This window comes from Coffea eugenioides, chromosome 5, assembly GCF_003713205.1.
Source record: "Coffea eugenioides isolate CCC68of chromosome 5, Ceug_1.0, whole genome shotgun sequence".
In the NCBI taxonomy this organism is placed as follows: Eukaryota; Viridiplantae; Streptophyta; class Magnoliopsida; order Gentianales; family Rubiaceae; genus Coffea; species Coffea eugenioides.
This window is the reverse complement of record NC_040039.1, coordinates 4,309,212-4,370,949: the sequence shown is the minus strand read 5'-3', so window position 1 is coordinate 4,370,949 and position 61,738 is coordinate 4,309,212. Positions and strand designations below refer to the sequence as shown.

The 61,738-nt window shown below is 38.3% G+C and overlaps 5 protein-coding genes, 3 non-coding genes and 1 pseudogene across 10 annotated transcripts; 4 read left to right on the top strand and 5 right to left on the bottom strand.

Annotated features, from left to right (window-relative positions):
• Positions 1–5,740: 5,740 nt before the first annotated feature.
• Positions 5,741–7,350, bottom strand: LOC113771026 (annotated as a pseudogene).
• Positions 7,351–10,074: 2,724 nt separating this feature from the next.
• Positions 10,075–12,034, bottom strand: LOC113771025 (UDP-glycosyltransferase 82A1). Its single transcript, XM_027315656.1, has 2 exons — positions 11,536–12,034; positions 10,075–10,951 (listed from the first exon to the last, which is right to left on the bottom strand). The coding sequence occupies exons 1-2, from the start codon at positions 12,032–12,034 to the stop codon at positions 10,077–10,079; spliced, it is 1,374 nt and encodes a 457-aa protein (XP_027171457.1). The 3' UTR covers positions 10,075–10,076.
• A 9,041-nt stretch (positions 12,035–21,075) lies between these two features.
• Positions 21,076–31,340, top strand: LOC113772602 (OTU domain-containing protein DDB_G0284757). Of its 3 annotated transcripts, none has more exons than XM_027317237.1 (10): positions 21,076–21,338; positions 21,770–22,022; positions 24,889–24,962; positions 25,707–25,761; positions 25,899–25,973; positions 27,712–27,785; positions 27,869–27,917; positions 29,798–29,882; positions 30,711–30,767; positions 30,873–31,340. In XM_027317237.1, the coding sequence occupies exons 2-10, from the start codon at positions 21,798–21,800 to the stop codon at positions 30,914–30,916; spliced, it is 738 nt and encodes a 245-aa protein (XP_027173038.1). In that variant the 5' UTR covers positions 21,076–21,338; positions 21,770–21,797; the 3' UTR covers positions 30,917–31,340. The 3 variants fall into 3 exon arrangements, with proteins under 3 accessions (XP_027173038.1, XP_027173037.1, XP_027173039.1); XM_027317236.1 differs by having other exon boundaries at positions 21,765–22,022; XM_027317238.1 differs by lacking the exon at positions 21,076–21,338 and adding an exon at positions 21,613–21,633 and having other exon boundaries at positions 21,765–22,022.
• A 1,303-nt stretch (positions 31,341–32,643) lies between these two features.
• Positions 32,644–34,530, top strand: LOC113772587 (transcription termination factor MTERF4, chloroplastic-like). Its single transcript, XM_027317218.1, has one exon. It carries the CDS (start codon positions 32,915–32,917, stop codon positions 34,472–34,474), a length of 1,560 nt encoding a protein of 519 aa, XP_027173019.1. The 5' UTR covers positions 32,644–32,914; the 3' UTR covers positions 34,475–34,530.
• Positions 34,531–39,552: 5,022 nt separating this feature from the next.
• LOC113772704 lies at positions 39,553–39,681 on the bottom strand. Its single transcript, XR_003468663.1, has one exon. It is a non-coding gene; the product is annotated as a U6atac minor spliceosomal RNA (small nuclear RNA).
• Positions 39,682–39,764: 83 nt separating this feature from the next.
• Positions 39,765–40,640, top strand: LOC113771024 (transcription termination factor MTERF4, chloroplastic-like). The gene has a single exon (XM_027315655.1). It carries the CDS (start codon positions 39,765–39,767, stop codon positions 40,638–40,640), a length of 876 nt encoding a protein of 291 aa, XP_027171456.1.
• A 5,082-nt stretch (positions 40,641–45,722) lies between these two features.
• LOC113772703 lies at positions 45,723–45,851 on the bottom strand. Its single transcript, XR_003468662.1, has one exon. It is a non-coding gene; the product is annotated as a U6atac minor spliceosomal RNA (small nuclear RNA).
• LOC113772204 (transcription termination factor MTERF4, chloroplastic-like) lies at positions 45,732–46,866 on the top strand. Its single transcript, XM_027316791.1, has one exon. The coding sequence runs from the start codon at positions 45,935–45,937 to the stop codon at positions 46,808–46,810; it is 876 nt and encodes a 291-aa protein (XP_027172592.1). The 5' UTR covers positions 45,732–45,934; the 3' UTR covers positions 46,811–46,866.
• A 5,028-nt stretch (positions 46,867–51,894) lies between these two features.
• LOC113772705 lies at positions 51,895–52,001 on the bottom strand. Its single transcript, XR_003468664.1, has one exon. It is a non-coding gene; the product is annotated as a U6atac minor spliceosomal RNA (small nuclear RNA).
• Between the last annotated feature and the right edge of the window lie 9,737 nt (positions 52,002–61,738).

Sequence of the window (61,738 nt, the reverse complement as noted above, 5' to 3'; positions counted from 1 at the left end):
AGAACAGGAAAAGGTATCATTTCTAGGAACTGGAAAGGGGAGATTCTGAAAGTCTGGGCAATAATAGAGGAAAAGATAGGAGAACAAGACTAGAAGAGGCCCGGACAATCAGAATAGCTCTGCAACTAGGCAAAGAAATAGGCTGGAGGAAGTTTGAGGTACAATCAGACTGCAAAAGTGTGATAGATTGTATCACAGCAAACAACTGCAATGACTACAACATTGCTGTGGTACTGGAGGATATTCAAGGGCTGAGGGAGTTTTTTGATCGATGCACTTTCTCCTTTGTCTATAGAATAGGCAATGAGTTGTGTCATAGGCTAGCGAAATTTGCTTTGAAACTAGTTAATGATGTAAAATGGGAAACAAACTTCCCAGGTTGGATAAAAGATCTAGCGCAAAAGGATAGTGAGGGCAGCATGCCCCTTTTGTAAGTATATACTTGTAATATCAAGTTTAAATCAATATGAAATGTTATCGTTTTGACAAAAAAAAGAATGGAATAGCATTGCCAGTTGGAACACGTCCATTGTTTGACTTCTTAAGGGTATGACTTAGTAAAGTATGCTTCTAACCAATCCTAATTATGTATTTCTTAGATTTTACATTTTCAGGGAATCCTATGTGGTGTGTTACATTTAAATTTTCACTTATAATTACTTTCTGACTACAAACTTCTTTTTTAACTTTGGCCAGAAGTTTCACAGATCAGTTCTTACTATAATTGTCAATGGTAATTGTACCATATAGCATAGACAATAGCACAAGATATTAGAAGAATAAATGTAGACATTCACACAATAATATATAAAAACACAACAAATTTTTGAACACAAATTTCAATGAGAGTAAAAGTTTATTGTATTTTTATTACCATTGTATCAGTGTCTATATTTATTGTTTTAGTACTTATACAACATCATATAGTTGTAATTAAGTCCTTGATTCAAGTTGTACCGGTCAAAACAAGATTTTCTCTTTTTAGGTGGTAAAAGATTCAACACGGGATATACCATGAGCCTTTTCCCTTTATCGTATTAAAGGAAAAAAGAAGAGTAAATTTTATATGAACTGTCATTTTATACACTATCACGGTTGGATGGATGACGCATAAGCAAAGTTTGAATTTCAAATTCAAATTTTGCACATATGTCATATATCTAATGGTGATAGTGTATATACTGATAGTGTATATAAAATTAATCCAAAGAAGAATATGATATTTCAACGAGAATAATAAGAAATAACTTAGCTGTTCTGCTAGAAGAATTGTAGCTTCAACCTTTTTCTTTTACTTGGATTTGACCAATTGTTGGTACACTAGACAAGCTGATTGGCCATTTTTCTACTTCCTCAGCTAAGAAATAAACTACAACCATCTCATATTCTACTTTTTAAGAGGCAAAAAAACACTAAACCGCATTGAAAGAAAAAGAGTGATCTAGCTAAAGCTATTTTATATTAGCCGAAAGTTGAAAAAAATTAATTAAATAAAAGAGGGGATATCATATGTTTAATTGTAGACAAATGATTTGAAAGCTCAAAAATGGGTTCCAGTTTCCTGTTGTGAAACCGCGTGGTCAATTCTACATTAAAGAAATAGAAAAAAACATCTAAGAACAAAATAGACTCGAAAGTGGGATGAAGTTGAAGATTCTCCATGGACTTATGCCTAAAGGAAGACTTTATTCATGTGATAGTATCACAAGCCATGACCAGGAAAGCTCCGTCCAGGCAACTGGCTACCATGTGGCTTGACAGCTTAAATTGGTCCTTAATTTGTACAAATTGCACCAATTACTAAAATGGAAAGGATAGTATATGGGTTAATTAGAAAAATTATGTTCACCTTTTCTCCCCCAAATATGCTAGTTAAAAACTTTAAGGGTTAAATGCACCACACTCCCTGAACTTTACCCTTAGTTACACTTTGGCTCTCCGGGAACTCATTAAATAAGTATGTTGCCTTCCTATGATATTTTAAGACAAAAGTATCCATACAATTTTATTTTGTTTTTTTTTTGTTTATTCACTCCCTTATTTTTTTTCTTTTTCACGACCTTTTTTATTTTTCCTTTTTAAATATTTTTTCACTTCTCTCATATCACTATTTTGTTTACCAAGGAATCATCTGTGGGCCTGTGCCGTTCAAGAGAAATTCAACCGAATTGCATTGGAATCAGCCTTGCGCAATTTTTATATGTCTTTGATTCTATTTTCCTTGACATATTTTGATCCCCACTCCACTAGTCAGTGAGTTATCTCATTTGGAAGGAGAAAGAATTTCGAACCATACACAGAAAAGAGTAGAGTGATATGAAGGAACAGCCAAGATTGACTAGAGCGATTCAAATCCATAATGTAGTGCTTAATACCTAATCGAAATAGTCTAAACAAAATAAAGCTAGTGTAAGGGCTTCTTCTAAAAGTGCAAACTCCTTTTGAATCCAAACCCACTTATGAAACTTAACTCAATTAAAAGTCATAAATTTCAAAAATGGTAATTCGTTGTGAAATTTTTAAACATTTTTGTAGATCCTTTTCCAATTGATTTGAGAAAAGTATCCACATGATGAAAATATGCCACCAAATTTTGTGTCAACTTGGACATGTGAAACTCGATATTGGCCAACTGACCATTCATTTGGTGTTCTTAGATTTAGTGGGTGCCTTTGTCTTGACCAATTTTGATGTGGGCATACCAAGAGAAAAAGGATCTGTGGTAGCAGTTTAAGAGGACCAGACGGAGACGGCTTGAAACGGCCGGCCAATGGCCGCGGGCAGGTAGGAGAACGATGGCTATTGAATCGGCATTCGACAGAGACGGCAGATGGCGCGACAAGGGGAACGATGGCATGACATTTTGTCATTTTAATTGGGCAAGGGCGGTAAGTGTAATTTCTAAAATCTCAAGGGATCTCATTGAAATTGTTAGAAATTTCAAGGGAGGTTTTTGAAATTATTCCTTAAATTATACTATTTAAAAACTATTACTTGTTCATGTTTAGTTTTAATGTTGTAATCTTGTAAATGTTAAATTAGTTTTACAACTTAATAGTTATATTAATTATATTAAGAAAATTAAGGAGTTATAAGTGAATTTGGGCTAAACCCGAATAAGACTCACAACCTGAATATTATATGAGTTGAGTATGAGATTCATATTTATTAACTCGAAACCCATAATCCATAGCCCGAAGATATTACAAATTAAATGATGTGAACTCGAACTTATGAAAGCTTGACTCATTAGGTCCAATTGACAGGTTTAACTGCATAGGAGAAGGGGGGAGGGAGAGACTTAAGGGGAAGGAAGGAGAAGGAGAAGACAGGAAGAAGGAAGGTGGGTGGTGAAGTAGTCAAAATAAGACGTGTAAGATGGCAGACTTAACAAGTAAGCAAACAACACAACAAAAGGGTATGTGGAAACACCACGTATTATTATGATGAGAGAGAGAGAGCTGAGACCAATCTACCAAGTGGCAGACTTTCTTAAGGCGATGACCAAGACGAAGGTTCCAAGTTCCAACCATTCAAAAGAACGAAATTGCCATTGAATTTCCCCTGAGAGAGGGATGGGGATGACGGGGGTAATTTTTACCTTCCGTTAAAAAAATGGGGTAGGGGATCCCGTCATATCCCCTACCCCGTCCCCAGCCATAATATTTTTATTATAATTACATATATAACATATTTAATATTATTATTTATACTAATAATTATATATTTATATTAATGTAAATTATTGATTAGCTATATTAATATATTTATACTAAATTATTGATTATATTTTTATTAATTATATATTTCTTATTTATTATAAACTTTTTTTCTGCGAGCACCCATAGGAAAAATGGGGCAGGATGGAGGTGGGACAGGAGAAGGCGAGGCGAGAGGATGTTTAGGCAACGGGGCGGGACACCTAGTCGTTGCAATTCCTATTTGTAGATGCCAACTTGGTCTCGTCTATAAACAAGTTCAGTTTCAACAATTCAAGGATGGAGGAAATCAACGTTGTGAAAAAAGTTCAGCAAGAATGGTTGGAGTTTGAGGAAGCTGAGGAACAAGAAGGCAAAAGAAGCATTGCTGAAACAACTCCCAATCAGCAACATGGAAGCTGGATACCACCAATGGAGGGTGTGTATAAGATAAACACAGATCTTGCAATATCCCAGCAAATGATCAGAATAAGAAAAGTATCGTAGCTAGGAACTGGAAATGAGAGATTCTAAAAGTCTGGGCTATAATAGAGGAAAAGGTAGGAGAACCAAGACTAGAGGAGGCCCTGGCAATCAAAATAGCTCTGCAACTAGGCAAAGAAGCAGGTTGGAGAAAGATTGAGGTACAATCAGACTGCAAAATTGTGATAGATTGTATTATGGCAAACAACTGCAATGACTGCAACATTGCTGTGGTACTAGAGGATATTCAAGAGCTGAGAGAGTTTTTTGATCAATGCACTTTCTCCTTTGTCTATAGAACAGATAGTGAGTTGTGTCATAGGCTAGCGAAATTTGCTTTGAAACTAGTTAATGGTGTAAAATAGGAAACAAACTTCCCAGGCTGGATAAAAGATCTAGCGCAAAAGGATAGTGAGGGCAGCATGCCTATTTTGTAAGTATACACTTGTAATATCAAGTTTAAATCAATATGAAATGTTATGGTTTTGACAAAAAAAATAAGTGGAATAGCATTGCCAAGTGGAACACGTCTACTGTTTGACTTCTTAAGGATATGACTTGGTAAAGTATGCTTCTAACCAATCCTAATTATGTGTTTCTTGGATTTTACATTTTCGGGGAATTCTATGTGGTGCGTTACTTTTCGAATTTCACTGATAATTGCTTTCTGATTACAAACTTCTTTTTTAACTTTGGCCAGAAGTTTCATAGATCAGTTATCTCTTTAATTGTCAATGGTAATTGTACCATACAGCATTGAAAATGGCACAACAAATATAGGCTTATTTTTGAAAATATTTTTGAAATATTTTATTGTAACAATGTATGTGAAAAACTTTTACTGTAACTATTTTTAATGGTGTTTTGGTGTGTTACTGGGGTATTTTAAAATTGCATAAAACCTTACAACCACCCACCACCACTTTTCCCCTTCCTCCTCTTCCCTGCTCTCTCCTCTCTCCTCCCCTTGCCAGCACCGCCTCCCTCCTATTTCTTCTTCTCCTCCTTTCTCTCTCTCTTTCTTCTTTCTCCCCTCCCCTCTCCCTCTCTTTCTCTCTCTTTCTCCTTCCTCCCCTTTAGACCCACCCGGAGATTGCTGATGCAATCGGGATCTGGTTGCGACTGGAAGGTTGGTTGCTAGCCACACTCAGAAGGTCACAGTTGAAGCTGTTGCTGGGTCTTGAGGAAGGGGAGGAGAGGGGAGGGGAGGGAAGAGGAAGGAGAAGGAGAGGGAGAGGAGGGAGAAGGGGAGAAAGAAGGCCTTCCGGGAGTGGCACTGGAGGAGGTGACAGTGATGTTAAAGAAAGGAAGTGGGAGTGGTAGGTTGTGGTGATAGGTGGTAGTGATTGGAGGAAGAAGAAAAGATAATAGAATTTAGGGAAAATCACCATTTTCGTCCCTAAACTTTTACACTAAAACCAATTTCGTCCTTTATGATTTTTTTTAGCCAATTTAGTCTTTCGACTATTTTGAAGTCTCCAATGTAGGACTTTTACGGCGGCGACACTACATTTTACATATTCCGTACAACCGGTGATAGGTATATCTGTCCTTTTAAATTAGATGGACCTTTGACCATAGTTCTCGATGCTAAGCCCCAGTCTCAACATCCTATGGATTCTTGAACCAAACTGGTTTGGATCATCAAGGCTGAAACCAGAGGTCAACAAAGTAGTCTCATAAAGTAGCAGCACCAAGTCTCTAACTAATTTGTCATTCTTATCTTCTCGACTCTCTTCCTAAGCTCCTTAATGATTCCATTGTCTGGATTGATCTCCATTGTTTTCTTGCTTGACATGTAAGCGCTCATACTGGTGTCCCTTAATGCTTGAGCCTTCATAATCCTTTCCATGTTTGCTGTCTAGCCATATTCCCCAATGACCAAGCAGCAAGGAGAATCAACCACCCTGTCAGAAACCACCACTTTCTCAACTCTCTCTCCAAGAATATCCTTCATTACTTTACAAAGATTCTCAAATGACTTTTTCCTCTCCTTCCTTGTTGCTTTCTCGTCCTCAGACTCATCGAGCTTTAAACCTTCCTTTGTTGCAGAAATAAGTTTTTTACCATCATACTCTTTCAACTGTGCAACAGCATATTCATCAATGGCATCGACCATGAAAAACACCTTGTATCCTTTCCTTTTAAGCTTTTCCAAGAATGGAGAGTTCTCAACAGCTTTCTTGCTCTCGCCGGTTATATAATATATGTCCTTCTGCCCTTCCTTCATCCTTGTAACATAGTCCTTCAAGTTGACCAACTCATCCCCACTCTTTGTGGAGTAATACCTGAGAAGATCAGAAAGCTTTGCCCTGTTTTGGCTGTCTTCATGAACACCCAATTTGATATTTTTGGAGAAGGTGTCATAGAACTTAGCATAATCCTCTTTGTTCTCTGCAATTTCAAAGAACATCTCAATGCACTTCTTGACAATATTCTTCCGGATGACCTTCAAGATTTTGTTCTGTTGGAGTGTCTCACGAGATATATTTAGTGGGAGATCATCCGAATCCATCACGCCTTTAATGAATCTAAGGTATTCAGGAATGAGTTCCTCACAATTATCCATGATGAACACCCTCCTGACATAGAGCTTGATGTTGTTCAACTTCTTCCGTGTATCAAAGAGATCAAAGGGTGCCCTCCTTGGAACAAACAGAATAGCTTTGAACTCTAGCTGTCCTTCAACAGAAAAGTGTTTCACAGCAAGATGATCCTCCCAATCATTTGTCAGGCTCTTGTAAAAGGCAGCATACTCCTCCTTGGTAACCTCTTCAGACTTCCGAAGCCAAATAGGTTTCTGCTTGTTAATTTGCTGCCATTCATTTGTCACCTCCTTTATCTTCTTCTTCTTCTTTTTATCCTTGTCTTTCTCCTCATCTACTTCTTCAACTTCTCCTTCCTCATCCTTCTTGGTTTCCTCCTCTTCATCATCTTGCTCTTTTTCTCAGTTGTCTTCTCAACTTCATCCTAGTGGTTCTCCACTGACATCCCTCGTCACAGTAAAGGATCCACCTACTTGAGATTCCTAGACATATTGTTTATCATCATTGTGCTTGGTCGTCACAACAACCTTCTCAACAACGAGGTAGGCCGAGTAGAAACCCACACCAAACTGCCCAATCATACTAACATCAGCTCCAGCCTGCAATGCCTCCATAAACTCCATAAGCCCTAGCCCGTTTGGAGGAGGATTTTGTTTCTTGATTTAAGTGTGTGAGAGAGAGTTTGTGCAAGTTTCCAATAAATCCAGATGAAATTTTCAATGAAATTCATCGGAGAAGAAGAACTATGGTCAAAGTCCGTCTAAATTAAAGAATCTAATTTAAAATAACAGATATACCTATCACTGGTTGTATAGAATATGTAAAATATGGTGTCGCCGCCGCAAAAGTCCTACATTGGAGACTTCAAAATAGTCGAAGGACTAAATTGGTTTTAAAAAATCATAAAGGACGAAATTGGTTTTAGTGTAAAAGTTTAGGGACGAAAATGGCGATTTTTCCTAGAATTATTTTAATTTTTAATTTTTTGTAAGTTGTTTTTGAAATATAATAAGGAGTGTTTTTTGTAGTGTTTTTGGAGTGTGTTACTATAGATTTGTATATGAAAAATCAATATTTGAAAAACACTCAAATCCAAACAGAGCCATAGATATTAGAAGAATAAACGTAAACATTCACACAATAATATATAAAAACACCACAAATTTTTGTACACAAATTTCAATGAAAGTAAATGTTTATTGTATTTTTATTATCATTGTATCAGTGTCTATATTTATTGTTTTAGTATTTGTACTGCATCATATAGTTGTAACTAAGTCCTTGATTCAAGTTGTACCGGTCAAAACAAGGCTTTCTCTTTTTAGGTGGTAAAAGATTCAACACAGGATATACCATGAGCCTTTTTCCTTTATTGTATTAAGGGAAAGAAGAATAATAAATTTTATATACACTGTCAGTATATACACTATCACGGTTGATTGATGACACATGAGTAAATTTTGAATTTTAAATTCAAATTTTGCACGTGTCATATATCTAATAGTAATAGTGTATACATTGTCAGTGTATATAAAATTTATAGCAAAAGATGTTGAGGGTCTACAAACACCAAAAAATACGCTTCATAAAGGTGAAAACTATCTCTACACATTATATAGTTTTCGTTTGTACAGCAAAAGATGAGCCAGTGTTCAGCAAAACCAAAAGCACATTAAAGAAAAAATGAGCATTGAGTTAAATTTTGTGATACACAATGTAAACACTTCTTTTGTGCTTGTTAAAAGAACTGGAAGCCAAATTCAAAATCTTAACTTGCCGTACAAGTTCCTAACCCCATTGAAAATGGATCAATCCCTATCTTGCAGGCTTGCGACAGGTGCTTAAAATCATTCCGCATTAATACATTGAAAGCATACGGACAAATGCTACGATCAAACATGCATCTGCAGTGTGCAATGTCGAGAAAATAACCGTCCTTCAAATTCTAAAGAAGGTTCAAACTACAACGTAAAATTTTGGTACAGGACTAATTTACACCATAGATTACGGATATTTAAGATTTAAGCAAGTCCGAATGGCTAAAAATGACATTGCCTAACATGTCTGCTATGGATTACATGAAACAATACTTTTTTTGACAGCATGTTCTTCAAGTGTCCATCTGTATATTTCAAATGTGACTATCGAATATAAGCGGGAGGGGAGCTGGGCAGCTAGGCTCCCCCCACATTTATGGCTGGGAGATATTTTCCCTATTCAACATCAATGTAATGGTTAAAACAAAGATCGGATAATTATGTTAAATAACATGATTGTGTCCACATAAAATTATTCGGCCAATAGATCCAAATTCATCATATATTTAAGGGTTAATCACAATTAATCCCCTTAAGGTATACCCCATTTCTCACTTTATCCCCTAACTTTTAATTTTACTCACTTAACCCCCTATAGGACAAAATTACCCTTCCATTATTTTGACTTTTCATTTATCTTTTTTCCACTCTTTTATTTCTTTTTCTCTTTTGTCTTTCTTCTCTCTTTCATCCTTCCCAATAGAAAACTCCATCTCAACGGAAATTTTTATCTTGAATTTGTAATTGCATTTCTAGGTGAAAATTTAAAAGACATCAAAAACTAATTTTGATTTTTTTATGATGCCACATGTCACAATTTTCAATTGATGATTATTAATCAGGTCACAATTTCATCTTATGATATTTTCTTGAGAATAAAATGAGAAACTAGAAAGAAAAGAGGAAAAATCAAAATTAAAAGAATTGAAAGGCTAAAAAAATTGTATTTTAGGAAAGTGATTTGAATATTTTGTAATCATTTAAGGAGAAAATAGATCTCTGCAATTCCTCTTTTTTAATTTCAATCATTAAGATGAAGATTTTTTGTGGAAAAGAGGAAGAATTAAAGAAAGAAAAAAGAGGCAAAGAAAATAAAGGAGCACAACAGGGGAAAGGAAAAAATAAGAGAAAAATAAGAGTTTATAATAATAGAGGGATAATTTTGTCCAATGGGGGATAAAGTGAGACAAAAAAATGGTTAGGGGTAAAGTGAGAAATGAGATATACTTTAAGGAGATTAATTGTGATTAACCCTATATTTAAGCTATTCAAAGTTGCACGGAATAGACAATTACAATTTTAAGACTTATATTTAATTGAATAATTGGCCATACAAATATTGGGTTTGAATATTATAATGCACTTTCGAGGCTAGCATATGTTCACTCATTTAACATTCACTAATAGTTGATGGATATTGTGAGTGACTAACACTAAATCAAATGACATGTAAGTGTAACCATCAACAAGATGCATAACTCTACAATTAGTAATAGACTGACAGAGTATCCAAAATGGGGAATAAATAAAGTTTACATCGAGACTATGTTGTTGACAAAGGAGGCCAAATTAGTTGCTGCTCTAGATGTAGCCTCTTTGCCCATCAACTTCTCATTCAGTCCCAGAATTCTGCCATCCATCTCTATATCTTCAATCACCCTTTTCAGCCCTTCAGCTAAATCTCTCTGCCCAAACCCCCGGAGCCTTACTCCAATTCGCCAAGCCTTAACAATATAAGCACAATTTAGAAACTGATCGCCAGCAACCGGATAGCAGAGTAGGCGTTTCTTGCATTGTATGGCCTCCACGGTTGAGTTCCATCCGCAGTGTGTGAGATAGCATCCTACAGCCTCGTGCTGCAGCACTTCCATTTGCGGTGCCCACGAAACAATTTTACCTTGCCCGCCCTCTTTGGACATTCTCTCCACGAAACCTCTCGGCAAACCTTCACGCCATGCAGGCCCTAGAACCCAAAGGAAATGCCTGCCGGATGTCTCCAGTGCCACGGCTAGATTCTTCACCTTTGCCTCTCCAATTGGGCTCACCCAACTTCCAAATGAGATGTACACTACTGAAGCAACAGCTTGTTTGTCTAGCCAATCTAAGCAACTCAAATCTTCCTCCCAGAAGCTAGCAACAGTCTTGGTCGACGTTCTTGAATGCATAGTATTACTTGTAGGTCGAATTGGGATAACATTTTGGACGTTGATCTGGCCTCCACGGCATTCCTCCGCAAAACTATTTACCAGAAGCCATTCAAGTGTCTTCGATCTGTCCATGGTCTTTGTCCAAAACTTGAACCTTGACGTTCTTCCAGCTGAAGTCCCAATTAACCATGGCAGTTCAGCTGCGCTTATTGAAGGTTGACCCGGGGAAACGCATATAGGAGTTTCTAACAAAGGACAACCTGCACAATCGATCATTTATTGGAGCACTTGTGAATAGGGTATCTTATCATTGGAATATAGTACTCTATTCCGAAATGGAACTACACAAATTAGCCCTTCTCCTCTATTTTTGGTCGGTGGGAAATCCAATCACCGACATCCCAAGTTTTACCAAGCTGTACTTATTACTACAAACATTGAATAAAATGTATAATACCCCCTATCAAAGATCAAGGGGAGCTTTAGCCTATTATACATATTTTGCATATCCTCTCAAACAGAAGACGTATCCATTTAAAAAACAAAATCCTTATATATGGCAGATCATGCTTTGACCAAAGACGTGTCAAATTTGTAAAGCATCCCATCAGAATCTTTCAGTCCAGTTGATTGTTTATGTCAACAAGAAAGAAGGGATGATCTGACTTTCATTATTAAAACCATATGATATGGCTGCAAAATGACGTGGACATCACAAATTTACTTACTAGACCTTTCCTCTTTTGGACCAACAAGATAAATGACCTCGCCGACAAGGTTTCTTAATTAGTCATGATTCACAAATAAAAGATTGCATTCCACTAATAATATTGTGATGGATTACCTGTTTCAGAAATGATGCCCGAGAGTAGCATGTGTGGAATGGCAGAAATCAATCTGTAAGTAGCCATCGTGGCTGGCCAAAAACCTGCTACTTTAACTCCACATCGACGGGCAACGTTGATAGCATGTGATGCCAGTAGGTCAACTATCATACATGAAACCCTTCCTTCATCGTGATCCTGTTCTTGTTCCCCATCAAGTTGTCGAACAAGCTTTTCTAGATGCAGCGGCATTATCTTCTCCATAGCCATCTCCATGGCGAAAAAGTCACGCGGTTTTCCTTCGTCTAGTCCGTCAGCCGGAATGGACTGACAAACAATCCCTTCCATACTATCTATCTGAGCAGAGATGCTGCGGTGGATAAACTCAGGGACAACCAGCACAGGCTCTAAACCATGGGAAACGAGTTCACAAGCCAGCTTGAGCATAGGAGTGACATGGCCTTGTGCTGGATATGGAACTAAAATCACCTTGCCCCCCGCCCTCGTAAAGTACTTCATGCCTGCGTTTCCTCGTATTTCTTCTTAGTTAGTAGTTGATCTCGATCGGGTGAGAGACTGAACTACAAAGCAGTATCACACTAACTAGTACTACTACTTGGTATCCTGCTGGAAGGTTTAGCAAGTGCATAAATACGTTTAAATTTGTGGTGAGGCCATGAGGGTTCTAGCATATCTGTTCGATCGGATAAATACAGAAATTCATAGTGGAAGCTTCTTTTTTCGGCAAAAGTTACGAGACAAAAGGATGTATAATTGATTGGGTGAATGAATACCTAACGGGGAGGAAAACAAGACAAAGACAGGAGAAAGAAAAGAAAAGCATGTGGATGATAGATAATACAAGACCATTTGATTCTTTAATTTGTTCAACAACATGGAATATGGCCTAAGATCCAAGTTGCTGCATGTGGCCTACCATTACTAAGCTATATATTGGTTCCAATTGGTGCAAAAGGAAAAGGCTTTTTGATTGGAAATGATTGTTTTACTTTTGGGGTCCATGCGAAACGTGATGGATAGCGTTCATGTTTTCTTAATTCCCATAGATGAATAAAGGTTTTGTGGTTTGGCAAGTGCCAACGATCGAGTTGGGTTCTAGCACTCAACTTCAGCCGTACAGTCTTTTTAATTAATGGCATTGACAAATTCTATGTGATCATCATTCATATTCAACAATAATTATATTAATCATACTAGTACGCAATGAATTTTATAATACACTACTACATTTTCTGATATAGGCAAGCTGTCCTTGATCTTCGCCACAGGAGTATTGAAAACTGAAGATGTTATAACAGATGCAACAAAACAAGAGAACAATCAAGAATACTTAGAACAATTTTGGGGGAAATCAGATTTTATTAAGGTTTGGAACGAATCAGAATTATTTACAGAATGAATATAAGGTATATATATATAACCAAACAACCAAACGGACTGGATCCAAAAGTAGATCCAAAACCAAGATCCAACCGAAGACCCCCGAACAACTCACGGAAACGCAACATAATCGAATTGCCATAGGTCGAAGACCTGATTCAAGGCATCCCAACAGAAGAAGTTATCTGCGCATGAGAAAAATGTAACATGTCTCTTCCTTTTCTGCAGTTGTATTATTAACTTGATCTATATCCTTCATCAAAGTCCATTTCCTGGGGAGGAAAGAGCTGCCCAGAGGCTGCAGAGCGCCCAATTGATCCATCACATGCCTCTTTAATGCCACACGAAGTACTCCATCTAGAATTTTATATATATATATATATATACACACACACACACTAGGTTTTTTGGTAGCAGGTGTACAACTGCTAGCCTTCTAGATAAAGCAAAGATGCCAAAGCACCAGCATCGATCCGTGCATTAAGGTCCCTCTAAAGGAAAGAAATTTAATCCTTAGACATATATAATCAAGTGAAATAATCCCTGAACTTCTCTTCGTCGTATTAGTGAATATCTCAAACTCAGTAAAAGGTTTGAAAGATGCAACTAATCAAATGCTGGTTCGAAGTCAAAAAATCAAACAATTGTAATAAATTAATTAAAAAATCAATCACAAAAACATATATATAAAAAAGAGTGCAAAATTTAGCAACGAAATTGGGTGCGTGAAAGAGCAAGAGAGAGAGAGGGGGAGGGTTGACGTTTATGAATATGTTTTTTGATTGTCATTTATCAAGTTTGTTTAGCATATATAGATATTTATCCTGGGTATCATAAGTGAACTGTCCTAGTAATGGAGTTACGACATCATGGCCATGCAAATATCCATAGCCAACCAAAAGAATTAATTAACAGAGCAGTATCACAATGATGTCATTTGCAATTCTTAATTCACTTGTATAGCTCGTAGGGATGTAATCGAGCCGAGTCAAGCTCGAGTAGTGCTATACTCGAGCTTGACTCGACTCATATATCCCTTGGCTCGAGCTCGATCGAGCCAAAAAAATTGATACTCGAAACTTGACTCGATGTACTCGCTCTAAACTCGAAACTCGACTCGATAAGACTCGACTCTTATCAAGCCTTATCAAGCCGAGTCTAATCAAGTTTTTTGACTCAACTCGACCAAAAACTGAGGCATTTTTTAGAAATTTTTTCTGTTTAGGTATTTTTATAATTATGTTATTACTTTTTTACCCTTATAAAATTTTATTATAAAGAAGAGTATATTGTAAATTCCGTATAACCTATACCCATAATAGTCATTTTATAATTATAATACATATATATTATTTAAATTATAAATATATTATTTAAATAGCCCCGCTCGACAAGCTACTCGACAAACCTCGAGCCAAAAATTTGAGACTCGAAACTCGACTCGAATGCCAATCGAGCTACTCAAAACTCGGCTCGAACTCGGTTTGACCGAGCTACTCGCGAGTAGCTCGGCTCGCGTACATCCCTAATAGCTCGTACGTTCAGATGAGTAAAAAGTATATCACGAAGATCCTGACATTTAACTCCCTCCTGTATTATACCTACCAATTCCATCTTGTCACGTAATTAAGCAAAATCCCACTTAATCTGTCTTATTAATTCACGCTACGAAGGTTCATTTTAAGTTAGATTGTATATTTTTCAAACGCAAACCCAATCATGTCAATTGATGTATCTTTGAGGAACCCTTCAATTATCCCACAATAAATGAAGAGTTTCAACAACATGTAGAGAATCAGATGATCAGCTGTGGACCTTAGAGGAGTCCAAGATGAAAAAAGATGGTCATTATGTACCTTGAAAGAATCAGAGGAGAAGTTGTTACAGAGTGATCGAGTGACAAATCCAACCAACCACGAAGCTGCAATACTATTTACTGCCAAAGGGAATTTTAAGAATGCACATACATATTTTCTTTACAAAATTAAGATCGAACCAGTGACAGGAATTAGAATGCCCTCTTGACACTAATATCTTATGTGTAAAAAAATATGAGTGGCCAGATTTAGAAAATAAGTAATAGTAGTATCTCCTATGTCGCTTGGCAACATCAATATTAAACTAACAGAAGTACGAAGACAAGCAATGAGCCAGTAAGTATATTCAGTATTAAAATATTCATCACGAATACAATTCTAGAATAACTATATATGGTTAATCATACCAACAAATATAAGAGGCTGCTAGGAACAATCACCAAACTAATATAAAAAGAACTTAAAAAACCACTGTAATGATGCTTCAAATTTTCCATTTATCATGCTACAATTAATATGGATAAAGCTTTTTTCTTGGATTTGCAGAAACTCTCTATGAACATCTGTTTCGGAAGGACAGAGCCCCAAATGCTTGCACATTTTCGTTAGCAAGGGCCTGATGCAGCAAAAAGTTGAAAAAAATTGACAAAGATCACAATCTGATGCACCACTTCAACCTGTAATGAGAAGTGTAACATGTGTTCATTGTGGAACAACTTAGCAGCATCAAAAATTTTCTTACTCTGAAACATCAGCACCACTTTTCTCCTGCATTCGCATTTAATACGTAGATAAATCAAAGCAGTGTTGAAGAATTATATAACTACAAAAGAAGTATTAATCATTTCTTACCCTATTTAGAAATTCATCAGCAGCTTCTGCTGTTTTTTTCATTTCTCCACTCCCTGAGTTCTGGACTTCCTTTGCCATCCTGTCGGTGTATCCTGAAGAATTTTTGCATATCCTATTCTTGCTTCGAGCCTCGTTAAAAACTTTTCCTACAAAACAAGCAAGAGCAACATCAGGTTAACAGAGAAACTAAGCTAACCTCAGTAACCTCTTTGATCCATGTACAGATTTCATCACACATAAGTGCTTCAGGAAAGAGCAAAATGCCGGTTATTAAATGAATTGCAGCTTAAATTCCGTGTGAGTAACCATCATCTAAGGAATGCTGCAAGTGCATTTTTTTTAGTAGTGATGCTAAAGATGATGTTTACATCGACTACACACGAATTACTATCGACCATTCAAAGTATTTATCTTGGACACTTGGAGGTTGAATCTAGAGATATATAAATTATTTGATATTTTTTACAAGCACTATTTGATTCAAATTGATTATGCTTTTCCTGATGCTGTTGAAGTTCATATATTACTTGGAAGCAAGGAGCTATTGGCATTCTAGTCAAGTGGAACCCTATGGCAAATCTAGATCGGAATGATATATATGTAGAATTTCCCGTGAGCCATGTTTTTGCTGTGAAAGCATTGCATTCACTAGGTTATGTATCAACTAGATGTGAGTCATGCATGAGGACAGTCTTGTCTTGGCAACACGAGAGAGAAGAAAGGTGGTGGTGGGAGGATGCAAAGGCTAAGGAGTGTGGCCTGCATAATGGCAACCTGGAGGAGCATAGTTTAAACGGCCATGAAAATGGCAGTCCATGCAAACAGAAGCACAAATGCTGCTGGTACTATATTTGACACCAAGAGTGTTGTGATGTGAGCTTGAGAATTTGCTTAATTGGATGATATAAGAGAGTGCCTTTGCTTCTTGTACTTTATGCAAGTATATTTGCTAAATTGTTGGATAGGAAATGAAAGCCCAAAACCTAAACTGTACTGATATATAGATAGCTGTGTATTAACCATTTCCACCACTCAAATCCGGGCAAAGGCATGCGACTGCGTGGCAGCAGATAAAACTCTACACACATACCATACAGTGCATTAATTTGGATGAGGTCGAGGGAGTGCTTTTTTATGTCTCTTTGCTGTTTGGGATAGGAAATATTACCTTTTACCCCTATGATTTGGTGTTTTACCATGTGACTTTCCTGTGATTTAAAAACTTATATATAACGCTCTTATAATTTGGGTTACAGTGTCACTCTTAGTTTTTCAGTTAAAACTAACAGTCAATAATAAAAGTTAAAGTCAAACTAATGAGCTGACAAATTTAGCCTTTCGTTATTATTTTTTTTTACGAAAGCTTCATCATCTGAAATGGCTTTACCTATCAATAAATCGTCTAAATTCATTCTAATCCCTCCCCCTTTTTTTTTTTTATAGATTAGTCTTAGTAGTGCAAGTGGTCCTACTAGCAACCGCATCATAAAGGGTGTACCTTGTTTCAGAAGAAATTTACCCCATGCCATGCAACTCATGCGCACACATTTATAAAAGAAAAAATCATTCAAAATGTCCGTCACATTTTATTAAATAAATTTTTTCATCATTCACTTTTAAAAGATTCATTTTACATTCCTTATAATTTCAAGTTAGCAAATTTTTGTTACAATTTAAGTTTTCAATCACTTTTTAGCATGAAATCACCATATGACCCACTTGCGGTCATTTTTTATGTATAAAAATGTCAAATCCTATTTCTTTTAGTGGAAAAATGGATATGAATCGGGTTAGATCTAACTTTTTTAGGGAAAAAATGAATATAATTTGGGTGAGATCTTATATTTTTGTATACGTAAAAATGAATACAAATCGGGTCACCTTTTTGTCCTTAAAAAAATGGTCATGTATAAGTCACATGATGGATTCAGGGTAAAAAATGATAAAAAAAAAAAAAAAAAACTTAGGTTGAAACAAAATTTTATCAACTTAATTTTTGTAAGGAAGGTAAAGTTACCTAAAACCAATTCTAAAAACCTATTGAAAACCAGCTTTTACAAAAGACGTATTACAAAGTCTGATTTTGAATACATGTATATGAATAGAGGTGGCAATTTGTTCCGAGTCCCAATTAACTACCCATGCCTATAGGGACTTTGGGCGGGATGGGTATTGTAATTTAATATTGGGCTTAAAATAGGACAAATTCCAATTATACCCATTAATTGATGGAAAATTTTGGGAAATACTTGGGTACCCATTGGGCCCAAGTATCTCACCAAAAAATTTAATTTATTCAAAAATTATCTCTAATAGTTTTTCTAGTCATACCAGCAAATATAATCTAGCAGTTTTCCTAGTCATTATCCACAAGAATTTCCAGCATTTCAGTCAATTTAGACCTGCTATCCTTGGACAATGATGAGGATAAATATTCAACACCATAAGTGCCTTGGCCATCTTGATATCTATTGGAATATAGCTATATATCTATCTTTTCCTTTATTTGTTAATCCAATTTTTGGTGGGAATCCTGAGTATAAGGCACTTGGATGTTTATTTTCTTGTTAGCTATTTCCTTTGCCTTTTTGTTTTCCTGCTTTTGAGGAAGTGAAAATGTCAACTTCATATATGAATAAACCAAAATGTTCATTCTTTTGGTTTAATCCAGGGAGAATATATGTTCATTCTTACCAAAATGTCATGTCTTTTTTAAGCAATTATTGATCCATTCTAGAGTGTAAATCAATAATGTTATTCAGGCTCAGTGGACTAATTTGATTACCCAATGCTACTACTTGCTAATTCAAAGATCATTTTTTATGATAATATGATTTTGTCGGAAATTGCATTACATTCCCCATTTGATGAAAAAATGAATTCATGAAAATATAAATTCACAATAAGACTAATAGAAATTTAATAAATCAAAAATTTTAAAGTTATATAAAAAATAAAAAATGAATTAAAGGAAAAAACAATATGTAGAAAATAGATTTGAGAATTGGGCGGGATCAATCTAAACCCATCCCAAAGCGATCCCGTCCAAGTTTGTCCCAAAATACATATGGGTAAAGTTGGCCCCAAACCCATATGAAACAGTTTCATTTCAAACCCAAACAAATCCCGTCTATCCCGTCCATTTTGCAACCTCTACATATGAATCATCAACAGAATCTATTCCTATGACCAAAGGCATGCATGCTGAATCGAAAATTTGAAGATATCCTAAGATCCGTTGTGATTAATTATAATAGTGAGAGGAACTAGAGAACTTACAATGTGGTGAAACCTTCCAAAATCCACACGAAGCACAATTAAAATGTTAGAAATCACAAAACTTGAAAATGCTAGTGCGAAAAATGGGGGAATAATTTGTGTCTGCAACATGGAAGAAATCAATAATTGATGCATCATCAAAATGTCAATAAGTAAAATTTTTGCATAAGCAAATCGTATAGGAAAAGAAATTAAATAAGTCATACCTTGTTGATGTATCTACAAGTTCACAAACAAAAAGAGGAGCAATTGACTGCAAATTAATTTGCAGGAAATTCGTAATATATAAATGTCCAAAATTCTTATCTAATTAAACAATCTGATATTTTCTATCTAACAGTTTTTTAGTTCTCTTTTCTCCATTTTTAATGACTTTCACATCTTCTCCATACTCCTCATATAATATATTTCATCTTTTATATTAATTTGATTTAAAAATAAATATTGTTATTTTCATACCTAACAATTTTAATCTAATTAAATCATAGGTTCTATTTCTTTTTTGGATGAAAAGATGCAAGGGAAAAATTGTCAAATTAAACTTATTAACCATTCAGTTATAAATGATTATCAAATAGTATAAATAGGTTCAACATTAAAATTCAGACATTTATATATTTCTTTTTAGTGCTTAAAATTCAGCAAATTAATTGTTTCAGTACTCAGATTTCAGAATTCAGATACGGTTTCAGTAAACGGAACCTAAGTCATATATGAAAGAGAAAATCTAAAGAGATAATGATGAAAAATATAACTTTATTATATATACATATGATATCATCATTTAATATTTATTAACAAATTTAAAAGACCAATTGTAGTCCAAATAAAATTAAACACGAATATGGTTTTCAAATAGTAGAATAAAGTAATTGTTTATAAATAATATAGTATAATTCAAACTACATTTTAGATCTTATAAAGGTTCAAACTATGATGATAGTTTTTTTAAAAAAAATTGTTCAAATATTCCTCCCCCTTTATGCTTTACTACTCCCATAAAATGTAATGACGGAGTAAATAAGAATCATAAACAGTTTTGGTTGATTATGACTAGAGGTGGCAAATCAATCCACTTAACTAGATTTACCCATACCCGCCCATGAATAGATGGGTATGGGTATCTTAAATTTTTGTATATGGGTATAAATGGGTTACCCAATAATACCCATTTATTAAATGGGTATTATTGGGTAACCCATCAAACCCAATTAACCCATTTAAAATTCTCTTCCCCCCAAGTCTCTTCTTTTCCCCTACCTTTTTTTTTCAAATTTTTCATTTTGTCATGATGTTAACATTATTATTATTATTATTATTATTATTATTATTATTATTTGTTGGTTTTATCTTATTATTTTATTTTTTCTTAGTTTGTTAACTTGCTCATTTTTTAGCATTACCAATTTATGATAAATTTTAGCCTATTTTCTTATCTTTATAAAATGAAATTTTAAATTTATATATGAAAAAATGTTAGGGGTTCAAAATTTTTGGATTAAGTTTTATATTAATTTTTATAGTACTTAATTCAAAATTTTATATTCGTATTATTCAATTATTAAATAATAGGTAATTTTGTAACATAGAGTATAAATGAAAAAAATTGGTAATTAAGTTTATTGAACATTATAAGTAAATATTTAAAACTAATGATGGGTACAAAGAGTGGTATAAATTGATAACTTAGTTTGCAAAAATGAATTTAAATGAGTTTGCAAAAAGTTAAAATAAATGAGTTATAAATGGGTAATTGGGTTACCCAATTCATTTTTTGACTTACCCATTTATACCCATCTAATTAAATGGGCATAAATGAGTTGACTCACTTATACCCATTACCCATTTTACCCAACCCAAACCCGCCCAAATCACCCATTTTGACACCTCTAATTATGACAGTTTTTCTACTAACATTTACAGAAAAAGTTATAATCTGCATAATGTTACTTGGTCTCAGAGGAAGTTGATGGAGTAAAATTGTACTTAAAGTGGAGAAAAGTTTGTCTTTTTTCTGTCGGGGGTGGGGGGAGGATGTAACAAAAAGTTTTGGTTGTGCGAAAGAAGGAGTTAAAGTAAACTTTTATAAAATCATACTAACCCAAATGCAATTTTTCAAAAGCTAGGGGGGCAACAGCCTCTGCTGGTTGCGTGTTTGGTTAGACTTTGAGCGTTTCGAAATGGTGTGCGTGGAAGTATAAGGCCTGATGACGGTCTTGCAGTTGAAGCCTTCCCACTTCCCTTCCCCGCAGCTACCTGTTAGGCTATGACTTCTAAACTGCGTAATTTCTGATTGGATTGGCAGCAGCGTTAGCCTCTCCAGTTCCCCCAACAACCTATTACTACTGGCTTCTTCAATCCTCACCTCTTTGTATTGGTTGCTGTACTTCTTGGACGATTGTGGTGTTATCTGGTAGTCTATCTGCCGCCTGAGACCATCCCTGTTCGGCCCACCATAGAATTCTCAACGTAATGTAAGTATTATGTTGTTCAATGTCGCATGCCCTCCTCGCATTTCTAAGCATCAGCAGACCCACCCCTCACCCTTTAGTTTACACTTGATACTGCTAGCTTCTTTTCTCAAGCTTGTTCTTTTCTTCTTGCCCATTGCTGATTTAGTCTGTTGTGTTGTGTTGTTGCAAAATCTTAGCTGGATTGTTTTATTTATGCCGCATGTATCTTTTCTAATTTAGTCAATCCCCAGTTGATTACAATCGTGGATTTCCGGATTGATTCTTTTCTTGTCTTGGTTAATCGTCTTTCTAGAAGGTTTGATTTTTCTTTTTATTTAATTTTTCCCTTTTTTTTGCTAATTTATGTTGAAATTGATCTCTCTCTCTTTCTCTCTCTCTCTTTGGGGGTGATCAACTAGTACTTGTTTTAATAGTTGTATCTTTTAGTCCAGAGTTAATCAAGAAATTGTAAGTTGGGACATGGAAACGAGTGGTGGAGAAAAGTATGGAATTGCTGGTAGGGCAAGCGCCACCAGCTCTCTCTCAACCAGCTCCAGTTTGTACAGTTCCGGCGATGATAGTACAGAAGATGACCCTGCAATCGCTGCAGCCTTAGCAGAAGACGGAAATTCAGCCAACATTAATAATACTTATGGGCAGCAGCATAGGCTTGGCAGGAGGCTTTCCCATTTGGATTCAATCCCTGTATGATACTGAAACCCCCTTTCTCTTCTTCTTGCTTTCATGAAATTGAATTGATTTCTGTGTTCTTTGTGCTTGTTCTTATGCCTTACTCTTTTAATAACTCGAGCAACCGGTACTTCACTACTTGGTGGATTATCATGCTATGGTTTTTGGGCATGTTGACATCATCTGGTTGGCTGCCTGTCAATAAGCCATCTGACTGATCAATTTTAGCACAAAAAGTTATGTCTTCATTCATTTTGCTGCAACTTGCTAATTTCTGAAGCAAGATCAAAATACTTTCCTTTTGGGTTCATTACTTCTTCCAGTGGTATACCATTTCTTGTGGTCTTCCTCATATTCTCCAAAAAACTTGATGCCAGATCACATGAACAGTCTCTCAAGATTTCCAAATTTTCCTCACACAACGGACACACAGAGCCCCCCCCCTCTCCCTCTCTCTCTCTCTCTCTCTATGATGTTATGAATCATTACTAGGATTGGCAGATGCAGATTTAAGATAGCTGCTGCTTGTGTCATGCCTACATCACTTCTTTTTTCAGGACGTGGACTGAGATGCTGTTCCTTATTCTTCCCAGGCCATATCATCAAGCATATTGGATACGTTCTTAAAATGTTTCAAACTTATAGGTTTCATTTTTGGTTTTTTTTGGCTTGTGCTGTAGGAAGGTCATCTATACACATGAAGTGATATCAGCAAGCTGACATAGTTAATTTTTCATGAAGTAGGATACATACAGATGCATGATGCATCTGTTTGATTAACAAAATATTGCGACTTTTAAGTCAGTGTTCTGATATCATATTGATAGATAACTGAATGTTTGAAGTGTATGTCCAGAAACTTGGAAGTAGTAGGCGGTTAATAGCAGTAGATGGGTTGTTGATGATGTAATTTTCCATGTGTTTGAAGTTTTGGTATTCTTTTATCTGATCACTGAGGTTACAAATAGTAGAAGTTGTTGTTGCCTGATTTCTTGCATTTTCAGGGCTTGTCTGTTGCATAGATTTTAAGAAGCTATACTTTGTGGCTTTGCTTCAGACCTTTTTCACAATCTGGCATTCTGTGATACGCATCTAAGTCCTCAGACAGACATCACGAGTTAATAAACTGTTTTGCATTATTTTTGTGTTCGAGACATGCAATAAGGTATTTGTAATGCTAAACCTTCTTGGAGACAATTAGTTGACTGCCACAGTCCATTTGCATCTTTTCCTACCATGGTTATATGAAACTTGTTAGTTTCCAAGCGTTTTTTCTCTCTCTCTCTTCATATGTCCTTGACTAGTGCGGATAAATGGTTTTGTTAGCTTTCTGAATCTTTTGAGAAGTAACAGTATATTGTTTCATCAGAAAAGGCATGCTAATAGTTTTTGAATCTTATGGTCTTCAGGAGAACTCCTGGAGAAGTTTCCAGTACTTCCACTGATAACAAGATTTCAAATTCCAGCCAAGTAATTGTTCCTATTAATCAAGACAATCTTGTGCAAGGTCATTCAATGAGACTCCTGAAGCAACTTAAAAAATCCAACTAGAATTATCACTAGCAGGGTCACCCTATGGTAAAAGAAAGCTTGTTTCTTTGAAGTTAAAGCTGAAAGTGATAGCCGTGTGAACCTCTAAGGAAAGAGCTAGAGCACAGTAATGTTCCTGGTTTTGCAGTTAGGTTGGTTCATAAATGTTGAACTTGAGAGCAACTGGTGATCTTGTCCGTAAAGTGTAAAATGTTTTAGTGATTCTTTAAAGATACATGTAAAACCGTAGAAGTATAAGTTGGATTTGAAGGACAAAGTTTGCATCCTTTTAGGTGATGGCCTCTACTTGAGATTATTTGCCTCACATGGTGTTATGCTACCATCAACCTGACACCGGCTTTTCACCTTTGCTGCTTCAATGGACAGAATTTATTTTATTTTTTATTATGATTCCCTGTTGATTGACTGACAAAGGTTTCTTTCTCAAGGTTTTTATAATTGCAAACTGATTTTTGGTTAAAAAATAGAAAAGAAAAATGAAAGGAATAAGAGCAAGAGCAGAAGCCAATATGCTCATGGTGTATATGTATCTTTAGATTGTTTCCATCATTAGCATGTAATTCTAAAGGGATCTGTGAAGTATGTAATTGGGAAGTAAGAAACTCCGAAGATTTTTACTTGACTGCAGCATTTACAGACGGTATTTTTCTGGTTGTGGAGCCAAGTTAGAACTTAGTTCCAAAATATATTTTGGGAGAGAAGCACTTGGAATACAATTGTTGAGTAGACATAGATGAGAGGTAAGCACTCGGAGTGTCCTGTATAGTTTAGAAATAGAGAGAGATTTAATTGTGGTAAAACAGGGGAAATTAAAATGAGAAAGGCTGCCCTACGGTAATGTAGCACCTCAATGAGAAAATTGAAGAGGGAAATGACCTAAATGATAAGGAAGACTGAAGCATCAAATTGTACAAGTGATAAGATTAGTGTCAAAGTTAAGGCTAGAAGTATTAGAAGAAAGTATAATGAGCTATTAAAATAATATAGTATATTGTTTGACATTAAAGTGTGGCTCTAAAGTTAAAGGAGTATAGAAAGGTAGGGTACAAGTAAATGATCTTTGATTCCAGAATGAAAATGCAATCAGTTAAAAGTCATCTTCAATAGATTCGAGGACTCTTTTGAATTTACCTTTCAACCCTTGTCCTATTTGCACGATATTGCTGCTGTTTAGATGGAACTGACATTATATTCTTGGCTTCTTGTCATCCCTTTCACTGCATACACTATAATTTTCTTTTATTGTCTGTTTGAAAGAATATTATATTGGCACCAAAATGACCTTTTTAAATATTGTACTTGCATACTTACAGATTCATTGTATTGGCAGCACACACCCCGGGTTAACAATGAAATACCTGATGCAAATGATGCAACATTTGATCATGAGAGGCTTTCTGAAAGGTTATTTTTTGTCACTAGATTTTCTTATAAAATACCTGGTGCAAATAATGCTAATTTTAGAGTCAGTTTTCATTTGTGCAGTGTTTATACAAGTTATTCATCAGTTTTTCCTGAAGCCATCTGCTGATGATAGCTCTGCAGATAGTATTGCCTTGCGTGATACTCTATGGACATGTGATTTAGAATTTTGTTGTTATATGTACTTCATGAATCAATTTCTTCCTTGTTAGGATCATTGAATGAACTAAGTGTCACAATAATAGCTTAGCATGAAGAAATTAACTGGATAGCCTTTCAGTGTACTCTATTAAATGGATAGCCTTTCAGTGTACTCTGAGGACGTGATTTTAGAAATCATTTCTTGTGCACCTAGTCAAGTCACATGTCATTTACAAGTTTGTTCATGTTTATGAGTTTTTCTTTGTTCTTCAAATGGACAGTGGTTCAGTGTTCCTTAGGAGCACAGTTCGCCATTCCAAATACTAATTTGTTGCCATGCCTTCTTAACTGCACAAAATTTTTTCTGTCTCCACTATCATCTTAACATTATTCAAGGTCCGTCCAGTGATTCCTTGAATGTGGTATATTAATTTAAGAAGCAAAAATTTATACCCTCCTATGGAAATATGCAGAATCAGTTTAAGAGCGTAGTCAAAGAATTCTTTCTGGCTGTTTTTTCCCACATTAAGTTTGAATTATGCATTTTATAAAATGTGCCCCACAATGGGTTTATCTACTATTCAGGTTATCAACATATGGTCTAGCTGAATTGCAAATTGAGGGTGATGGAAATTGCCAGGTTAGTCCCTTTTACATGACAGGCTATTGATGGTGACGCTTGGGGTTCTCATGAGTGTTCGAAATATAATATGATTATGGCTGCATTTGCTTTTCTTTTTGAGATTTAAAATTTTTGCCTCGAACTTTTTTGGACAGTTTCGAGCTCTTGCAGATCAGTTATTTCGTAACCCAGATTATCATAAACATGTCAGGAAGCAGGTTGTCAAGCAGGTATTGTTTAGTGACTACCAATAGGATTTTCTTCTTCTTTACTCAATATAGTTAGTGCTCAGACACCTTTCTTGTGTTATTGTTCAATGATGTGATTGGTTGAGTGACCTTTTGCATAGACAATTTAGTCCATTGGCCTAAATTGAACTTTTAATATTTTAGTAACCATTCCGATTGTTCTAGTCTAATTTTAACACCTTCTATTTTATCTTAGGTAATCTTGATGAAATCTTGAACCTGGACAAAAGTTTGATAGAAATATCTTTGCAATACCTACCACTTGGAAATCAGCGATATGTTCCAACATGATATTGTATAAACAAACTCAAATGTTCGTAAAAGCAATAAACAAAAAAAACGAGTATGATTTCTTGGCACATTGTTATGGAAGTGTACAACGTACACATGGAGGCAGAATACAATATCTTACCATGCAAAAGAAATTACAATCAAGTTGCTCATAAAGATCTGTATTAACATGCATTAATGGTTTTTTTTTGTCTATTGAACATTGAAAATTGGCATTCTTCAGTAGATTTACAATAGGTATTACTACTAAATAGGTTGTTTTTATTTAGTAATGCCATAGGGGAATGCATCAAATGAATTCTGTTGATGTTTCAATTATTAGAATACCCTTGTTTACTGAAGGTATGATGCTTAAACCGTTCTTTAATCGAAAATCATGTAGTGTTCTTTTCATTGGAATGTATCATAGGTCCCTGTCTTGTAACAGATATAGATTTGAACCTTTGCATTGACTAGGTTTATAGTGCTTCATATGGTTCTCTAACAGATGAGTTACTTTTATTCAAAGTTGAGGGTCATTTCTGATGAAGAAAATTTTTAACATGGATCTTGTTTTATATGATGGATTATATGTAGTCTGCGGAATCTACTTGGATACCTAGGAATAATGGTCTTACAGTTCTATAGTTGGCTGTAGGATGCAATTCTGTTTCTGGAATAAACAACATTAGGAAGTGAATCATTCTTCATGGGGGAATGCTACTTTGAAGCACTAGCAATGCTTGACACTCAAATCTACAATTTTCCAAAGAAATGTAGAATACACTTGCCTGCGTTTGATGACCTAATGTAAAGGTCGTATCTGGTATTCTATCGAAAGTACAAGTTTAAAATGATGGTCATATGTTGTTGGAAAGTCTTTTAACAGTGATCTAAGAACTGGATGGACAAGAATGAAAAATTCCTTATTGTACACCAAAGATCCCTGAACAAATGGTTATTTGTTAGAATTTTCTTGAGTTTGTACTTCATCCATGACTAGGAAGAGGGTTTATGATTAGGTGAGTGAGCTTGTATCGGCTGCTTCATTGAACCTACGGAAATTCAGTATTTTGCTGTTTGGCAGTTTACTCAGTGATATCTTTATCTTCCTATAATTAGATAATTTTGCGATTGATAAAATTCCTACACATTTTAATGCCTCTTGGGGTTATGTGATGCTCTTCTGCCATGAGTATTGATGCCTTTCACAAGTGCTATCTTTGTTCCCAACCTTAGTTTCTGCCCTTACAGAATCTACCATAAGCCTTGAAAAGCCACTAAAGTATGTCAGTAGCTCAGCTGTTTGTTGCTGCATGTGCCACCACCTTCTCTGCTGCAAGAAAACATATATTGCAAGATATTGCTTATCTGAAAAGGACAATTGGAATTATCTTTTCTCATTAACTTTTGAAATGATCTCATACTTGTTTGTTGGTCTATTTTTCAGCTCAAACGTTTCAAAAGGTTATATGAAGGTTATGTGCCCATGAGGTATAAAGATTATCTCAAGAAGATGAAAAAGTAAGATATCTGGTTGTTAAGCATTAGTTTGCTTTAACGTCCTAGTTATCTGCATTATCTCATTAAGTTGTGTTTCTTTTTAGGTTGGGAGAGTGGGGAGATCATGTCACGTTACAAGCAGCTGCAGATAGAGTAAGATTGATCTCATGTCTTGTTTTTTCTTTCCATTTATTTGCCTTCTTTCTTCATTTTTCGAAATCTTCAGTCTTTCTTTTTGCTTCCCCTTAAATTCTCTCTGTCCTTTTTGTATTTACTCATATAAATAGATTTTAGGATGTTTTGTTGCAAATTTTACAAACAAGAGATAACTGATGAAGATGTAGTATTGATTTCTCCAACTTCTGCTTTTGACTGATGTTGGTTATTTTTTCCAGTTCACACCATAGACCTGGAAATCTGACTTTTTGCAGAGTTCCAAAGTGCATTTAGGTTTCAATGGATTGCTTAGCAACTTTAGACCTTGGCATTTCAATTTAGTGATAAATCTTTGGCATGATCTTGCCAAAATGTGATGTTTTCCTTCTTATATGGTGTGTAGGGGTGATAACATTCTTTATATGGCAGAAATCTTGCTCTTAGTTGGAATATAAAGAAGCTGATGAACAAGTTCTGTCAATTAGCCATGGTTGATACAACGTCTTAACAAGAAACTTGGTTTGGTCAAGTATATAAAAACTGACTAGCGTATAGTGCTAACTATAACTTGCTAGGAGTAAAAACATATCCCAAACAGAAACCATGTTCTGCTGAAACTGTTCTTTGCAAAATCAACTATAGCATAAGGATGTTTTGTCCAGTTTGTCTGTTTTTCCACCGAGATAGCGGAGGATATTTTATCTCACCTTTCGTATTTTTGTTCTTTCTGTATTCTTTGTAGCTTGTTTAGGGCATGTGCCCCTAAATTGCTTGTAGTAAACTTCATCAGTAGGACTTACTTTTCATATTTGAAACAAAAGAACAAAAAGCATCCCAGTTAGGATGATCCTGACTGTATCACTGATTCCCATGAATACCATTATTACCTGGTAACTTATCAAATTGTTGATTGGCTTGACCTTTAAGTAAAGTCCTATTTGGTTGAATATAAGTATTATTCATAAGTAAATTTGACACAGATTATAAGAGACACTGTTGCATGTCTTGGTAAAACAAAGTTTTGCTTAGTCTGTTTCTCCTTTGGAACAAGTCCATGTACATAAATTATTCAAAAGGCACCACTATAAGGGTTGCTGCAGCTTAAGGGAATGCATAAGGAATGTCATACAACAAGATTTTGGCCCATGTCCTAATCCTAGCCAAAGTTCCTATGAGCACCCAAACAAATGGCTACTTCTTCTATTCCCAGGAAGTATACAAGAGAAAGCAGAGTGGTTTTAACTTTTGACTGGACTTTTCACCTTTGGAGTGCTCTTTGATACTCTTCATGCCATGTCTTCTCTTCAAATGCTCCCTGAACCTTATGTGAATAATAAATTGATAACAGAGCTAGGTTGAACAATTATTGACCTCTTCTCTGCTTTGGGCAGAAAGAGTTAAGCTGACTGGTCAATCTAATTATTTTTGTTTTATCGAAGTTACTCTAAGAAGCCATTATAGTTTATGCGTTCAAGGGCATGATCTATTAATACATAATAGTTTTCGCATAACATGTCAATCCTCAACTTGAAGGTAGTGAGTTACGAAGAACTTTGTTCTTGTTTGCAACTTCAGTATTTTGTCCAAAATTTTCTCTGCTTTGCAAATGGCAACTTTTTTAAGGAACTTACTAGAACTAGGAGCACTCATGACAGTTCATGCAGAAATTAATCCGTGTCCTGTATTTAGTCTTTCAGGGAGTCATGAATTTGCAAGAGATGTTAAAATTTTACATTGAAGAAGTATCAGATCCAGCAAATCTGAATTTTGCTTCATATCCTACATGCCTTTGGGGAAAATTGTGTTTAATTTCTTCACAATTTGTTCTGCAGTTGCTTTTTGCAGATTTAACTCTTGACTTCTAAATGTGCTTGCAGTTTGGAGCTAAAATATGTTTAGTCACCTCATTTCGTGATACCTGTTACATTGAGATCCTCCCAAAGGACAAAAATCCTTCGAGAGGTACATCCTTAGTTTCCTTTATCCAATCTACACTTGCTTTCCTTATGTATCATTAATGATGCTTAGATTATGTAAAAGCTTTTGGTTGTTGACAGTCTTCTATTAATGACTATAGAATGACTCAACCTACCAGATATTCTATAGATATTTTAGGGCAGCAATAATTGAACTAGAGATATTGTAAAAGCACTACACCAAATATTAGTTGGCTGACACCTGCAATACCTGTTTATTTGGTTGTGGGGAAGAGTAAAGATAATAATTATTTGGGACACTTGTGAGACTGTTTAAGCAGGTGATGAATTTGGGGATAACGGACTCATTGAAGCACTCTTGAATGTAAAACTGAAAAAAGGTTTCACCACAGCTGTTGAAGGTAGTTGAATTACACGATTTTTTTGCTGAGAGATTGATAGACTTCTTTGTTGGTTCTATAATTTTTATGTCTTTTTCTCTTGAAGTCAGTATATCTTTTCATATGGCTAATAGTAACTCTGAACTTCAAACTTTCAATGTCTCAAAGCTTGATGATAATCCAACTGTTTATCTTTTTTGCTTTTATGGTTAAGTTGTTCTTCAAATTTCTCACCTTGCAGCCGGATGATTGATTTTTCCAAACTGATCTTTGTGCTGAACTTAATTCTTAAGCTTTATTGTATGCATTGAAGATCCAAGGGACAGAAGAGGGTAGACAGAAAATGAAATTCACTCATATAACCACCTACATATTTGAATTATGTCATTTTTTGCATGAATTAAGTACTTATGTTTGATTACTAAAATTTTCGTTTGGAATTCCTTAGAGATGCTTGTCTTTTGCACTTTCAGAGATATGGCTGAGCTTTTGGAGTGAAGTGCACTATAATTCCTTGTATGAAACTGGAGGTGATGGTGTTTTTTCTTATTATTTTTGTCCCTGAGTTCTTAAATTAGGATTACATACACGGGTGAAATAACTAACACATGCATCTTTTCCTGCATGCTTAACAGAGGTTCCTACTAGAGTACCAAAGAAGAGGTTTTGGCTCTTCTAGAGTTAAGGTGGAAGCTTAACAGTTAACTCTCTATGCTGTACATCTGAATAAAGTGCCTTGGTCGTGTGGACATCTTTTAATCTCCTTTCCTGCCTCCTGAAATGCTTGAATTCATTCATTGTGCAATTGGTTTACCGAGATCCTGTAGATAAATATACTTGTAACAGTTGCAAGTGTTTATCTTGTGGTAACATTTCTTGAGAGTTTCTGCAAGTGTAGTAACAAAAATGAATGGTGTCACCAGACGTAATGGCTGGTAAAAGATGTCCAGGAACCATGCTGTAAATATTATGGTGTACACAACTTACTTGGACATGTTTTGGTTGAGAGTAAACTCCAGTTCTCTTGTACTTTTTGGCTGTTTTCCTTGTCATTGATACTGTAGCAACTAAATAAATTTGGGTATCATGACAACCCTTGACCTGTTGTAGTTCTTTCCCGACTCCAGTCGCCAGCTCATGGTAGTGCCTGGGAGCTTACGGTTTCATGTTCTATTTCACTAACGAGGGTTTTTTTCGCCCTTCTCTCATGGTATTACTTCGCCGTCGGTCGCTCAAGAGTAGGGCTGCAAACGAATCGAGCCGCTCGCGAGCGGGCTGCAAACGAATCGAGTCGCTCGCGTCAAGCTCGAGTCGAGCTCGAGCCGGCTCGAGTCAAATTCGAGCTCGAGCTCGAGCTCAGAATATTAAGCTCGTTAGCTCGCGAGCCGGCTCGCGAGCTTGGGTATATATATATTTTTATTTTTATTTTTATTTTTATTTAATAATGAAATTACGTATATTATACATATATATTTTTATTTTTTATTTTCATAGTAAAATTATGTATATGTCCTTAATATTTTATTATTTATTAAGAAAAAAATATTATTTTATTTATTTATTTTAAAATAAAATATTTATTTTTTATTTTTTTTCGAGCCCGAGCTCGAGCTCGGCTCGACTTGATTCGAGTCGAGCTCGAGCTCGAAATTTGCCGGCTCGTCGAGCTCGAGCTCGAGCTCGAGCTTGGTAAAATTTAGTCGAGACTCGACTCGATTAGCTCAAAACTCGACTCGACTCGGCTCGTTTGCAGCCCTACTCAAGAGTATTTAAGTTCTATTACTTTTTCTTTCGTTGATTTCTAACTTTTCAATGGAATATATTTCGTTGGTACAATAGAAAGTAGTAGCTCTCTATTCCAAGTCAAAATGGTATGCTTTTGTCTCGGTTAGAATTAGGATTAGGGATACAAACGAGTTGAGTTGAATCGAATTTCGATCTAATCAAATCGAGTTTCAACATAATTTTACGAAACTCAATGAGTTCAAAATGTTAACCTCAACCTTGAACTCCACTCAAATTGGAGTTAAATTCTAGATAGAGCTCGATTTAAAAAAAAAATTTATTATTATTTTATTTTTAATAAAATAATAATTTTTTAATAAATAATAAAATATTTAAAAAATATATGTATTTTTATTATTAATATAAATATATACATTTATATATATATATATCATCGAGTTTAAATCGACTCTCAAGTTAATAAATTTAATATTTTTTATTTCGAAATCGACTTGATCTTGATTTCGATGTTGTTGATCGGACAGAACTCGAACCGCTCGAGAGCTCTGCTTGACCCGTTCGCGGCCCCAGTTAGGGCTAAGCAGCAAAAGGCCCACTTCCTACAAACTACGAAGGCATCACTTTCTCTTCTGAGTTCTGACGGAGCACCGATTACGAATTTAGTTGTACTAACCAAAAGAACTGAAAAACCGGAGCCGGGCAGGCCGGTGGGCTTCGGCAGTTTGGCTGTGGCTGTCTTCTATGACTCTCTTCGTTTCACGGTTCACTCTCTCTGCTCTGCCATTGCACCAAGTAGTTTCTCCCAGTCCTAATTCATCACTGCAATCCCAGTCCCGTAATCTTTCTTTCGCTTGGTGTAAGCATGGCTATCATTGATCTTTCTGCAAAAATGCACATTTACAACTCATTTGTCCATCTTTCCTGATCTCTGATGCTCTACTTCATTGCAAAGATGGCCTCAATCTTGAGAAGAAAACGACCTGTAACTTCATTTTTTCTTGACCTCCCAAAGAACAGTCCGTTTGCTTCAGAATCATTCCTTCGTAAACCCTCCCAAAACCCTCATCCTCTAACGCCATCTACCAGTTACCTGAACAATAATAGGGTTCAATTTATTAGGCCCTTTTCAACCAAATCTACTGCCAAATTCCCCGAATATCAAATGCCCTCTGTTACCTGGGCCGTGATACAGGGGCGCAAAGAGAAACTCGTCTCGCGTGTTATAATTTGTGACTACCTCAAGGGTATAGGCATAATCCCTGAAGAGTTGGAGGATCTAGAATTGCCATCTACCGTTGAAGTCATGCGCGAGCGTGTGGAGTTCTTGCAGAAGCTTGGACTCACCATTGACGATATTAACGAATACCCCTTGATGCTAGGTTGTAGCGTGAGGAAAAACATCATTCCTGTCTTGGGGTATTTAGAAAAAATTGGGATCCAAAGGCCTAAACTTGGTGAGTTTGTTAAGAATTATCCGCAATGCCTTCACGCTAGTGTTGTAGTCGAGCTTGTTCCGGTCATCAAGTTTCTGAGGGGGCTTGATGTTGAGAAGCAGGACATCGGTTATGTCTTGATGAAGTATCCCGAGTTACTGGGATTCAAGCTTGAGGGGACTATGAGTACTTCAGTGGCTTATTTAGTTAGTATTGGGGTTCATCCAAGGGATATTGGTCCCATGGTCACTCAATATCCCTACGTTTTGGGGATGAGAGTTGGGACGATGATTAAGCCACTTGTGGATTACTTGGTTTCTCTGGGGTTGCCGAAGAAGATTCTGGCTAGGATGTTTGAAAAGAGAGCATATTTACTTGGATATGACCTTGAGGATACTGTGAAACCAAATGTGGAGTGTTTGATTAGTTTCGGAATTAGACAGGAAGCACTTGCTTCAGTCATTGCGCAATACCCCCAAATTCTTGGATTACCTCTGAAGGCTAAATTGTCTTCCCAGCAGTATTTCTTCAACCTAAAGCTTAAGGTTGATCCTGATGGTTTCGCTCGTGTTATTGAGAAAATGCCACAGATTGTGAGTCTTAACCAGCATGTGATAATGAAACCTGTGGAGTTTCTTCTTGGACGCGCAGTTCCAGCAGAAGATGTAGCAAAGATGATTGTCAAGTGTCCTCAGCTAGTTGCTTTACAAGTTGGGCTCATGAAAAACAGCTATTACTTTTTTAAGAGTGAAATGGGCAGACCACTAAAAGAGCTCGTTGAATTTCCAGAATATTTTACTTATAGCTTAGAATCAAGGATCAAACCCAGGTTTCAGAGGTTGCAAAGCAAGGGGATAAGCTGTTCTTTGGCTTGGTTTCTCAACTGTAGTGACCAAAGATTTGAAGAGCGACTCCATGGGCATTACATTGAGGCAGAGAGTGCTGGTCCGTCATTTTTTATGGGTGGGAAGTTGGAGTTACCAGGAAATGAGATTGTATCAGAAGAGGAGGATGAGAGTGATGACGAAATACTTTATAGACGCACTGTCTCTTTGTAGTTTTTTTTTTTATCTATATTATCTCATCTATAATATTACTAAAGGATTCATTCTCATGTCTTTTGTTTCATTTCTTTTTTATGCTTTTTTTCTGTTCGTTATCACTTTCTTTCTTTTTTTGATGCTTGTTTCTGTTTATTACTGCAGAATGCTTCGAAGCCAAACTTCAGATGGTTTTGTCTTATACATTATTCTGTGATTAGCATTCATAAGTTGGCCATGTGTATTGTTGAACCCATTCTGCTTACATACTTGATTCACTGAAATCTTTTTCTTAGCACTTCCTGTTCTTCTCTGCTTTATCTTCTTTCTGTGCCATTTACACATCCTCTACCGCAACTGAGTACTCCTCAAATGAATAATCCAAGTAGCTTGCCTTAGCCTTAAAATAGTTTTCATACAGATGAAAAGTTTTTGAAGTCTGTTTGTATTAGCTGTTGGTTTTCTATTGATTGTCTCTTAAATTGTTGACTAAGATACTCTTTAAGTTTCAAGATGCAGCATGTTTGAGAGTAGAGCTCCGCTTGGATGGTGGATAAAATTGCAAGTAACCTGATCAAAAATGTTTCATATGCTTAAGGACAATGAGCATATGGATTGTTATTTGAAGGACATTAAGCTTGCAGTTACCAATCGAATTTCTACTTACTGAAGAAACATTCTTTCTTAGTAAACCTTGAAGGTGATTGAATGAAAGTTTTGGGGATCACTTATCTCATTTCTGATATTATGGAGGTGAGCAAGAATAAGTATCAGCAGCTAGTTTGATTTCCTGATCAATGAATCCTTATGATCGTTCTGCCTTATGGTGATAACATTGGACACTTTGTTGTTTGATACATGTGAAATTACATTCATAGTAGCTGGGGGTTCTCTTTTCTTTGCCAAAAAAATCATGTGTAATAGTGGCTTCTATAACAAATAAGCACTTGTTTCTCAGACTGAGGCAAGCAGTAACAGTTAGTTCATTCTTTTAGAATTTTGGCAAATTAATATCCTAAATATTTTTCTGTCTGGTTTCATCATTATTAAAGTGCAGCACATAGAGTCCTAGTGAAAAAGTCTGACTTATATTGCCTGCTCCAATCTGCTTCTCTTATGTCTCTTCTCCTTCTCTCCCCTATATAGCTCTGTACTAAAAGATGGATTTTCTGTGTTTTGTATTTGTGAAATCAAGTTCTCTTCTTTGTTGATCATGCATCACTGTCGTATGAATGCTGTTTGTGGATTTGTCTGCCTGATTCTTTTTTAGTTCCCACAGAAAAACCAGGAACTCATTCTGGAGGAGGAAGCCATACCTGAGATGTGCCCCAGGAAATTTCTTTTTGTTCTGTGATTTTAGACAAGGTAAAGCTTTCTACCACAAACTCAGACACATACAGGATGAAACCGTCACCACATATTTAACATATTTTAAAATGATTCTGTTTTGGTGATTATTTCGCTTTAAGTGTTCTCTGCTGATTTTATGCATTCTGTATGCATAAAATATTGAGGTAATGAAGATTTTGCTGAGGATGATTTGTAAGTTTTAGGTAGCGATGAAAATTATTCATTTCTTCTGGGATAATGGTAAGGAGAGATTGGTAGAGGGAAACACTGTAATTCCATTTCCTTAACCTCAGCCGAAAAAAAAATCTGAATTAGAGTGGTCCAATTATTCAACAATTCACTGATTTTAAAGTCTATGGACTTACCTTCAGATGCCCATAAAATAGTATCCTGTTGAACATGTTCCATCGTGGTGTTTCTTTGCAGTCTGTGTGGGAGAGTTAGTCCAGAAGTTAACTTGCAGTCAGACATTCCAGTAAAGGTCTCGAATTTTGTTTGGAGGATGATAAAGTTTAATTCTGCCTGTTGACAATATTTGAAGGAGGAAGAGTCTCTGATACCTTCTATATGAGGTTTCAGAGAGCCAATAATGCTTGTTTCCTCTGAGGGTGTGTTTGACCCTTTTGACTAGAATTTGAGTTCCCAATTCTAATCCCATTGTTTGATTGTAACTTTGGTTTGTTATGTTGGAACTCGTATTTAATTGGATATGTGTCTTTTCAACAAAACCAATCAACTATCTTTATTAAGTATTTTGACAAGTTAGCGTCACAAACTTGTTAATGCAGTACCCCTCTATCATCCTTTCGTTGCAAGTCTATGTTTTATCTGCAAATATCTGTTTTTAGATCCATTATCATATCAGATCTCAAGTCTCTCTCTCCCCCTCTCTGTCTCTCTCCCCCTCCCTCCTTCCCTCCCTCCCTTTAAGCCTTCCATCACAAATCTGTGCTTCTATGCAAATACCAATTTTACATCAATTATAATTTTTTACTCAAGCCAACTAGGAGTTGTGTTAGCACATTAATACTTTCTTATATTCTTTTCCTCCCCCTCTCTCTATATATATGCCCAATTCACAATGATCACCACTTGCAAAACCCTCTTTTTCCCTCCCTACTCAGCCTTTCAGCAGAAATCTGCATTTTCATGCAAATATCAATATTACATCAATTATCGTTTCTATCTCTAGTCAATTCTGATTCGTGTTGCTACTTTTATTATGTTGTTCTATTTCTTTCCTTCTCATAGCTCATTTCATTTTTGTCCCATATGAGTTAGGATCTTGGTGCAAGGGAAATTAGTGCAAGCTTTAAATGAATCTTTCTGGATTCAATTTTGAAGCCTAGGGGCAGTGGATGATTAGTGTTTTGCAATTTCTGATAATAAAAGGAACTCCTTTAATGTATGTCATTTAGTTCAACTTTACCTATGCAACTTTGCACTGATCAGATTTTTCATTTAGTGCTGTATTATACTTGCATGAAAGGCTACCAATGTACAAGGAGTTGTTTCTGTTATTATCATTTTTTTCTGTATTTTCTTTGATAACATTCTTAGTTTGCATATGAATTTTATTGACCATTGATATTTTTTGTGTTTAGTTAGTCTACCATTTACAAAGAATGTTGGCTTTATGTGACCGCACAGGTTTCTTGATTCATGAGCAATATAGCTAGTTCTTTGGGTCAATTTATTGTGTTGTTTTCTTGATCTATATCAGTTGTGCTTACTCAACTATCTCATGCTTGAAACAGTTCAAGGTATAGAGATGACTTTCGATTTTGCTTTAGTGCTAAGATCACTGGGATGGCTAAATATTTGTTTCTGAATATATGTGAATCAACAGCTTGTAAGTTGCTTCCAATCCGGCATGTATTCAATTTTAATTCAACAATTTGTTAAAAAGTCAAATTGACTTTTTCTAGGCCATTTCAAATGTAGATTTGGCAACCACTAGGAATTCATAAGCGTTGGTATTTACATCTTTTTTGACTCACTGTTCATTCAAAAAGCCCAAAACTTTTTTTTTTTTTTGTGTTCCAGGCCCTGACATAGAGAAATTTCCTGAATGCACAAGGCATTGTGGATACTAGACTTGCTTTACCAGCATTGAATGTTGGATTTTTGGGTACTATCCTTCTTCTATCAAAGGAATTTTTGGGTATTTTTATTGCTTGTATCTCTGTAGGTATTTGTTGAAGTGCAAGACTGGGTCTTTTGGTGATGTTCTAATTTGTACCCTTTTGGTTCTTTTAGTAGTCTTGAACTTGAAGTAATCTACAGGGATCGGCTGCTGATTAGTTTAGCATTTGCCTTAGTGATGTTGGATTTAGAGATTTGAGTATAATCTTTGCATATGGGCATAATGATGGAACTTCTTTGTGTGGTTCAGGTCATTTTGTCAAAAGCGGAATAGAAAAGAGTTCTCAGAGTTTTATTGTTTGTATTACAGACTCGTTTGAAATACGTTTGTTACTAGAAATGTCTAAGCTTTGACAGCATGATGTAGCAAAAGGTTTGTTTGAAATTCATTTGCCGATTGAAAAGCCTAAGCTTTAATGAGATAAACTGATGTAAGGCTTCTATGATATTGGACTGTTGATAACATCTTGGAATTGGGCTGTCAGGTTCTATGATTTGTCTGTGTAAATCAATTCATCTGATTTTTAAAAGAATAATTAAAACATAATAATTTAGCATTAGATAACGAGTACTTAATTATTTGTGGTAGCTCTCTTGACCTTCATGCTGCGTTGATCTTTTGGCTGTTCAGCTGCTCTGACCTCTCAAGTTGTTAGTTAACTTGCTGATATGTTTTACTCAGCATTTCCTTATGGTGTGCAATGTCTTCTTCTACCATCACAGGATTCCAGCAATTATTCTCAGGAATCTAAAGAGCACCGGGTGTGAAAGTTTCAAGGTGCTGATCGAAAAGTTACTCGAGGGAAAGAGATGCAGAGGAAGGGAAGATTCAGAGCTCCTTGACTTGTGTGACATTCTAGTGTATGTAACAAATTTTTTCACTCAATCTATCACAACTGCAACAGACATTGGAAGATTGATACTTGTGATTCAGCAAATGACAAGATTAATCTTGATAAGGGCTTCTATGTTCGATTCCGTTTGTAGATGGCCAAACTCTCTCGAGGTTCTTGAGTTAGTGGTAAGGGTTTCTCAGAATCTGCGTTTCACTCATTGTTTTTGCGTCCATTGCCCTTAATTGGGGCAAAGGGTTTGGTTGGATCAACATTCTAGATAGCAAGCAACTAAGAGCAGCTACACGCTAGACTATTGGCGGGAAGCTTTTTATTTGCCCTGCTTTCTTGTAGTAAGTTTTTTGTTGATAAACGAGGAATTGGATCTATTTCAAAACTCTCAAACTATCAACTTTCTTACTTATTTAAGTATCTCAAAATAAAATTATCTGTATTCCCGAATCGATGGGAGCTGAACTGCTATCAGACCAGACGAGTGCATTACGTATCCGTATGGATTTAAACCACTTAAAAGTGACAAGACACATGTTGTAACAAGAAACATTGAAGATTACGATAATCGGGTAGTGGCCAACAGCCTAAATAGCTGTTGATTTTTTTAACATTTAGTTAATATATGATTTTCTAAATAGGCATTTGTTGTTAAGCTGAAAAAATAATTGGCTGTTGGTTTTTCCAACAGTTAGTTAACATATGATTTTTCTAGATAGACATTTGTTGTTGAGCTGAAAAATTAAATAAAAAAAAAAAAAAATTGGGTTAGAGATCCACCGAAGTGGGTAGCCTTAACCGGATGTGTTGGTAACAGGTAAAGCCCGAAGGCTGTTCCCGTCCCTGTCGGGGGAGATGCCAACCATCTCTCCTTTCTACGAACACGGGCAAAGTTGGAGCATTAGGCTCTTTTATTCAGGTTGTCATCCGTTACTCCGTCCGATGTGGGATTCAAGCTTGAGGGGACTATGAGTACTTCAGTGGCTTATTTAGTTAGTATTGGGGTTCATCCAAGGGATATTGGTCCCATGGTCACTCAATATCCCTACGTTTTGGGGATGAGAGTTGGGACGATGATTAAGCCACTTGTGGATTACTTGGTTTCTCTGGGGTTGCCGAAGAAGATTCTGGCTAGGATGTTTGAAAAGAGAGCATATTTACTTGGATATGACCTTGAGGATACTGTGAAACCAAATGTGGAGTGTTTGATTAGTTTCGGAATTAGACAGGAAGCACTTGCTTCAGTCATTGCGCAATACCCCCAAATTCTTGGATTACCTCTGAAGGCTAAATTGTCTTCCCAGCAGTATTTCTTCAACCTAAAGCTTAAGGTTGATCCTGATGGTTTCGCTCGTGTTATTGAGAAAATGCCACAGATTGTGAGTCTTAACCAGCATGTGATAATGAAACCTATGGAGTTTCTTCTTGGACGCGCAGTTCCAGCAGAAGATGTAGCAAAGATGATTGTCAAGTGTCCTCAGCTAGTTGCTTTACAAGTTGGGCTCATGAAAAACAGCTATTACTTTTTTAAGAGTGAAATGGGCAGACCAGTAAAAGAGCTCGTTGAATTTCCAGAATATTTTACTTATAGCTTAGAATCAAGGATCAAACCCAGGTTTCAGAGGTTGCAAAGCAAGGGGATAAGCTGTTCTTTGGCTTGGTTTCTCAACTGTAGCGACCAAAGATTTGAAGAGCGACTCCATGGGCATTACATTGAGGCAGAGAGTGCTGGTCCGTCATTTTTTATGGGTGGGAAGTTGGAGTTACCAGGAAATGAGATTGTATCAGAAGAGGAGGATGAGAGTGATGACGAAATACTTTATAGACGCACTGTCTCTTTGTAGTTTTTTTTTTTTATGTATATTATCTCATCTATAATATTACTAAAGGATTCATTCTCATGTCTTTTGTTTCATTTCTTTTTTATGCTTTTTTTCTGTTCGTTATCACTTTCTTTCTTTTTTTTATGCTTGTTTCTGTTTATTGCTGCAGAATGCTTTGAAGCCAAACTTCAGATGGTTTTGTCTTATACATTATTCTGTGATTAGCATTCATAAGTTGGCCATGTGTATTGTTGAACTCATTCTGCTTACATACTTGATTCACTGAAATCTTTTTCTTAGCACTTCCTGTTCTTCTCTGCTTTATCTTCTTTCTGTGCCATTTACACATCCTCTACCGAAACTGAGTACTTCTCAAATGAATAATCCAAGTAGCTTGTCTTAGCCTTAAAATAGTTTTCATACAGATGAAAAGTTTTTGAAGTCTGTTTGTATTAGCTGTTGGTTTTCTATTGATTGTCTCTTAAATTGTTGACTAAGATACTCTTTAAGGTTCAAGATGCAGCATGTTTGAGAGTAGAGCTCCGCTTGGATGGTGGATAAAATTGCAAGTAACCTGATCAAAAATGTTTCATATGCTTAAGGACAATGAGCATATGGATTTTTATTTGAAGGACATTAAGCTTGCAGTAACCAATCGAATTTCTACTTACTGAAGAAACATTCTTTCTTAGTAAACCTTGAAGGTGATTGAATGAAAGTTTTGGGGATCACTTATCTCATTTCTGATATTATGGAGGTAAGCAAGAATAAGTATCAGCAGCTAGTTTGATTTCCTGATCAATGAATCCTTATGATCATTCTGCCTTGTGGTGATAACATTGGACACTTTGTTGTTTGATACATGTGAAATTACATTCATAGTAGATGGGGATTCTCTTTTCTTCGCCAACAAAATCATGTGTAATAGTGGCTTCTATAACAAATAAGCTCTTTTCTCAGACTTCTGAGGCAAGCAGTAACAGTTAGTTCATTCTTTTAGAATTTTGGCAAATTAATATCCTAAATATTTTTCTGTCTGGTTTCATCATTATTAAAGTGCAGCACATAGAGTCCTAGTGAAAAAGTCTGACTTATATTGCCTGCTCCAATCTGCTTCTATTATGTCTCTTCTCCTTTTCTCTCCCCTATATAGCTCTGTACTAAAAGATGGATTTTCTGTGTTTTGTATTTGTGAAATCAAGTTCTCTTCTTTGTTGATCATGCATCACTGTCGTATGAATGCTGTTTGTGGATTTGTCTGCCTGATTCTTTTTTAGTTCCCACAGAAAAACCAGGAACTCATTCTGGAGGAGGACGCCATACCTGAGATGTGCCCCAGGAAATTTCTTTTTGTTCTGTGATTTTAGACAAGGTAAAGCTTTCTACCACAAACTCAGAAACATACAGGATGAAACCATCACCACAGATTTAACAGATTTTAAAACGATTCTGTTTTGGTGATTATTTCGCTTTAAGTGTTCTTTGCTGATTTTATGCATTCTGGATGCATAAAATATTGAGGTAATGAAGATTTTGCTGAGGATGATTTGTAAGTTTTAGGTAGCGATGAAAATTATTCATTTCTTCTGGGATAATGGTAAGGAGAGATTGGTAGAGGGAAACACTGTAATTCCATTTCCTAAACCTCAGCCGAAAAAAAAATCTGAATTAGAGTGGTCCAATTATTCAACAATTCACTGATTTTAAAGTCTATGGACTTACCTTCAGATGCCCATAAAATAGTATCCTGTTGAACATGTTCCATCGTGGTGTTTCTTTGCAGTCTGTGTGGGAGAGTTAGTCCAGAAGTTAACTTGCAGTCAGACATTCCAGTAAAGGTCTCGAATTTTGTTTGGAGGATGATAAAGTTTAATTCTGCCTGTTGACAATATTTGAAGGAGGAAGAGTCTCTGATACCTTCTATATGAGGTTTCAGAGAGCCAATAATGCTTGTTTCCTCTGAGGGTGTGTTTGACCCTTTTGACTAGAATTTGAGTTCCCAATTCTAATCCCATTGTTTGATTGTAACTTTGGTTTGTTATGTTGGAACTCGTATTTAATTGGATATGTGTCTTTTCAACAAAACCAATCAACTATCTTTATTAAGTATTTTGACAAGTTAGCGTCACAAACTTGTTAATGCAGTACCCCTCTATCATCCTTTCGTTGCAAGTCTATGTTTTATCTGCAAATATCTGTTTTTAGATCCATTATCATATCAGATCTCAAGTCTCTCTCTCCCCCTCTCTGTCTCTCTCCCCCTCCCTCCTTCCCTCCCTCCCTTTAAGCCTTCCATCACAAATCTGTGCTTCTATGCAAATACCAATTTTACATCAATTATAATTTTTTACTCAAGCCAACTAGGAGTTGTGTTAGCACATTAATACTTTCTTATATTCTTTTCCTCCCCCTCTCTCTATATATATGCCCAATTCACAATGATCACCACTTGCAAAACCCTCTTTTTCCCTCCCTACTCAGCCTTTCAGCAGAAATCTGCATTTTCATGCAAATATCAATATTACATCAATTATCGTTTCTATCTCTAGTCAATTCTGATTCGTGTTGCTACTTTTATTATGTTGTTCTATTTCTTTCCTTCTCATAGCTCATTTCATTTTTGTCCCATATGAGTTAGGATCTTGGTGCAAGGGAAATTAGTGCAAGCTTTAAATGAATCTTTCTGGATTCAATTTTGAAGCCTAGGGGCAGTGGATGATTAGTGTTTTGCAATTTCTGATAATAAAAGGAACTCCTTTAATGTATGTCATTTAGTTCAACTTTACCTATGCAACTTTGCACTGATCAGATTTTTCATTTAGTGCTGTATTATACTTGCATGAAAGGCTACCAATGTACAAGGAGTTGTTTCTGTTATTATCATTTTTTTCTGTATTTTCTTTGATAACATTCTTAGTTTGCATATGAATTTTATTGACCATTGATATTTTTTGTGTTTAGTTAGTCTACCATTTACAAAGAATGTTGGCTTTATGTGACCGCACAGGTTTCTTGATTCATGAGCAATATAGCTAGTTCTTTGGGTCAATTTATTGTGTTGTTTTCTTGATCTATATCAGTTGTGCTTACTCAACTATCTCATGCTTGAAACAGTTCAAGGTATAGAGATGACTTTCGATTTTGCTTTAGTGCTAAGATCACTGGGATGGCTAAATATTTGTTTCTGAATATATGTGAATCAACAGCTTGTAAGTTGCTTCCAATCCGGCATGTATTCAATTTTAATTCAACAATTTGTTAAAAAGTCAAATTGACTTTTTCTAGGCCATTTCAAATGTAGATTTGGCAACCACTAGGAATTCATAAGCGTTGGTATTTACATCTTTTTTGACTCACTGTTCATTCAAAAAGCCCAAAACTTTTTTTTTTTTTTGTGTTCCAGGCCCTGACATAGAGAAATTTCCTGAATGCACAAGGCATTGTGGATACTAGACTTGCTTTACCAGCATTGAATGTTGGATTTTTGGGTACTATCCTTCTTCTATCAAAGGAATTTTTGGGTATTTTTATTGCTTGTATCTCTGTAGGTATTTGTTGAAGTGCAAGACTGGGTCTTTTGGTGATGTTCTAATTTGTACCCTTTTGGTTCTTTTAGTAGTCTTGAACTTGAAGTAATCTACAGGGATCGGCTGCTGATTAGTTTAGCATTTGCCTTAGTGATGTTGGATTTAGAGATTTGAGTATAATCTTTGCATATGGGCATAATGATGGAACTTCTTTGTGTGGTTCAGGTCATTTTGTCAAAAGCGGAATAGAAAAGAGTTCTCAGAGTTTTATTGTTTGTATTACAGACTCGTTTGAAATACGTTTGTTACTAGAAATGTCTAAGCTTTGACAGCATGATGTAGCAAAAGGTTTGTTTGAAATTCATTTGCCGATTGAAAAGCCTAAGCTTTAATGAGATAAACTGATGTAAGGCTTCTATGATATTGGACTGTTGATAACATCTTGGAATTGGGCTGTCAGGTTCTATGATTTGTCTGTGTAAATCAATTCATCTGATTTTTAAAAGAATAATTAAAACATAATAATTTAGCATTAGATAACGAGTACTTAATTATTTGTGGTAGCTCTCTTGACCTTCATGCTGCGTTGATCTTTTGGCTGTTCAGCTGCTCTGACCTCTCAAGTTGTTAGTTAACTTGCTGATATGTTTTACTCAGCATTTCCTTATGGTGTGCAATGTCTTCTTCTACCATCACAGGATTCCAGCAATTATTCTCAGGAATCTAAAGAGCACCGGGTGTGAAAGTTTCAAGGTGCTGATCGAAAAGTTACTCGAGGGAAAGAGATGCAGAGGAAGGGAAGATTCAGAGCTCCTTGACTTGTGTGACATTCTAGTGTATGTAACAAATTTTTTCACTCAATCTATCACAACTGCAACAGACATTGGAAGATTGATACTTGTGATTCAGCAAATGACAAGATTAATCTTGATAAGGGCTTCTATGTTCGATTCCGTTTGTAGATGGCCAAACTCTCTCGAGGTTCTTGAGTTAGTGGTAAGGGTTTCTCAGAATCTGCGTTTCACTCATTGTTTTTGCGTCCATTGCCCTTAATTGGGGCAAAGGGTTTGGTTGGATCAACATTCTAGATAGCAAGCAACTAAGAGCAGCTACACGCTAGACTATTGGCGGGAAGCTTTTTATTTGCCCTGCTTTCTTGTAGTAAGTTTTTTGTTGATAAACGAGGAATTGGATCTATTTCAAAACTCTCAAACTATCAACTTTCTTACTTATTTAAGTATCTCAAAATAAAATTATCTGTATTCCCGAATCGATGGGAGCTGAACTGCTATCAGACCAGACGAGTGCATTACGTATCCGTATGGATTTAAACCACTTAAAAGTGACAAGACACATGTTGTAACAAGAAACATTGAAGATTACGATAATCGGGTAGTGGCCAACAGCCTAAATAGCTGTTGATTTTTTTAACATTTAGTTAATATATGATTTTCTAAATAGGCATTTGTTGTTAAGCTGAAAAAATAATTGGCTGTTGGTTTTTCCAACAGTTAGTTAACATATGATTTTTCTAGATAGACATTTGTTGTTGAGCTGAAAAATTAAATAAAAAAAAAAAAAAATTGGGTTAGAGATCCACCGAAGTGGGTAGCCTTAACCGGATGTGTTGGTAACAGGTAAAGCCCGAAGGCTGTTCCCGTCCCTGTCGGGGGAGATGCCAACCATCTCTCCTTTCTACGAACACGGGCAAAGTTGGAGCATTAGGCTCTTTTATTCAGGTTGTCATCCGTTACTCCGTCCGATGTGGGATTCAAGCTTGAGGGGACTATGAGTACTTCAGTGGCTTATTTAGTTAGTATTGGGGTTCATCCAAGGGATATTGGTCCCATGGTCACTCAATATCCCTACGTTTTGGGGATGAGAGTTGGGACGATGATTAAGCCACTTGTGGATTACTTGGTTTCTCTGGGGTTGCCGAAGAAGATTCTGGCTAGGATGTTTGAAAAGAGAGCATATTTACTTGGATATGACCTTGAGGATACTGTGAAACCAAATGTGGAGTGTTTGATTAGTTTCGGAATTAGACAGGAAGCACTTGCTTCAGTCATTGCGCAATACCCCCAAATTCTTGGATTACCTCTGAAGGCTAAATTGTCTTCCCAGCAGTATTTCTTCAACCTAAAGCTTAAGGTTGATCCTGATGGTTTCGCTCGTGTTATTGAGAAAATGCCACAGATTGTGAGTCTTAACCAGCATGTGATAATGAAACCTATGGAGTTTCTTCTTGGACGCGCAGTTCCAGCAGAAGATGTAGCAAAGATGATTGTCAAGTGTCCTCAGCTAGTTGCTTTACAAGTTGGGCTCATGAAAAACAGCTATTACTTTTTTAAGAGTGAAATGGGCAGACCACTAAAAGAGCTCGTTGAATTTCCAGAATATTTTACTTATAGCTTAGAATCAAGGATCAAACCCAGGTTTCAGAGGTTGCAAAGCAAGGGGATAAGCTGTTCTTTGGCTTGGTTTCTCAACTGTAGTGACCAAAGATTTGAAGAGCGACTCCATGGGCATTACATTGAGGCAGAGAGTGCTGGTCCGTCATTTTTTATGGGTGGGAAGTTGGAGTTACCAGGAAATGAGATTGTATCAGAAGAGGAGGATGAGAGTGATGACGAAATACTTTATAGACGCACTGTCTCTTTGTAGTTTTTTTTTTTATCTATATTATCTCATCTATAATATTACTAAAGGATTCATTCTCATGTCTTTTGTTTCATTTCTTTTTTATGCTTTTTTTCTGTTCGTTATCACTTTCTTTCTTTTTTTGATGCTTGTTTCTGTTTATTACTGCAGAATGCTTCGAAGCCAAACTTCAGATGGTTTTGTCTTATACATTATTCTGTGATTAGCATTCATAAGTTGGCCATGTGTATTGTTGAACCCATTCTGCTTACATACTTGATTCACTGAAATCTTTTTCTTAGCACTTCCTGTTCTTCTCTGCTTTATCTTCTTTCTGTGCCATTTACACATCCTCTACCGCAACTGAGTACTCCTCAAATGAATAATCCAAGTAGCTTGCCTTAGCCTTAAAATAGTTTTCATACAGATGAAAAGTTTTTGAAGTCTGTTTGTATTAGCTGTTGGTTTTCTATTGATTGTCTCTTAAATTGTTGACTAAGATACTCTTTAAGTTTCAAGATGCAGCATGTTTGAGAGTAGAGCTCCGCTTGGATGGTGGATAAAATTGCAAGTAACCTGATCAAAAATGTTTCATATGCTTAAGGACAATGAGCATATGGATTGTTATTTGAAGGACATTAAGCTTGCAGTTACCAATCGAATTTCTACTTACTGAAGAAACATTCTTTCTTAGTAAACCTTGAAGGTGATTGAATGAAAGTTTTGGGGATCACTTATCTCATTTCTGATATTATGGAGGTGAGCAAGAATAAGTATCAGCAGCTAGTTTGATTTCCTGATCAATGAATCCTTATGATCGTTCTGCCTTATGGTGATAACATTGGACACTTTGTTGTTTGATACATGTGAAATTACATTCATAGTAGCTGGGGGTTCTCTTTTCTTTGCCAAAAAAATCATGTGTAATAGTGGCTTCTATAACAAATAAGCACTTGTTTCTCAGACTTCTGAGGCAAGCAGTAACAGTTAGTTCATTCTTTTAGAATTTTGGCAAATTAATATCCTAAATATTTTTCTGTCTGGTTTCATCATTATTAAAGTGCAGCACATAGAGTCCTAGTGAAAAAGTCTGACTTATATTGCCTGCTCCAATCTGCTTCTATTATGTCTCTTCTCCTTTTCTCTCCCCTATATAGCTCTGTACTAAAAGATGGATTTTCTGTGTTTTGTATTTGTGAAATCAAGTTCTCTTCTTTGTTGATCATGCATCACTGTCGTATGAATGCTGTTTGTGGATTTGTCTGCCTGATTCTTTTTTAGTTCCCACAGAAAAACCAGGAACTCATTCTGGAGGAGGACGCCATACCTGAGATGTGCCCCAGGAAATTTCTTTTTGTTCTGTGATTTTAGACAAGGTAAAGCTTTCTACCACAAACTCAGAAACATACAGGATGAAACCATCACCACAGATTTAACAGATTTTAAAACGATTCTGTTTTGGTGATTATTTCGCTTTAAGTGTTCTTTGCTGATTTTATGCATTCTGGATGCATAAAATATTGAGGTAATGAAGATTTTGCTGAGGATGATTTGTAAGTTTTAGGTAGCGATGAAAATTATTCATTTCTTCTGGGATAATGGTAAGGAGAGATTGGTAGAGGGAAACACTGTAATTCCATTTCCTAAACCTCAGCCGAAAAAAAAATCTGAATTAGAGTGGTCCAATTATTCAACAATTCACTGATTTTAAAGTCTATGGACTTACCTTCAGATGCCCATAAAATAGTATCCTGTTGAACATGTTCCATCGTGGTGTTTCTTTGCAGTCTGTGTGGGAGAGTTAGTCCAGAAGTTAACTTGCAGTCAGACATTCCAGTAAAGGTCTCGAATTTTGTTTGGAGGATGATAAAGTTTAATTCTGCCTGTTGACAATATTTGAAGGAGGAAGAGTCTCTGATACCTTCTATATGAGGTTTCAGAGAGCCAATAATGCTTGTTTCCTCTGAGGGTGTGTTTGACCCTTTTGACTAGAATTTGAGTTCCCAATTCTAATCCCATTGTTTGATTGTAACTTTGGTTTGTTATGTTGGAACTCGTATTTAATTGGATATGTGTCTTTTCAACAAAACCAATCAACTATCTTTATTAAGTATTTTGACAAGTTAGCGTCACAAACTTGTTAATGCAGTACCCCTCTATCATCCTTTCGTTGCAAGTCTATGTTTTATCTGCAAATATCTGTTTTTAGATCCATTATCATATCAGATCTCAAGTCTCTCTCTCCCCCTCTCTGTCTCTCTCCCCCTCCCTCCTTCCCTCCCTCCCTTTAAGCCTTCCATCACAAATCTGTGCTTCTATGCAAATACCAATTTTACATCAATTATAATTTTTTACTCAAGCCAACTAGGAGTTGTGTTAGCACATTAATACTTTCTTATATTCTTTTCCTCCCCCTCTCTCTATATATATGCCCAATTCACAATGATCACCACTTGCAAAACCCTCTTTTTCCCTCCCTACTCAGCCTTTCAGCAGAAATCTGCATTTTCATGCAAATATCAATATTACATCAATTATCGTTTCTATCTCTAGTCAATTCTGATTCGTGTTGCTACTTTTATTATGTTGTTCTATTTCTTTCCTTCTCATAGCTCATTTCATTTTTGTCCCATATGAGTTAGGATCTTGGTGCAAGGGAAATTAGTGCAAGCTTTAAATCAATCTTTCTGGATTCAATTTTGAAGCCTAGGGGCAGTGGATGATTAGTGTTTTGCAATTTCTGATAATAAAAGGAACTCCTTTAATGTATGTCATTTAGTTCAACTTTACCTATGCAACTTTGCACTGATCAGATTTTTCATTTAGTGCTGTATTATACTTGCATGAAAGGCTACCAATGTACAAGGAGTTGTTTCTGTTATTATCATTTTTTTCTGTATTTTCTTTGATAACATTCTTAGTTTGCATATGAATTTTATTGACCATTGATATTTTTTGTGTTTAGTTAGTCTACCATTTACAAAGAATGTTGGCTTTATGTGACCGCACAGGTTTCTTGATTCATGAGCAATATAGCTAGTTCTTTGGGTCAATTTATTGTGTTGTTTTCTTGATCTATATCAGTTGTGCTTACTCAACTATCTCATGCTTGAAACAGTTCAAGGTATAGAGATGACTTTCGATTTTGCTTTAGTGCTAAGATCACTGGGATGGCTAAATATTTGTTTCTGAATATATGTGAATCAACAGCTTGTAAGTTGCTTCCAATCCGGCATGTATTCAATTTTAATTCAACAATTTGTTAAAAAGTCAAATTGACTTTTTCTAGGCCATTTCAAATGTAGATTTGGCAACCACTAGGAATTCATAAGCGTTGGTATTTACATCTTTTTTGACTCACTGTTCATTCAAAAAGCCCAAAACTTTTTTTTTTTTTTGTGTTCCAGGCCCTGACATAGAGAAATTTCCTGAATGCACAAGGCATTGTGGATACTAGACTTGCTTTACCAGCATTGAATGTTGGATTTTTGGGTACTATCCTTCTTCTATCAAAGGAATTTTTGGGTATTTTTATTGCTTGTATCTCTGTAGGTATTTGTTGAAGTGCAAGACTGGGTCTTTTGGTGATGTTCTAATTTGTACCCTTTTGGTTCTTTTAGTAGTCTTGAACTTGAAGTAATCTACAGGGATCGGCTGCTGATTAGTTTAGCATTTGCCTTAGTGATGTTGGATTTAGAGATTTGAGTATAATCTTTGCATATGGGCATAATGATGGAACTTCTTTGTGTGGTTCAGGTCATTTTGTCAAAAGCGGAATAGAAAAGAGTTCTCAGAGTTTTATTGTTTGTATTACAGACTCGTTTGAAATACGTTTGTTACTAGAAATGTCTAAGCTTTGACAGCATGATGTAGCAAAAGGTTTGTTTGAAATTCATTTGCCGATTGAAAAGCCTAAGCTTTAATGAGATAAACTGATGTAAGGCTTCTATGATATTGGACTGTTGATAACATCTTGGAATTGGGCTGTCAGGTTCTATGATTTGTCTGTGTAAATCAATTCATCTGATTTTTAAAAGAATAATTAAAACATAATAATTTAGCATTAGATAACGAGTACTTAATTATTTGTGGTAGCTCTCTTGACCTTCATGCTGCGTTGATCTTTTGGCTGTTCAGCTGCTCTGACCTCTCAAGTTGTTAGTTAACTTGCTGATATGTTTTACTCAGCATTTCCTTATGGCGTGCAATGTCTTCTTCTACCATCACAGGATTCCAGCAATTATTCTCAGGAATCTAAAGAGCACCGGGTGTGAAAGCTTCAAGGTGCTGATCGAAAAGTTACTCGAGGGAAAGAGATGCAGAGGAAGGGAAGATTCAGAGCTCCTTGACTTGTGTGACATTCTAGTGTATGTAACAAATTTTTTCAGTCAATCTATCACAACTGCAACAGGCATTGGAAGATTGATACTTATGATTCAGCAAATGACAAGATTAATCTTGATAAGGGCTTCTATGTTCGATTCCGTTTGTAGATGGCCAAACTCTCTCGAGGTTCTTGAGTTAGTGGTAAGGGTTTCTCAGAATCTGCGTTTCACTCATTGTTTTTGCGTCCATTGCCCTTAATTGGGGCAAAGGGTTTGGTTGGATCAACATTCTAGATAGCAAGCAACTAAGAGCAGCTATACGCTAGATTATTGGCGGGAAGCTTTTTATTTGCCCTGCTTTCTTGTAGTAAGTTTTTTGTTGATAAACGAGGAATTGGATCTATTTCAAAACTCTCAAATTATCAACTTTCTTGCTTATTTAAGTATCTCAAAATAAAATTATCTGTATTCCCGAATCGATGGGTGCTGAACTGCCATCAGACCAGACGAATGTATTACGTACCCGTATGGATTTAAGCCACTTAAAAGTTACAAGACGTATATTGTAACAAGAAACATTAAAGGCTACGATAATCGAGTAGTGGCCAACAGCCTAAATAGTCTTTGATTTTTTTAACATTTAGTTAATATATGATTTTCTAAATAAGCATTTGTTGTTAAGCTGAAAAAATAATTGGCTGTTGGTTTTTCCAACAGTTAGTTAATATATGATTTTTCTAGATAGACATTTGTTGTTAAGCTGAAAAAAAATTTTAAAAAAAAAAAAAAATTGGGTTAGAGATCCACCGAAATGGGTAGCCTTAACCGGATGTGTTGGTAACAGGTAAAGCCCGAAGGCTGTTCCCGTCCCTGTCGGGTGAGATGCCAACTGAAGAAGCGCTGAACTTCCCCGGACCGAGCTGAACTGATGAGCTCGGGGTGCTGATGGAAGAGTTGGTCCTAAGCCTGCAAAACAAACAAGGAGGAACTGGAAGAGGGGGCCCGAGGGTTGTCCCCGAGGGCACTCCGACGGTCAAGTTAGTTTTCCGGTGAGTAGAGTTCACGGGAAGCAATAACAACCAGGAGTAATTTTCCTAGAGTGAGCGTACCTTGTACAGTTGACGTGTGCTATCATTTATAGCTGTGAGGGAGTCCGACCTCCGTACGTTTCGGGACCTGCCCAAAATAGTCGGTATACCGCACGGAGGGGGATTATCCCCGACCTCTTCGGGACGGACCCTTGCCTCCTTCGGGAGCCCTAGCGATGCGGCCCAGGTCGACTGCCAGGGGCCAGGGGCCAAAACCCAGCTCGGCCCTGTCTGGACTGCCACGTGTCCAGGCCCAGGATGAGGCCTCTGCACTAGCCCCCTAGATTAGGTAGGGCTGTCAGGCAGACCTAATCTACCTCTGCCATGTGGGAGGCCAGAGCCGCGCACTACTCTGCCCAGGTCATTCCTGGTACAGTACTGTCACAGGGGCACTGCACCCACGTCCCTTCAGTTGTCGCGCCTCTTCGATTTTCGTACCAGCATTAAATGCGTTCACATGGGACGGTTCAATTTCAAGCAACCGTTTTCCCTCCATTTTCCCCCCTATAAATAGGGGTTACCACATTTCCATCCGCTCCATTTGCCATTTCTCCTTTCCTTAACGCATCCTCACATTCCCAGAAGTTCCAGACGTAAAGCTTCCGGCCCTCAGTGCCCAGATTCCGGCCACTCTTTCCCTTTTCTCGCTTCAGTCATCAGTAAGTCCCTTCTCACAGCGTCTCCTCCTGTTTTTTATGTCGGATTCTTCCGACGCTACTTCCTCTGCCCCCAGAATTCTGGTCCACCGCAGAGCTCCCAGAATCAACATTCTCTCCTCGCCTTCACCCTCATCTTCATCACCATCTTCTCCTCCTCCCCTTTCCTCTTCTTCTGTTTCCCATCCCAGCTTCCACACTTCAGACTCGCGTGGTTCCACTGACAACATGAGTTCTCCATCCGTCCATTCCCCTTCTGCCCAGGCCCTCGAGGAGGCAGCTGAGCTTGATGCCCTTATCGAGCGACAGGCCGCCTCCACCTCCTCCCCCCAGTCTCCACATGACTCCCCTGGCGGAGCCCAGGGGGGAGCTGGGGAGGATAGGAATTCCTCCGGGGGGACCCCTGCTCCCGAGCAGAGGGAGAATCCCGAATTCTCCTACGGTTACCCCGACCTGCAGGAGGCAACCCTCTCACCCAAGGCTGTGGCCGAGCTGGCCAAGTCTTATTCCATTCCCCCGGCTTACGAGCCTAGGGCAGTCGGGCCCGACGACCGAGCCTGCAGACCTCCCCCCGGTTTCGTAGCCATCTATAGGGAGCAGCTCATCGCAAGGCTCCGCCTCCCCATTCCTTCGACTCTTACCGAGATTCTGAACTATTGGGGGCTCAGAATCACCCAGTTTCACCCCACCTCTATCAGGATAATCACCGGATTCCTGATCTACTGCCTTCTCTGCGATATCCCTTACTCTCTCTCCCTCTTCCGAGCCGCCTTCATCCTTAAGGCCGCCCTCCCTGGATGGTACTACTTCTCCCGCCGTGGTCCCCAAACCAAGGGAGGGAAAGGTGCCCAGGAGTTGTTCCACGGACTCCCCAACTCCGTGAAGGATTGGAAGGAGGACTTCTTCTTCGTCAGGGCCACACATTTTCCCCCTAATGCGTGGAAGGTTGGGGGGGTCAAGGCCGACCCCTACCCGGGGGACCTGGACTACGAAACCCTCAGCCAGCTGTCGGACTCCAAGGTGAAACTTGATGCCACCAAGTTTTTCACTGAGCAGATCTCCGCGGCCGGGCTGATGGGGACGTTGTCCGGAACCTCTGGGGAGGTGGTGACCCTCGAGCCCAACCTTGGCACCTGTAACGCTGACTTTGCCCTTGTTGCCTGTTGTGTTTACAGTATATTGCAATTTTTGAACTGTCCCGTCCTGACCCGTTGTATTTACTGCAGTGAGAAAGCTTTCCAAACTGCTGGGCGCGTCCTTTGAGGAGGCCACCCCCACCCCTCAGCCAGAGACCACCCAGGGGGCTTCTGCGGCCTCCCAGGCTCCAGGGGGCAGCTCAGCCCCCCAGACAGAAGCGCCGCAGCCATCCCCCTCCAAACAGGCCGCCAACAAGAAGAAGGCGACCGGGCAGAAGAAAGGCAGGGTTGACGAGCCCTCTCAGGCCGGGCAAAAGAAGCTCGCGCTGGCCGTGCCACAACCGCTCCCCCTGGCGTCATCCGGGGGCCCAGTCCATGTAGGCGTCGGCTAGGCGGAGGAGCATGCTCTGGAGTCCCCTCCTCCGAGCTTGTGGCACTTCCGCCACATCCTCCCCCAGAAGCCGAGCCAAGCCCCCACCATGCACGACCCCCGCCACTTCTGCCCCTCCTGGAAGCTCTCCATCAACGACCGGTCCCAATTCCCTGAGGCAGCTCGGGAGCTGATGGTGGGCTCGGTCCTCTCGCGGGACAGGAGGTGGATGGAGCTCGCCGACCCGGCCGAGCTCCAGGACATGTACTTCACCGCCCAGGCCCAAGTAAGTTCTCTACCCTTGGGCCAGTTGCGCCTGTGTTTTGACGGAGTAGCGTAGCGTGCTGACCTGTTTTTTCCCTCAGGCAAACGCTGCTGGTGCTGCCCTGGTGACCCGTTTCTCCGAGCTGTCTCCTGACTTGGAGAAATTGCGGAAGAAGCATCAGGAGGCAAAGCAGAAGCTCACCCAGGCCCTCAAGGAGGCGGCCTCCCTGAAGGCCTAGCTGGGTAAGGCGGAGAAAGGGCTGGACACCGCCCAGGTCCAGCTCGCCTCCGTCAGGTCGGAGCTCGACCAGGAGAAGGCGGGAGTGGAGAAGCTGAGGGAGGAGCATGCCATCGAGCTCTCCGGCACCGTCAGCCGGGAGCGCAAGAAGGCTGTTCGGGAGTTCATCTCCTCCAAACAATTTGAGGAGGACGTTGCCCTGCTCAGCGAGCCCACCTTTCAGGTCGGCTTCACGCGAGCCCTGGACAGGGTCCATGCACTCGGCCTGCCTGGCTTCGACTTGGCTACTTTCAAGGAGTACAACCCTAAAGTCGAGGAGAAGGTAGACTGGCTCTTCGATGGGTACTGCAAGGGGCATGCCCTGAAGGAGTTGGTGCGCAGGACCGATGTGGGGGTCGAACTAGCGGAGGTCCCCTTGGAGGAGGACCAGGACCCTGGCAAGGCTCTCGGGAAGGAGCCGGTGGCCTAGAGCGGCGACCACTCCAGAAGTCCTTTCCGTCTTCTTATAAGGATGTGACCATGCTCCAGTTGAAAATGCTCTTGAAGGTCCATCTGAGACGGAAAGGCTCCCCTGCTTCTGACTTCCTGAATAGCCTTCACCATACGCCTCCCAACATGCCTAAGGTGTACCTTCAGCTACCGCTCCGGGCGGGCCACCAGCAAGACTGCCAGCTCGGAAATTTTGTAATAGATAGGCAGGGAACTTTGTAATAGATAGGCTTTGAAGGTATATATAAAACTCAAAGAGGATTGTTTCGCATTTCCTGCCTGCTCCCAACTTTAGCACCCAACGCCATGTGCCGACCTCCTGGGTCGAGCACCTAACACGTCCCCTTTTTAATCTGACAGTTGAGTTATCAAAGACAGTCAGACCATCAAAATCATGCGCCGACCCCACAGGTCGAGCGCAACATAGACCCCTCCAGGGGACGAGCCGGCCTCTTGGGGCTGAGCATCGAATTTTTTGGGATGTCCCTGCCGACCTCTGGGGTCGAACGTCTAACCGCGGGCGTTCGTGCCGACCTCCTGATCGAGCGGCCAACCTCGAAGGCGTTCATGCCGACCTCCCGGGTCGAGCGTCGAAGCGCACACTATCCAACCCAGAGTAGTCCATGCCACGCCGACCTCTAGGGGCCGAACGTCTAACTCTCGGAGTCCACAACCCCGAGCCGTGCCGACCTCTTGGGGTCGAGCACTCACTCCGAGATTCCCACTCTGCCGACCTCCTGGGATCGAACGTTCACTTAGAATCTTTGGGAACCTCACCCGTGCCGACCTCCTGGGTCGAGCATCCACTTGGCAGCTTTGGAAGCGTTAACCCGTGCCGACCTCTCGGGGTCGAGCGTCGCCTTCCTTTCGTCCAAGTTCTCGATTGTGCCGACCTCCTGGGTCGAGCACTCACTTGGAGGCTCCGGAAGTGTTAACCCGTGCCGACCTCTCGGGGTCGAGCATCGCCTTCCTTTCGTCCAAGTTCTCGATCGTGCCGACCTCCTGGGTCGAGCACTCACTTGGAGGCCCTGGAAGTGTTAACCCGTGCCGACCTCCCGGGGTCGAGCATCACTCCCTTTCGCCCAAGTTCTCGATCGCGCCGACCTCCCGGGTCGAGCACTCCGAATTTTTGGAAGCCTTACTCGTGCCGAACTCTCGGGGTCGAGCAGCACCTAGCTTCTCAAAGGCGTCCGCCGACCTCTTGGGGTCGAGCACTCCCGCGCTCTCGAAGGATCTTAAGGGTTTTTCACCGTTTATCCCCCTAACCCCCCACTAGGACATTTAGTGAGGTAAATCTAAGTGTGCTAGTGTAGGATTTAAACTTAAAAGACAAACAAATACAAATAAAATTTGAACTTGACAATCGAGCATTTATTGAATCATGAAACTAAAATTCAAATTTCAAAAAACAGACAGCCAGTCACCCTGACCTAACCTACGCTACGAACAGTCGCAAATTGGAGAAGTTCCAAGTGCGGGGTACCTCTGTCCCATCCACTTTTGCGAGTCTGCAGTAACCAGCCCGGCTGGCTTCCAGGACCTTGTACGGTCCCTCCCAGTTCGGGTCGAGTTTGTTGGAACTGTAAGCTCTGCTGACCGAGTTCTTTCGCAGGACCAGGTCTCCTGGCTGGAACTGAATGTTTCTTACTCGGGCGTTGTGATAGCGGGCTAGTTGGCCCTTGTACTTAACCATCTGTATCGCCGCTTCTTCACGCTTAGCCTCCAGCATGTCCAAATTGCACCTTAGCTCCTCTCCATTGGCTGTCGCAACGAAATTCTGCGTCCGAGGCGATGGGAGACCGATCTCTGCGGGGACCACCGCCTCCACCCCATAAGTCAGAGAGAACGGGGTCTCTTGGGTGGCCGTCCTGGGCGTGGTGCGGTAAGCCCAGAGGACACTAGGGAGTTCCTCTAACCAGTTAGACTGGGCTAGCTCCAGTCTAGTTTTTAGTCCTTACAGGATGGTTCGATTAGCGTTCTCCACCTGACCGTTAGCCTGGGGGTGGCCGACCGACGTGAAGTGTTGATTGATCCCGAACTCGGCGCACCAGCTCTTGAAGGGGTTTTCGGCGAACTGTCGCCCGTTGTCAGATATCAGGACATGCGGAATCCCGAAACAGCAGACTATGTTTTTCCAAAAGAACTTCTGGATTGCCCTCCCTGAGATAGTGGCCAGGGGCTCGGCTTCCATCCACTTGGTGAAGTAGTCGATGGCCACCACGAGGTGCTCGTACCTCCCCGGTGCTCGAGGGAAAGACCCCAGGAGGTCTATCCCCCACTGGGCGAAGGGCCAAGGACTGTGGATGGGGACCATTTCCTGAGCTGGCTGGTGGCGCAAAGGGGCGTGTACCTGGCAAGCTCGGCACCTTTGCACCAACATGGCGAAATCTCGGAACATTGAGGGCCAATAATAGCCCAGGAGAAGGCACTTTTTGGCCAATGTACGGGACCCTACATATGCCGCACATAGGCCCTCATGGATTTTGTAACGCCCCGAGGCAGAAGAAAGGGAAAAATTTCTGGTGAATAGAGTTTTGTGGGGGAATCCGGCCAGAAGCCGTGCAAATTCCTTATATTTTTCTTAAAATTTCCTTTTCTTTGACAAATACCACTTTATAGTGGCCCTACTACTCAATCACCCCACAATAAGTGCCAATGAATCTAGAAAATAGGGTTTCACGCTTCGGTTTCAAGTTTGGAGCAAAATTAGGGTTTTCGCGATTTTTCGCCGGATGAATTTTCGGTACAGAGTAAGGATTAATTTTGGGGATTAAAAGTGACTTTTAAGTGAGAAATAATATGTGAATTGGAGCAATGAGATAAGGTTAGTGAATGGAAAGTAAAAACCCTAGTACGGGTGTTTTTAAAAGAAACGGCGCGAACCGGCGGGTCCCGCGTACTACCGTTTGAACGCACCACTTGACCACCATTTTTGCTTACCAAACAAATTTATTGAACTTGAGCAAAATATCTTCCCTCTTGGCAGCAAGCTTGACCGAAATTTGTGGTCCATATGCAAAGGGAAAGAAAGAGAAAATTTTGTGGCCAAGATTAGTCCAAGTGTTTGCCCAATTTGTGGACACCATTAGTCCTAATCCTCTTGCTTTATTATAAGGCAACTAAGCTCCATTTCTCTTCATATTTCTGCCAAGGAGCCGAGAGAGAGAGGGGAAGAATAAGAGATAAATTTCTTCATTTCTTCTTGATTCAAGCTACAAAGCAAGAAATCAAAAGAACTAAACCGATTAAACTTGTTCTTGAGTGACTAGTTAGTGAGTTTTTTGAAGGAGAAAGCTTGGGCTTCTCTTAGTGACCTCTAGTCAAGGTAAGAGAGCTTATCTCTCCAAGTTTTGCTTTCAATTTTGTTAAATTAAGCTTGGCAACTTGATTTTATGGTGAAATCATGGATGATTAGCATGTTTTAGAAGTTTTCCCCTTTCTTATTTGATGACTAGGGTTTGGGGAAATTCTGCCCAATTTATTGTATGATACTTATATGTTGCAATTAAGGTTTTATAAGGTGTTTTGGTCAAGGTTTGTAAAATCGGGATCCTACGTAGGATCGATTTTAGTTTCACAAGATCGGATCGTAGGATCGGATCGTAGAATCGTAAGATCCTACCAAAAGCTCCTAATTGCAATTAAAGGTTGCAATTCTTTGATAAATTACAAATATATCACAAATATTTTCATTTACTTGCAAAATGGAGTTTCGTATTTCACAAATTTGCAAAAAAATTGTAGGATCGTACGATCCTACCGATCCTACGATTCTACTATCCTACACGATCCTACCGATTCTGCTACGATTCTATGCGATCCTACAGAGATTAATATGATTTGCGACTCTGAATACGATCCGGATCGATTTTGGTTATCCGGATCGTAGGATCGTACGATCCTACGATCCGAATCGCGATTTTGACAACTATGGTTTTGGTAGTGATTGGACCAAGAAATTAAGGAAAATTGAGAAAGTTCCATTGATTACAAAAAATTCCAGAATCTGGAAAATTTTTCCCAACATTCTGTCCGAATTTATAACTGTATGTTAGAGGCCGAATTGGCCTTAGGTCAAAGAAGGAAACTTGTAGAGAATGGTATTTTATAGGTGCCTACAAAATTTCAGCTCAATCGAAGCAACGTTGGTCATGAAAAGTCCAAAATACCCTTACTATTTTATGTATTTCCCAGCAGTCCGTTTCATCAGTTAAGTCCAGTTTATCACGTTTCTTGACTGGGAGCCGTACTGATTTAGCTTTTTGCCAAAACATGAAAGTTGTGGCATTTTGTCTTAACTTTCAAATGCATCTAAGAACACCTGAATTGGACTTTTGTACACTGAGTTATGTCCATTACAGTGTAATGCGATTAAACAGCCGACGAATTGGTTTCTGGTTTAGTAATTTGAGACTCTGACCAAGTTACATTAGAAACTGGACTAAGTGACCTTCATGAACATTGTAGCTCTGTGTCTTAGCTTCGAAACGACATAGGTTGCGTCTCAATCCGATAAGCGTAGCCTCAGATATGTTATTTCCGCATCCATACGTCAAATCTGTCTTGTGTTAAATTGAATTTCTGCACTTGTTATTGTTGTGATTCTTGTTATTATGCTATTGTGAGCCTATGGAACGGCTCTTGACATGAATTGTTGATATATGTGATGTTGGGTTGTGGTTGAGAAAAATAATGAAACCTAAATGGCTGGAAAATTAGGTAAACACAAAGGGCATGCTGCCCGAATTTTTACTCGAGAACTAGAAAACTATATTAGCGACTTGAGTGAAGGTTAAGTACTTATTACTTGAACTAGTTAGGACCTTTGCTACTATGTTTCTCGAGTGTTATACGTTAGAATTTGGCCGAACTTGTACCCTTGAGGAAAAGCCTAATGGCCAATGTAAACTTGAATTTCCTTGTACTTTCAACTCAAGTATTATTTCCAAGCATCTATGTTACAAAACCTTATGATTTGAAAAGCGAGCAAGTTTCCACGAGTGTCTTTCAAATGAATTTCAATTGGTTGGTTCTTAATGAACGGAACGTTTAAGTTTCGAATCTTACTCGTGTTTCAAAGTTCTCAAATTGGATTTCTATCGCAGATCTGGACTTCAAACATGGAGTATAGTTGAACGTGAATACTTGAAACACTATAATTGGAGTGAATGATCCCTCGACTGTCCCAAAGTTACTTTTGAACTAATTCTTGCATTTATTACTCCATTGCATATCATTTGGGGTTCGGGTGTGTGCCATGACATAATTTGGCTCCAATGAGTTCCTGGAAAGTCTTGTGCTTAGAACCAATGTCTCCACTATTGTTTACACATTCTTTGGAGCACGATGGCTCCTTACTTCTGTTTCATGGTTACTTGATCTAAACAAGCATTGGATATTTAAGTACAAGAACTTCACTGGCTCACATGAGCAATAAATGAACATTTGATTACTGCATCATGACATCATATTAATGCTTTATTGTGAAATATACTTGGCTGTTGATTTTACTGGTCACTCGCTGAGTTTCTAACTCACCCCCTATTATCTTCTTCTCCCCACAGGGATCGAGGTAAAGGAAGAACTTGTATATGGATCTTTGTGTGGCTGGATGGCGTACATCTTATATAGTTTAGTTTTGGTTTTGGTTTATGTACTTTTGGGCTTGTATAAATATTTGGAATTGAATCGGATGTAAATCTACGTTTTACGCTTAGAACTAGTTTACGCTTCGCTTATGATATGTAATTTTGGGAAATTGGATGTATTATTTGAGTTGTACCTTGTAATTTACTTGAGGAATGTAGTAAGTGAGTGAGTCCCGGCGAGAGTTGGGCAGACGGCCCGCTAAACCCTCTGGTACGTCTTAGGGGGAGGTGGGGTCGTTACAGATTTCACGGAGGACGTAGTCGCCTTCCTCCGAAGTCACGCACTTTAGCCAGGGGGACAGATACGACCTCCTGTAGAGGGTTCCCCCGGCGTAGGCGTACCCGGAAGCTCGGAGCTGGAGTCGGCGGGCCTCTGTTTTGTCCCTGGGAAGGACTCCCGAGCTAAGGAAATCCACCGGAGGGGTCATCCATGTGGCCGAGCCGTCTATGGCCAAGACCTGAACTTGGTTAATACTTTTGTGCCTGATCACCTCTACCAAGACCTCATTACTTAGGTGGGCGAACAAGTAGGACGCCAGCTTTGACAGGGCGTCTGCGCGCTTGTTCTGGGACCTTGGCACCCGCTCGATTTCAAAAGTCTCGAACGGGGCCACTGCCTCTCGTACCTTAGCCAGGTACTTCTTCATGACCTCCTCCTTGGCCTCGTACTCCCCGAGGACTTGGAGGACGACGAGCTGCGAGTCGCTCCGAACCCGGATTGCGGTGATGCCCATCTGG

Excerpts from the sequence above, each read along its gene's own strand:
- LOC113772587 (XM_027317218.1), top strand. The coding sequence starts at position 32,915 with ATGCTCTACTTCATTGCAAAGATGGCCTCAATCTTGAGAAGAAAACGA.
- LOC113772204 (XM_027316791.1), top strand. The coding sequence starts at position 45,935 with ATGAGTACTTCAGTGGCTTATTTAGTTAGTATTGGGGTTCATCCAAGG.
- LOC113771025 (XM_027315656.1), bottom strand. The coding sequence starts at position 12,034 with ATGAAGTACTTTACGAGGGCGGGGGGCAAGGTGATTTTAGTTCCATAT. Across the intron at positions 10,952-11,535 it reads GGGCATCATTTCTGAAACAG|GTTGTCCTTTGTTAGAAACT; the intron begins GTAATCCATCAC and ends TCGATTGTGCAG.
- LOC113771024 (XM_027315655.1), top strand. The coding sequence starts at position 39,765 with ATGAGTACTTCAGTGGCTTATTTAGTTAGTATTGGGGTTCATCCAAGG.
- LOC113772602 (XM_027317237.1), top strand. The coding sequence starts at position 21,798 with ATGGAAACGAGTGGTGGAGAAAAGTATGGAATTGCTGGTAGGGCAAGC. Across the intron at positions 25,974-27,711 it reads GGAAGCAGGTTGTCAAGCAG|CTCAAACGTTTCAAAAGGTT; the intron begins GTATTGTTTAGT and ends TCTATTTTTCAG. Across the intron at positions 30,768-30,872 it reads TTCCTTGTATGAAACTGGAG|AGGTTCCTACTAGAGTACCA; the intron begins GTGATGGTGTTT and ends CATGCTTAACAG.